Below are 63,592 nucleotides of genomic sequence, written 5' to 3'. Positions count from 1 at the left end.
AGGAGACCTATTCATCAAGACTGCTTATAGTTTGACCAAATAACTCGCCTTCAAACTCAAAGCCCCCTCTACCCCCAAAAAGTAGAAGACGTTGTGGTCGGCTCTTATATGCACGAGTGATTAAGGTCCGTTTGAATACAGAAAAGTTTTTGTCTCATTTTATCTTATCATTATAATTTTTTCAAATTCTCACACAAAATATAATAAACAATTCAACTTTTTCAAATTCCAAAACAATAATAATATTAAAAAAAGAATATTCTAACAATATTTTATTCAAGTTTTAACTTTCATCTAAAAAATCTCATCTCATCTTACTATCCAAGTGGAGCCTAAAGGTATATTTGGTTATTGAAATCAATTTAATTCATCTCAAACTAATTATTGATGAGACCACCCACTACTTTTTCAATTTTTCATAAAAAAATGAAATTAATCTCAACTCCTTCATATATTCAAATATTGTAACCCCCATTCCCGTAGGATAGGAGTGTCACGTACTTTTCATAAAATAATAAATCCGGCAAGAGATATCAAATTTCATAAATGAAATTAGAGAATTTATTTTGTAGAAAAGGTCTAATAAAATGTCTTCCAAAAATTTAAATGAAATAAACTGAACAAAACTCATGTCATAAAAGCATGTTTTATTTTAGAAAGTCTGAACAAAATTTAATGCTCCTTCTACTCCTGGTCTGCTTGCTCGTATTCATCATATTCACCTAGGTGGTTAAAAACATGAAACAAACAAAAATGAGTCGAAGACTCAGCAAGAAATCCATCACAACGTAAACATATTAAACATAAGGTTTTCATAAAAACTTTCATGCTGAGAGTTTAAATTCATGACTATTCATACTGATGCTTGTGCTATGCATGACTGTTTTAACTGAATTAACTGATTGATCTGACTGATTAATCTGACTGATCTGATTTATCTGACTGACCAACACACATAACCCTGTGTGCGAGGTTGTGCACTAGCTCCACATCCAGCGGCCGCAAGGGGAGCCGCTGATAGTATTCTGGCATACTATGGTGGACCACGACTGAGTTCGTGGCTTGCACATCCATCCTAAAACTGAATTGCATTGGTACCATGCATCTGAATGACTATTTTATTAACTGATCTGATCTTATCTTTCACTTGAATTTAAGATAGCTTACGTGTCTTATACACATGAGATGCATGACATAATACATACGTAATTATAATTTTTGAATTTAAACATGATGCGGAATGACAAAATAGTATGTTATGCTGGATGACATGTTTGCATATGACATGAGTGGTGCATAAATAATTAGCTGGAAATGAACTGGCTTGAATACTAATTATCTATAAACTGAACTATGATGATTCTAATTTGTAATCAAATTACTTACCTCGCTGCGTTTCTTCTTGAATAATACTTCGTAACTTGAGACCTATATGAAATAATAACTATCACTAAATTGGTTTGGAATCACATAAGTACTAATATCTTACTTAATTAAATCCACAAATCTAAAAATTGTGTTAAACACTTCAATAAATCCTAATATCTAAATTACATAAAATACTAATTTATAATTTAGAAGAGTACTCGAACTATTTTAAAATAATTCATAAAACTTAAATTTTTAGACTAAGTTTCAGTTCTTAACATAATTATTAAATCTTAGAAGAAACCTAATAAATTTTATTAAATATTCTTAACATCATAATTTTATTAAATTCTTAATATAATAATTTTATTAAATTCTACTAAATAGACAAAGGAATATTAACAAAATATTTACAAAACATCCTTATAAAAATAGTATTTGATTAATATATTTATTTAAGAAAAACTGACTTTTAAGATGTTAAGCCCAATAAGTTAGTAAACTGTTGTTGAAATAAAATAAAATCAAATACAAATTAAAGTACAAGTCAATTTAAAATAATTATAATAGTTTCTGTAAAATACTACAATCTGGCCCATAACATAATATTACTACATGAGTCCAACAACAGAAATAGTCCATCCCACGCATACAAGGGTCCATCAAAATAACTCACGGGTTTCTGCCAAAACCCGAAACACACGGGCTTAAGAGGGAAACAGAGAGTTTGAGAGAGAGAGCTAGAGTTCTGCGCAAGGGGATCTCACCGAGAGAGGGCTGAGTGCGACGGCGGCACTGGGTGGCTGGGAGTGACTGGTGACGCGACTGGGAGTTCCTATGGTGGTGCGGCATCGAGTGAGGGAGAGAGAGAGAGAGAGAGTTTAAAGAGAGAACTATGCTAACCGAAAACTACCGAAACCAAAACAGAGGCTGGCGGGGGTCGAGGTCTTACCGGAAGGGAGTGGGTGAGCTGGGGCTGAGCTGGTCGGTAGTTTCTAGCTTCACGGGTGGTGCTCCGACGTCCTGAGGTGGTCGGTGGCGGTTGGGCAAAACCTAAGGCTTAAACGGAAGTGTGTTGATACTCTGGATATTTCAGAAGCAGATGATTTTGGGGTGGCTCACGAGTTACTCCTCTCGTACGAGGTAAGCGATATTTATAATGGTAGACGGTAGAGAAAAATAAAAGGAAAACTCGAGGAGTAGAGACGTGCAGAGTGAATAAGAGTGTAGACGTGCGGAGTGGAGATCGCTACTAGTTAACAGAGTCGGTTTTCCACTAGAACGTTATCAACAAACACTGAGAAACATACGGATTTGAGATTTGAAGTGTTTAACTTAGAGTTTAAAACAAAAGATAAGGTTCGGTGGAGGTAGAGAAAAATATAAACTTTAAATTCAAACCAACTCTAGTGAACGTAAATCTGATACAATTTAATAATAATAATTAAAACAAAACTCTAGTAAATTCAAATAAAATTATAATAGTAATTGTTAAAAATAAAGTAAATATAAATTCTGATAAAACTATAATAAAATAAAAAATTTTCTAGAAAATTTACTGATGTACCCTAAAACCAAAACTAGTATGTTACAAATACACATATCAACTTATTTATATTCAAACATATCTCAATGGAATTCATAAAATACTATCATTTAAAAAATCAACTCAGATCATCTGAGATCACTTAAACATCTAAATGTAACCTAAAATTAGTTTTGTGGAAGATCACCCTGGAAGGGTTAAGATGTCCCTAACCCATTCTCTTCAAGACCACCCTATCAAAAGGCCATTATCATAGAGTAAGGAAAAGGCAAGGAGGGACAACAAAACACAAGTGTAAGAGGGAAAGAGGCCAAGGTGACCAAAAGAAGAGGAAAGGGTCAAACTTGCAAAAAAGTCAAGTTGGAAAAATGGATGAAGTGACATAAAGTAGACTTTCTCACCTACCACGGGGAAGGGGCCGATAAAGGGGATTAGAGCGGCTGAGAGAGGAGACTTTTAGGTTTCGTTTGGAAGCTAAACTCCTCTTAACTCATCTTAACTCATCATTATAATTTTTTCAAATTTCAACACAAAATATAATAAACAATTCAACTTTTTCAAATCCTAAAATAATAATAATATTAAAAAATAATATTCTAATAATATTTTATCATCTTAACTCAACTCAACTCAACTCAACTCAACTCAGTTTAACATCCAAACACAACCTTAGACAGTTAAATGCGAAAGTTTTTTCAACCTTTCGATGGAAGTTTTAGCTTTATATATTTTCAGGCAACAGGGTCACTGATCCCGTTTAGTACAGTACCACTATCGAGGACTTTAAAGTTTAAACGACACCAACAAAGGACCTAAACTTTACTGTGGGCTGGAAATGACTTTCCTGTTCCTAGAAAACAGGTCTTAACAACAAGTGTTAATACGATTTATGTATTTTGAGTACCGAGATTATATAAGCTTGTAAATATATAGATTTATACTCATATATAACATATATTAATTAACCTTTCATCAATCATGTTGAAATTCATGTATTTTCAAACATTCCGGTGGCGATTCAAGATACAATATTCGTGCAATTAAGTCGCAACCAAATACTAGCAGTAGCTTATTGGGAAATAGCATTGAGTACCAAGTAATTAAAAAGTAGGTCATCACGTTGTGTTGATCATTTTCAAAGCAAACAAAGAAGACATCAAATTGATGATATCATTAGTTACCACGAGACCCCAAATATTATTGTAATTTGTATTGTTGATCGACCTCCTCCAAGATGCGCCTCATTTTGCGGGGCAATTACGTTTATATGTTGCTCCTTGAGTGCAGTCTGGTTTTGGTATAGGTCTTGGCGGCGGGAAGCACGGTTTATACGATTTACCACTTGCTGATCGGTCACAATCTACGCTGGTTTTATCGTTGGAACGTTGAGTCTTATACCGGCCGTCACTGGAAGCGAGCATTCTAGTTATTTCCGAACCCATCGTAAACTCCAAGCCTACATAGTCATGATGCGCTGCAAGGCACTCGTCTACAAGGCCATTGCAAGCTGATGGGATCATGGCCGTGCTGTTGTCGTAGTTGATCGGTAGACTAGAAGCCATAGCACCACAAGTAGGCCATGCGGGCGGCGAAGGCACAGCCATGAGCAGTACCATGAAAGCTAGCGAGATAACGCTCTTTACCTCAACTTCCATGTATGCTATAATTTTATTTTTTTCTGATCTCGTTTTCTCATGTACGGAGCTCGATACCGTGTGAACCTTTATATAAATATTACGGCCTCTCTGCTGTAAGCTGCGGTAGGTAATCGTGCTATGTCGATCAAAGTCTACCACAAGTGGCCATCTCATGATGATGGATGAATGCTGTCAGTACCGCAGTCCCATCCACAGTTTTTAGTGCCCAACTCCCAACTCCCAACCCTCACTCTCGACCATTTATAAAAGAAAAATGTTACTTTATTCGTTTAATTTGTCCACTTATTTTCACATCACATATATTTTAATTTATTTATTTAATAATTATAGAAGTGAAAGTTAATATATTAATATTTTTTAAAATATTTTTAAATAATAAAAAATGTAAATAAAAAAGTGAAAGAAAATAAAAAAAATTAAAATAGCTTAGCGTTCAAAATGATCAGACTACTATGAGCGCGCTCTTTATAAAATAATTCTAGATTAAAATTAAAAATTAAAAAAAATATTATTAATTTTTTTAATATAATTTTTATTTTAAAATTTAAAAAAGTTGAATATTTTATTTTATTTTGTATAAAAAATTAAAAAATTGTAATAATTTGATGAGATAAGATGTATTAAGATGAGTTGTAAAAACAAACGAAACTTGAATCTTTTATGACCAGGTGATTTGATATAATGTGAATTGATTTATAAATAATAATATTTTATAGATTTTATTAAGATGTATTTAAATATAAATAAGTCAATATATGTATTTAAATGTATTATCTAGATTTAGATGAATTAACTTTTTATATGAAATTCAAAAAATAATGCGTCATTTCAATAATTAGTTTGGAATAAGTTAAACTCACTTTAACAATCAAATACAATAAATTACGTTTTGATGTTGAAGTGATATTAGCTTATCTGTAAATAATAATAATAATATAGTAGCTGATATCTACCTCCCAAACCAAACGTAAATGATTAACGACGCCATGGTTACGTAGCTCTGCGTAAGGAGTCTTTCTGGACTTTACCACTCTAAGCAAAGGGCAATGCTATTCAGCTCATCATTCTGTCCTCTCGAGCAAAAAAAAAATATACAAATTTTCTCCCGAGCAAAACACCCTTTGACTTTCGTTGTGAACTTGTGACATGACAGTCGCCAATAACCCATTTAAAGCACCTGTGCAACGGGGAGGGTAATCTTTGAGTTTTTTTGTTACAAAATAATAAAACAAGCTTCCATGATGTCAAATTTATCCAGCATCAAATTTCTCTTATGTATAAACTAAGTACTAATGATACATATGCAACATTAATTTTTATAATTTTTTATATAATCATATTTTATTTTTAAGAATATTTCTATAAAATGATATTATTTTTATAAGTTATTGTATAAAAATATCACTCGCTTAAAATAGAGTTATGGAAAGAATTGTGAAATAGTTAGATTTGTATCATTTTTTAAAAAATATATATATTTTTAGAGTAGAAATTTGTGCAAAAACATTTTGTATAAATTACCTATCATGTTACAAAATAAAATAAATATGGGCCTCTTATGGCCCAAAATCAAAACTTAAAAAATAAAAGAAAAAAGAAAAAAAAAAGAAAAAAAAAACCGAAAATCTAAAACATTTTATACAAAGACAATACATGAAGTATCCAATCTTAAGTAAATAAAGCACGTTAAGAAGCCGCACAAAACACGAAACTATGTAATAAAAAATTGAAGGTTAAATATATTATAAGTAAATCAAACTATTCTTCTTAAAAGTTTGTGCTAGAGTCCGAAGGCTTAGAGAGACTTCTTCATACCTAGGGGTCAGATTTTATATGAGGTTCCTAAAGGGGAAATCTCGCACCTTGCTTTAAGGGGCTCATGTCACTTTGACTATTGTTTGCTTAGAATCTTTTAATGTGACGTGAAGTTCGGAAAGTAGCACCATTAATGCGGCATGACTGCCCAGGTGGGGCTCTAGCCTGTGGGTGAGTGACGAGTCCCATTTGTCTCTGTCATTCGTCATTCCTGGGTGGAGGGTTGCTTCATGAGTTGGTTTATCTTATGGGCCGGGTACCCCAAAGGGATTCAATGATTCCTTTAGAGAATGATCGTTGGGCTGGGTTGGGTTCCTTTTGGCCCCTCATGGGCCTGGAGAGAAAATCCTCCTACAGTTATCCCGCCAATTCCTATCGAACTAGTCCAGTGAAAATTTTATTGTTACACTTTTCTTCTTCCTTTGTGCATGTTGAACTTCCCATCCTTTGAAATCGGCGGTTATTACTCTTATCGGCTTTGGTGACACGTTCCTTGATAGTTGGATCTGGCATTTAACTGTGTCCGTTCGGTTTCTCTATTATTAATGGCACTAGGTGGCTATTACTTTTCCTGCTTTAGTGGCACATTCTCTGACAGTTAGATTTGACACTTGATTGCGTCTGTTTCATTTCCTTGGTATTGATGGTGTCAGGTGACTCTTCCTCTTCTAGGTCGCATCGTTTAGTATGTGCTGCGGGATTCATGCTCACCTTGCTAGCCTCGTGGGGTGCGTGCGTTCCCACAATCTGGTATCCCAATCGTCGCAGGGGTCTCTTTATACCCCAATCCTTCGTCATTTCGTGCCTACTTATATTCCTTGAATCCCTTGCATTTCTGTGCTTTCTTTTCTTCCCTGCTTTTGCATGTATTTTTGCCTTCTCTTCATCTATCTTCATAGTTCCATGGCTCCCAAGAACCTTTTCCGTGCTGCTCCCAAGAGCTCCAACTACGTCAATCCCTTTGGTTACTCACGGCCTCCTTGGGATTTAGACCCTACTGAGGTTCGTACCAAGTCCCAATAGTTTGATGAGCTCTTTTGGTGATCGGTGGTGACTCTAGGTGAGTTAGAATCTCTGAAATCAACCTTCAAAGTACCTAGCATCATAGAGTTCGTGGTGTCGGCACCCCAAGAAGGAGCGGTGGACTCTGAAGACTACGCCACAAAAGTAACCTTGTACCCATGCAAGTTCTCTAGTGGCCTTTGGCTACCCTTTTGCCGTCCGATTCACAACGTGCTAGACTTCCTCCATTTGGGACCAACACAAGGCCATCCAAATGCGCAGAGGATTTTGGTGTCCTGCTGCATCATCTGGCGACGGGCTTTGGAGGTGGTGGGTTCAGAACACCCTGACCTCACCGCTCACGAGTTCCTTCGCACCCATAACCTTCTGAGGCAAAATGGCAACATGTGTAGCTTCCAGTCAATTCATGCATTGGCCCACCTGGAGTTGCAGTATAATCGGGTGAAGGGGTAGAACCGACGCTTCTTTTTCCTGTCACGCAAAGGATGGGGGTTTTCGGTTGGCTAGGTCAATCAACATGACTACCCTGTTCGCACCATTTGGGGAGTTTTTGGCAAGGACAAAATCTTTCAGCCGTCAGTAACCCTTGAAGAGACGAGTCCGATAGAGATTCTCAGGTCTGGGTGAAAGCGCACACGGACGAAGTTTACTCTAAGGCCTTGTTGGATGAGAGTAGCCTCTAACATTACCTGGCACCCCCGACCAATTTTACCGATCGTTGCATACCCATGCAAGTGGTCGCTTCCCAGGTTCACAGGTGTTCCCCTAGCTCGCCGACGCAGGGGAAAGGGAAGAAGCCCAAGAGGGATGCTTCCGCCCGCATTTGCTTGGACTCAACACCGATGTCTCCTCCTGGCAGTCTCTATTCCTGCGGTTGTCCGATGGCCAAAGCAACCCTCGAGAGGGGTAGGAAGCCTTCTCCGACTTCCAAATCTATGTCTTCCTTTTCTTCATTGTGTAAGGCAAGCAGGGTCGAGGCTCTTCAAAAAGTCAGGGCCAATCTTTTGATGGCGGATGTTCTTCGGCCCGAGGGGTCCCTTCCAGTTCTTTCGAAGGTTCATTCTCCTACCCCCTCCCTCGGGCAACACAGAGGGCGTCGAGACCCTTACCCTGGGGAAGAGTTGCTTTCTCTGTAGTTTTATAGAGTCCTTTTGGACCCTCATACCTGTGAGTCCTAAATAGTGGTCTTGTCTCCTGAAATAAATATTGAGATGGTTCCCTTGTCAGAAACTGAGGAGTGCTCGACTGAGGGCGAGGACTCTTTTGACAGGGTTTCCATTTCAGTGTCTCCCATTGCCTATTCTCCTGAAGTCGAGATTGTCTTAATGGGGGCCGCTTCTTAGGAGGTGGAGAAGACAAAGTTGTGTTTGGGATGAAAATGGCAAGAGCAGTGTCATGGGATGCTTGTATTCTGGTTGATGCGTTGCCCAGGCTTAGTGCCTGCTGAAGCTGGGGCTGAGGTCATGGTGGCCATAGCTTGATCTAAGGTATTACTTGTGGTATCTGATTTTTGCCAACGAGCACACAAATTCCTTTCTGTATTGTAAACTCAACTCAAGTTAGCATGAAGATTGTAAATCTTTCACAAAAGTTTGATTCTTACATTAACGCTTTACATCCTCCTAATGAAAACCAGCAATTCTATGAAGAAAAACCATAGATGCAACCGCCTGGTGCAACCGATGTGTCCAAATCACCCATTTCATTTTCCCTTTCCTCTTCCTCTCCCTCTCCATTTTGTTCCCCCTCTCTCTCTCTCGAAATTTCATTTCCCCTCCCTCTCCCTCCTTCCCTCTATCTCCATCTCCGTCGGACCTCTCCCTCTCCCTCGAAGACGCTAATCATTCCTTTACCAAACTCTGGAGATGAGTCTTTTGCACGAACAGAACCTTCCAAAGTAAACGGACGTCCCTTCCTCTACCTCGAACCAGAGTCTTCTTCCTTTCCTGACTACACGAAGCTCTTCTTCTTCCCACGTTCCTCCCTCAAAGCTCTCCCTCCTTTCCATGACAGCTTTGCCTCTGCCTCTGCCTCTCCCTCCCTTCTTCACGAAAGCACAAATACCATGGCCCCTTGTCTCTGCCTTTGCCTCTGCCGCAAGCTCAAATACCATGGCCCCTTGTTCTGAAATTACTTCAAACCCTCAAGTTCGCCAAGGAACTCGGCCGCTTCATGGGTTTGTTATTTTTTGTTTTTTTAATCTAAAATTTTGGGGGCTGCCCGTTGTTTGGTTGTTGAGAACGTTTTTTGGAGAAATAGAGAAATCGCAGATTTATAGTGTCTTCTAGAGAGAGATGTCTGAGGAAGTTTGGGAAAACTTGAGTGAAGTATCAGAGTGTGGGCTGGAGAGTTATGAAGAATTTAGTTTGGGTTCCAACTTGGGGATGAATGTTCCGCTACGTACGATGGGGTAGTACGGTTGCCTTGGTCGTTTGGCTTCAATTATTGATGTGCTCCTTTTACTCTGTTCTTTGGCTTCGCTTTTAGCAGCAACACGAGGGATTATATGCAAGAGGGGAATAAATTGTACAAAGATATGAACCGCATGATTGCGTATTATAAAGGCCTTACAACTTGGGCTTGATGGATCAACCTTAACGTTCAGGCTTCCAAAACCAAGGGCTTCTTCCTCAAGGTTTCTCCTACCCATTACAAGCATGCAAAATCCAACTCACATGCATCATCATGAGTACCTTAAAATTAATTACTTTGTACGTGTATGTTCCATATTCCATTGCGTCCTCTAACTGTCTTTCTATTTCTTAGATTAGAGTTAAATAAAACAAAACGAATTGATTAAGTTAGCTTACTGATTTTCCTCTCATTTTTATTTTTCGCAGGCGTGAGGATCAGGAGCTTCTTGGTACTCCTCATCGCAAGCTTCTCCTTCATCATGCTAAAAACTCGCAATTCACACAACAAAGGAAGAAAAAAGTATCAAAGTGTGGGCTGGAGAGTTATGGAGAATTTGACATTGGGTTCCAATGCGGGGACTACCTGCAGAGCATAGAGATAGAGATGAAAATCTGGAAAAATAGTAGAAATTTAATAAAAATGGACAAAAAGTTTGGGAATTGAATATATCATAGAAACTACAAAAATCAGTTTCAGTTCACTCACTTTCTTGCATTTGAAGTCTAAGAAACTTGCTGTTAGTTTGGTTATATGAAGAAATGGTATAAATGCAAAAGAGCTGCTACAATAGGGGTTAAGAATGTATGCAAAGTATTTGATAAATTGTTGAAGAGAAAATTACTAACTGGTTTGGCCATGGGAGACTCACCGATAACACTTTCTACTTCAACCTCACAATCTGCATAGCCTGGGCTCATATTTTTTTTTAAATCATCTGACGTCAGTCGATTACACCGCGGTTGTACGTAGCAGTTCTGTTTTATGAATAGTGAATAGTGATTGATGAGAATAATTTTTCTTATAATATATATATATATATATATATATATATATATATATATGACAGTATATTGCATATACCTTTGGTTACAGGTATAATAATCGCACATCCCAATTCAGAACAGTTTTTTGGGCATGCATATGGCACTGATGATCACCATTTCAACTCCTAAATTATGTACCATTTCCTCCTACAAATCACCCATTTAAGATATTAGCCCTTTTAAAAAAAATACTTTGTTTCTCATTTTGGTAGTTTTTTATTTTTTCATCGGGCAAGATTTGTAGCAGGATTTTATTTAACTATTTATTTTAATTATATATCATAATTGAGAGTTTGCCTTTTCTGAAAAAAATATCCATAATGACGCTTTTTCTTTAGCTATTAGTTAGTTTATTGTTCAGGTTGTACACGGACGGGCTAAATTTGATAACTTTGAACTTTATTAATAGACAATATTTCAGAGTTATTTTTCTATTTCCTGGGTTGATTCATTGCTCTATTCTCATTTTAAAATTCATATGATCATCAACCCATCATCAAAGTAATTATATTTATATCCTCCATCAATTTTCCCGAGAAGCAACTTTTGAAGAGACATAATTAACATCAACATTTGCAAAATTAATTGAAGATAAAGTTAACACAACTCCAAGCTATGCTCAAGGTCCAGGCATATGAACACATTGAAGCCAGCATTCATGGCGTATGATGATCACGAATTGATGCCAACCGACAGTACCAAAACTGATCAACTTGCCCAAACCTCAAGCCCTACTCACTACTCATTCCCAAACTTGGTTTTAACCAGATATTTACCCAAAAGTATTGTCTCGATTGCATAGCCAACCCAATGTTCCCATCTTGTTTCTTCTGATCAGCATATTCTATAAATTAAATACCTTTCTTTTTGTTCCTCGTGAAAGTTATTATTTCGAATCTCCCTTGATTTATCCGCCAAAACTGAGGAAACCTTACTGTTTTTGTTTTTCGTTTTTGGCAAGGAACACCTCCATACAACGCACTGACACACCCCTTTGGATTCTGTGTACTATTCTTCGACTTTTCCCCAATGGGTCTTTGGCCAAACTTGCTTTTGGTCGCAGCAGCTTCATTCTTTTTCTGGGCCGCCACAGCTTGCTCCAATGGAGAATGCAGGGTTCGCGTTTCCCTTAATTTTTATGCTATAATTACTACAAAATCATGTTTTTTTAGCGTTAATGGTGAAGCTCCTCCATATTGTGCAGCTGCTGGACCCCTGCACAAACGATGGAGATTGCGAAGCAGGACTGTATTGTTTCTCTTGCCCCAAGGATTTTCAGGCTCTAGATGCGTTAGATCAACCACTACAAACCAATTCAAGCTCCTCGTAATCTCATTCTTTGATCTCTCTCACACAAATTACCCCACATATCGGATTATTATTTAGACCTTTTGTCACTCTGCTAATGTTTGATATAAAAATTAGCTCGATCTCGATTCCTTATTCTTCCCAGTTTTGGTATTTAAACTCTGCCTTTCCAGGAGAGAAGCTGGAATCACCGAGTTTCTGGTGGTGAAAGGGAGAGAGAATTTTGGCTCATATAAAACGGTTTATTGGCTATGAATGTTCATCATTTAGCCGTAGCCCTTTTTTTCTTTTTCTTTTTTTGCTATTTAGATTTTACTTTCTTTTCAAGCTTACGCTTTTTTATTAATGGGTTTTACAAATTTTTTTTCCAAATATTCTCCTCTTGCAATCCAAACACCTTCGAAATTCTTAAAAAAAAGTCTCAAAACTTTTTCATTTACATTGAATATTTTCACACATAGACAACTCAGACAAGCGCTACAAGTGCAAATTTTTTTTTATAAAAATAAACTAAAAAACTTTAGTAAAGTTACATGTGATTTTATGTTACATGTCGTAAAGTTATAATTTATATTGTAAAGTAAATCTAATAATTTACATGAATGATCTAGAGATTTACTTTTGTTAAATTTCTTTATTGCTAAAACATTTCTATGGTTGAAATAAAAACCAAAACAAACTTAATTTTGCACAAATTTATATAAATCACAACAGAATTCATAAAGATTTTTAACCAATAACTTCCTTAATGATCCCGACCCAAAAACTATCAACTTCTGAATGGTTTCACACTCCACATCATGCAATATTAATCATTTACTCCTTTTTTTTTTTCAATTTTGATTTTTCTCCTGCGCAGAACAACTCTCTTCCTCTTAATAAATATGCGTTCTTGACAACCCATAATGCCTTTGCTATCGAGGGAGAGCCATCTCAGACAGGAGTTCCGAGGATTCCCTTCATTACAAATCAAGAAGATAATGTCACTCAACAGCTAAATGTATGATCTTTATGCAAACCCCAGCACTTTTTTAACGAATACATTTTTCGCAACGCTTGGCGCCCTTCATTATTAATGTTCTTCGTTTGTAGGATGGAGTTCGCGGCTTAATGCTAGATACATACGATTTTGAAGGAGATGTATGGTTGTGCCATTCTTTTGGAGGAAAATGCCATGAGTTTACTGCATTTGTACGCCCACTCGTATCCCTTATGAAGAACTTACGACGTCGTTGAATTATACCTTCGTTCTTTGATCTATTAATCGAGCCAAGGCTGTTTGTAAAATAATTTTTATTATTCTTTTGCTGCTCTAAATATATATATATATATATATATATATATTTTAAAAAAATTATGTATGAATATGCATAGGAACCCGCTATACTTGCACTGAAGGAAATTGAAGCTTTTTTATCAGCAAACCCAACAGAAATTGTGACATTGATCTTAGAAGACTATGTTCAAACCCCGAATGGACTGACAAAGGTTTTCACCGATGCCGGATTGATGAAATATTGGTTTCCGGTGACAAATATGCCAAAGAATGGTGGAGATTGGCCTCTAGTCAGTGACATGGTTGCTAAAAACCAAAGGCTCCTTGTATTCACTTCAGTTAGGTCAAAGGAACAAAGTGAAGGCATTGCTTACCAGTGGAACTACATGGTTGAAAATCAGTGTAAGAAGCGTCCGTTCATTAAGTATTTTTCCCGTATGTATATTAGATCTTGATCTTTTTCTTTTCCTGCAAACCTAAAATTTTGCAGATGGAGATGGTGGAATGCACGCAGGAAATTGTGCCAATAGGGCAGAATCATCACCGCTTGATGACAACACTAAGTCTCTGGTATTGGTGAATTATTTTCCAAGTATTCCCGTTGATCTAGCCGCATGCGGACAGAACTCGGCGGATCTCATTAACATGCTCCATACTTGTTTTGCTTCCGCCGGCAACCGTTGGGCTAACTTTGTTGCCGTTGATTTTTACAGGGTATCCCTGATTTCCTTTCATCCTTAATTGTTTCTTAAGTTGTCTGTATCACCGACCAAATCCTATAAATGCCGAACATAAAAAGCTGAATACATACACCAAAAGAGTTGATAAAGTTTGGATTTTTATGAAGAAATTAATGAGTTAACTCATCACATAAAATCGGTTCTATAAGAGATGATTGCTCATTTCTTATAAATATGTCTAAGACTTTATCTGCAGATAATGTGAGATTATTCTTCAACATCTTCCTTCATGTGTATGCCAGTATTTTTCTTGATCCTTATCGAGGGGTAAGTAGTATGGGTCTACATTCGTCTTATGACAGGTTCTGATATCATGAAAAAATTCATAAGCCTGACGCATCTCATAAAATTAGTTTTACAAGAGAGGATTGCTCATTCTTTATAAATATATCCAAAATCTTGTTCACAAGTAAAGATTATTCTCTACATTTTCACGTTGGTAATTTTAGTTTTTATGCAGAGAAGTGAGGGAGGAGGAACATTTGAAGCTGTGGACACTCTCAATGGGGAGCTGCTGTGTGGGTGTAACGATGTCCGCGCATGTGTGGTAAGAGGCTGATCAGAAAGAACTTTACTCGGAAATATTTTAAAATAATTATTCGTTGTGGTTTTTCTAAAGTTCCTTGATGAAACTTTAAGCCCAGACAGAGCTACTTATATCAAAGGCCGGGCTGTACCAAAAGCCAGCCTTGATTGGGCCATGTCGGCTTTGAGATGAGAAATATTATTCAATTCGTACAATTTTTAATTGTCTATCATATAATAATTTCTTAAAGTGACATGAAATATTTGAAAACTATATATATATATATATATATTCCATTTGAAAGTTAACGTACGGTTGGATTGTAAATTTGTGGTATTTATATGGGAAATTCTTACAAATTATGTTACCTTTATTTTTGCAGCCTGGATCAACTTCACCTGCTTGCTCTGCATGAGATGTAGACCACAATAATAAGAGCCTAGCCTCGAATTCTGCTACCCCATTCAATTAATCATTCAAGAAAAGCATCAATGAAATGCCAAATCTACTTTAATTATGAGCTTTTGAAAATAAGCTACTTCTGCCTGCAAACAAATAGTACATGTACTTGTACAAAATTATAATATATAATAATAATAATTTCTCTGCAACATGATCAGCTTCTGGGGTCACAATATAATGCTCGGAAATTTTCCGGATTTATTTTTTCTAAATTTATATATATATATATATATATATTAGCTTTCTATGTGAGTAATTCTTAGGGATGGTTTGGATTTAGCGATGGGATGAGATAATTTTAGGTAAAAGATGAAAGTAAAAAAAAAAAAATTGTTAGAATATTATTTTTTAATATTATTATCATTTTGAGATTTAAAAAAATTAAATTATTTATTATATTTTATGTAAAAATTTAAAAAAATTTATAATGATGAAATGAAACCAAACAAATCCTTCCTAATTTTAGGTTTTGGGTAAGAATAGGAGAGATTCTGGCCCATAGGAGTACATAGTTGGGCGGGCATGCATCATGCTCTCAGCATCGATCTAAATTAAAATGAGAATACTCCGTAAATTCTATACCAGTGCTAATTATTTATCGATCGTACTATTGTAATTTTTTGTGTACGTATGTCAATACTGATTAAGAAAAACGACCTATCTGCACGGTCTTACAGACAATTAATTATATATGATATGATCAAGCTACATAATAATTACAACGATATCATGTGAAAGCACATATAAAAACAATATCATCGAGTTTCAAAGTATGTGAAAGCAAAACAAGCGGCTAAATTTGTTTTTGTTATGTACTTTCATGGCTTAAAAAAACAATTAAGAAAAAAAAACAAAAAGAAGAAAATGGTTTGTGTACTTGCTAATTCGTTAGCTTGTTGTTTTGTACGAAGAATGGGATGCAAATTTAGGGTGTTTGTGTACTTCCTTCCTTGAATATTCTAGCCGAATGGTGGCATTAATGGCACCGGCCATATATGCAACTAGCAGCCTATGAAATATAATATAGAGTGGCAGCGCCGCTCGCAGCTAGCCGCATGCAACAATGACTAGCCATGACAGGCCTGAAACAATTGTGCCTGATTAGTAGGGTATGAATGATGAGTTGGGTCCATGCATGTTTGCTTCAATAATTGAGCTGATCGTGATCGAGTATCATTATCCAAATACGATATTACAGTTCATCTCTGATTGTAATAATTCTTTCTTCTTTCTTTTCTTTATACGTACAGTAATAACTTTGATCTTTTTCTATACATATTTACAATCTTTAGGGTGGAAAGGAATTTGGTCATGTTACTCGAACTTTGCTTTATGTTATGTGATCTTATATATCTTTGATGGCCGGATACGGCCTGGACCGATCGGTGTATCATGTACACGATGCTAATTATAACTAGCTTTCAAACAACAAAGTTAATACTGCAGCTTGATTGATTGCTGCTAACAATATATAATATGCATGCTACACAATCTATTCAACGTCTAGCTAGAGCAGTATTTCCACAATGCTGCACCAAAAGCAAGCAGCATTATGATCCAATCGAGGGGGCCTAAAAGAGTACTTCTAGTGGTAATTGTGAAGTACGTACCTACTGATCATAATTAGGATTCAAAGTTGCAATATATATGGATAACTGATGAGATCAGAAACTTTATAAGAAAAGTAAGCATTCATGTGATGCATAAAAGTAGTTCTTTCAAGCCCAATCATATATAAAATATCACCGTCTTCACCGACTTGATGAATTTAAAACATTGATCATGAGTCCCCCGATCTGAAATTGAGAAAGACGAAGCTTAGGTGCAGTCAAAAAGCTCAGGCTTCAACTTAGTCAAAAATAAGCTCCCTTGGATTGAGACTTGACTGTGATCAATGACTGACACAAGTACTACCCCAGTAGTAAGTAGTAGTGCTAAGTGACCTATATTCCCATATATATGATCCTGTTGGTGAAGCATGTGAGTGGGTGGACTAAGTGGGTATCTAACACATGCTGGCAATTTTCTGATATATATAAATATTGCCAATCAAAGTGTTAATTAAATTCTATTTAGATATGTTATATATAGTACGCATGATATCCATTAGATTACTTGTGTATGATAGAATATCAGATCTACATGATTAATATAATAGCTAGTACTTCCACTACCAACATGCCCTTGATGTTGCTTTTATGCGCGGGGAATAATGGGCTTCATGTTATTGGTGTTTGAAATATTATATAAAATGTGTGTATGTGTCTTTGTGGGAGAGAGGAGAGTGACAAAGAGATGTTATTTTTAATCATTTTTACATATAATATTTATAGATAGTACTACTTCAGCTATATTTCCTTATTAGTTGACCAGCACAGCATGGTAATGCATGGACTTTTGTCCTCGATTAAGTACGTTTGACTGGATGGATAATTAGGAAATGAATTAGGTTTTCATGGAGTAGGCCTGAAGGCCGCTATAACCATGTATGTGTATATATATATATATATATTATGAAAAATGTAAATGTATTTAAAAAAAATTTTATTTCTTCACATGTTAATTATTGATTTTTAACGCGTTAAAAATCATGAAATTTGAAATTTAAAATTTAAATTTCAAAAGAAAACTAACAAAATAAGTGTTATAAGTAAAACTGTAAGTACATGTAGTATTACTCATATAGTATATATGAATGATTATTTGGGATATTTTTTGGAAATTATTTTTCTTTCAGAACTTAGTTGTGGAATCGATATTTTCTTGATATAATATAGCTAGAAAGCCTAGATCAAAATTATGTTCCTCCGGCCTCGTGCATTAGGCTTAATCGATATATATTCTTTCTTCTAATGAACTTTTCGCGTATGCAAGAGACTTGAACTTTTGTATTAGGTTTGAATTTGGTCCCCATGCATGAGTTTCTTAATCAGCATAAAGTACTCGTGTTCTATTCTCTTGTACCAAATTACTCACTAAATTAAATGTCTGGTACTTGTCGATTGTTCACTATCGTCCCGAGGATGATTACGATATAACCACGAGGGGTAACGTGAAATTGGGCAGATCAGTTTCTAGTTCTTTGTATATAGCACGAGACCAGAGCCCCACCATGCAGAGACTTAAGTTTCACCCTCATTGTGGCCGAAAAAGCACAAGATCGTCACATGGGTTTTGGTACCCCGCCCTGGCCTTTACAACATAATGTTACCTAGTGTGGGCGGAATTGGAAGAGAAGGAAGGATTAAAAAATACAAAGTGGGAACGAAAGAAACAAAAGCAAAGACAAGAACTCGAGCATCAAACAAAATGCAATGGGGACCTTTAACACATGGGGGTGGGGGTTCATCTTGATCAGCTAATTGTGCAATTCTGGATCCAACCAAAAGCTGAGAATCTTTTGCGGAATGTTGGTTGGAAGCGCACACATGAATTGGGGCAAACCCTTGTATGTTCAGCTGACTTATCTTTAATCTTAAAATGTGTTAAAACTTTCTTTTCGTTTCTTTTTTTGACTTTTCTTCAATTTAAAAATAAAACAATATCAATCATCAGTACTTTCCACTAGCATTACACTTTAAGGTGTGATAATGATACATGAGTCCGAATTAAGACGCAAATGCTGTATAGTTTTCTATCTTTATTGATTGCAAAAAGGATGGAGCTGGGAAGAAAGGAACCAATTGTAAACAAATAAAAAAATCTTTAATTAATGATTTCAATAAGATCAGTACGGATTGGTTAGAAAGTCAGAACGCCTCTGTGCCATTGTATATATGATCGAAAATCCATAAGGTTTTTGGGTGTTTTGCAACTAATTGGCGAGTAAAGTCAGAATTGGAACTGATTGACATATATAGGCTTGAACTGAGATAGATATCATGTTTTGGCTACGCATATATAGTACCACCATGTGCATGCATGGTGGAAGTTTTTCCACTTATGGGTTAGAGTCGTGTTGACAAGCAATCTTAGCCGATCGATCGACTAATTCCTACGTAGATGCTTATAATGGCCACTACGTACGTACACTGATCTCGAACCAAGTTGAAAGAATTGATCGATCATAAGTAGTAGATGTTATCTCACTTTATTAATTAAGGACTGGAAATAGTTGGAAAATGGAATAGATTGATCTTGAAGAACCCAACCTGGAGATCGAGGTGGTTTGGGTCATAAGATCAAAGGTTGTGTTTGGTTGTTCATGAATCAAGCTCAACTCATCTCAAACTAATCATTGATGAGACTTATTACCTTTTCAACTTTCCATAAAAAATCTAAATTCATCAAAACCTACTTCATACATTTCAACCTAAAAAGTTAAACTCATCTCAACCTAAAAAAGTTAAATTCATTTCAATGAGACCCACAAATACTATTATTCATAACTCAACTCAATTTATCTCAACATCCGATTGTAGCCTTAAATCCATTGATGATGAACAAAAGTATTTCTTAGTTATCTTCACTCAAATAGCCTCACTACATGGGTATTAGCTAGCTACCCAATAAGCATAAGGCTTTAAGGCCTTGTTTGGATTGCAAGATGATCTCATCTCATCTCATCTGAACATCCAAACACCACAAATACAAACACATTTCAATTCAAATCTTCAACTTTTTTATCTAATCATTAGTACCTAATCATTACAAATTTTCCAAACTTCCAAAAAAAAAAAAAAAAACAATTCAACTTTTTCAAATTTCAAAACAAAAATAATATTAAAAAATTATATTCTAATAATATTTTAACTTTATAATATTTTTCTTTTCAATTTTTTCTCTTTCATTTTTTAAAATCACATAAAACATCTTAACTCAAATCATTTTACTACTGTTCACAAAGTTTTCATCACATCTCATCTCAACATCCAAACGAGACCTTAAGTCTGCTAGGTGTCAAGCATCCATAGATCATGTTTTAGATCAGACTCTTATTATTAAATCCTAAAACTATGAAGGTACTAAATCACTCTAAACTCTATATTTATTGAATTATTTCAGGAATAAGAGTAACTAACTTCTTGCTCTTCCCGTGGGTCTATTAAAGTATACCTGTTATTCTAGGACCAAAAGAATTTTGACGATTGTGTTTATTATAATTTTGCAAAATGAGCACTTTACCAAGCACTCTGGTCATGTAAAAAATTACTTCTAACAAAATCGATTTGGGAGCCTTGGAATTAAGTAATATATCTGAAGGCTAATACTGGTACGTAGTAGTAACAAGTAGTGTAGTGGTAATAGATTAATAAGAATTAAAGAAGAAGAAGAAGAAGGGTAGGAGGAGGAGGAGGAGGAGGAGGCGAGGGTTGGTAGGAATGAGAGAGAGGAGTGGAGGTAAGTGAGAATGAAATGTAAAAGAAAATGAAGGTACGTACGTACGTAGGTGGGGAAATATGAAGAGAAAATGTGAAAACAAAAATGTGAAAATTATCATGATGTGGTAAAAGAAAATGGAAGATGGAAGAGGCCAGAGAGAATATATAGTACTCCAGCGGCCTCGAGAAATTCAGCAAACGGAGCTTCTTGCGAATTATGAGAGTGTATTAGTGTGGATTAATTAAGGCTAACAAACTATATACGGGTTGGAAGACGTGGGGAAAGTTAAAAGAGAATGAATCAAATAGCTTCTCTATCTAAAAAAAGTTGAGGTTGGAGTACTTTTGTGCTCAAAGTTTTTTGGTTACTTAAAGAACTAGCTAACCCATCTTTTTGAAATTTGATATATAATATGGAGTAATAATAAAGTATTTCTGGAATACGAACACATGGTTTTTCGATCTATCATAAAATGTGATGTCAATTAAAATAGATACATTTAATTACATGGTATTTAATAATAAAAAGGAGTGTCACATCATTGATCCATACTTCAAGATACCTAATAATAATTTTCCATATAGTATGGAAGTATTTCCCCAACATTCAATGTGGTGGGTGCATGCTTTGTATAAACGAGCCTCATATGTGTCTAAACTAGGGGTGGGTAGCTGGACCCCACATCCCGCTTCCTAGATCTTGTTCGTCCTGTCCCGCAGGGCAAGACACTGGCAGGGGCAGGGGGTGGTATGGACCCAAAGGAGCCCCACCCTGTCCCCTGCGCGCCCTGCACCCAAATGTTTTTTATATATAAATATTTATTATTTTTACTATATATAAATATATTAATATGTATTAAGTAGAACTTTTACTTAATACGTTGTGTAAATTGTAATGTAGTAGCTAGGGTGATCATTTTATAGATTGTATTGACAATACAAGTCTCACACTTAAGCAATACGGGATTCTTGTATTACACTACAACTTAAACAAAATATGCACTAGCAAATTAACTATATAGTTTTTAAATTATAATCATATTTACAAATTTAAATTTATAATTTGAGTAAAAAAATATATTTTTGATCATTTATAAACCCAGAACTAATTTTTAAAATTAATGGACTGTAGTCCATTATTAAAATGGACAGGAGGTGGGGCAGATTAGGAGTCCGCCCCTGGATGCGAGGGCGGGGTAAAAACTAAAAACCCACCCCTAATCCATGCGGAGTAGAGAGGGGGCTACCCTACACCGTATTTGGTGCCGGTAGCACCCCCAGTCTAAACCAATCTAATTTAACAAAGCAAAAAAGACACACTAACATAACCTTATGCTCTGGCTGCGACTTTATATAGTGAGGTTCCGTTGGACTTGGAGCAATTAATATAACCTTATATTACAGTACTTCAATTTTAAGCTTTTTAATTTTTGCAGTTTTATTTGTATTTATTTTTATGTCTTGATATATTTTTAAAAGTCTTTTAATACATATCGTCTAATAATATATTTTTATGTTACGTTTTCAAATAATTGCCGCTTCTTTGTGTTTTGATTATCTGTTTTATAAAAACAACTTTCCGGTTTTGAAAGCTATTTTTATTATTATTTATAAATAATATAAAAATCTATAAATCCGAAGATTAATTTTTAAATTTCTCAAACTAACTATATGCCGGACATCGTATATCCACGTCCAGCTTGCTCCATAAACGAAATGGGCATCCAACTTTCCAAGCTTGTGCGGGTATGAGAATGACCCGCATGCAAAAGAACTTGTTATGTCCTAGTTTGATATATATGTAGGTGTGTATTATAAGAGAAGTGTTATAGTTATTATGAAGAGATTTCATAAAATAAATTCATAAATTGACATAATTTCATGTGACACGTTAGATTTATTTTACAATAATAATAATTTTTTAATTTGATATACTTCAATATCAATTTATAAATTTATTTTCATAAAATTTCTTTCTAATCAAAACATTTGTAAGTCGACCGTGTCACTCCTCCAAAGTGAAAGTAAAAGTCCATGAAAAATTGAGATGGCGAGATTAATGCATGCATGCACGGTTAGGAACAGATCAAAATGGAGTCCTGTGTGTTGAGTCTGTTCCGTACTGGATCCCTGTACCAAAAGCCATCAAGAAAACAAAAGTAAAAGAGGAAAAAAAAAACATCATACAAAGTGAAAGCAGAAGGAAGACATTGAAATGACACGGTTAATGCATGCAAAGGGGGGCCATGCTCACCACGTCGCTCGCTCAGTCCTCCGAATTGAAATTGAAAGAAAACGAAATGACACAGTTAATGCATGCAAGGTTAGGATTGCAGTTAATGTGCATGAGCAGTACTGCTGATGGATGCATGGCTTCTGGATCTTGCATTTGACCACTCTTGAGTTTACCCGGGTGACAATTTACAAGGTCATGACTATTTACGATTATTTACGAGGTCATGACTATTTACGATTTAGTAAGAACTGTGAAGTAAGAGGGAAGGAGGTGAGGTGGGTCTTTAGCAGAGACAGGGGCAGGAGAAATATCGCAGTGAGATAAGGGGAGAGACAGAGACAGAGACAGATCAATCAATTTCTGTGAATAGAAACAGGTGCACGTGGATGACCTACCGCACGTGCGCTCAATCATCATGTGGATACCCGTTTCCTCTCCCTCTGATCTCTATAGCAGGATAAAGACGTCAAGCACTATTTATTTATATTTAATTATATATTGGTGTTTTTACTTTCTTTACTATTTTTTACCTTGAGCGAAGACGTGGAGAACTAAAAAACAATGAAAAAGACATGTTTTATGGGAACGGTCGTCCTCTTGTGCAGAGCTATGCAGATATTATTTTATGTATTCTTTATGAAGTTGGCAACTGAGATTGTTGGTCTCAAGAATGCTGATTCCATCTCCATAAATTCAACACCCTTTGAATTTTGACAGACAACGTATTAAGCTAAAGCTGTATCAGCGGCCGGGTGGCTGAATTAAAATTTCCTACTTTCCTTTTCCTTCCCTTTTAAAAAATATTCTTTAACTCCATAGGTTCATTCCCTCGAAATTACTGTCCAGATATTTTAATTTTATTTTTTTAATAGTAAAAAAAGTAAATGTTAGTAAAGTTGTTATTTTTTAAGAATGTTTAAAAAATGTTTAAAATAAAAAATGTATTTACATTAATAGTAGCACATTTTCTTTTTCCTAAGCAGGCTGAGATTGCTCTTGCTCGTTTGTATAAGAACTCCAGAAGTAAAAGCATTTTATGTGCAAACTTTTTATTAAATAAAAAAAAAAATTATTTTGATAAGAATATTATTATAATTTTAAAAATATTTAAAGATAAAATTGACTAAGTTTGCATATGCGTCCCCATTCAAATGGAGACTATATGTAACATTGCTCTGACGTGTTTCTTGACATAATTACAGGTGTAAAAAAAATGGAAAATGGGTGAACCAGATGGGTCTGATTCTAAGCCGATCCAATCCGATCTAGAAACAGTTTCAGTTTCATAAAATCGGTTCAGTTTCAAACCGGACTGGTACATAAATATATTATTTTTTAATATTAAATATTAAATATTTTTATATGATATATAGTTTTATTATATTATATTATATATATGATATGCTAAATTACTAATTAATATAACATGAAATTGTAAAATCTTATTATTCATGTATAATAATCTAATAACATAAAATTTTAATCTTAAACATTAACATTAATATTAAGTTATTAATATAAACCTACTTTTGATATATATATATATATTAAGGATAAATACATTTTATAGCATAATAAATTATAATATATATTCTTCTTGATAAATACATTTATACACATTTGATCATATACACTTATATAAAAAATGTATAGTCTAACTTATATAGACTACAGTAGTATAGTTAAATTCAATATTATACTACTATGCGTTAATTATTATAAAATAATGTACATATATTATAATATAAATAAACTGATAGTTTTAGTATATGTAATATCATATTATCACTAGCATATATAATCAAATATATAAATAAGTTAGACACTAATATAATAACATGGAATTAGACACTAAAGTATGGAAATAAATTAAACACCACTACACTACTTACTAGCTAGTAGTTTAGTATAGAAATAAGTTTAGTACAATAAGTTTATCTCACTAATTATACTATACTAAGTTAATCTCACTAATAACTAATAAGTTAATCTCACTAATAAGTTGGATACTAGTATAATTAGACAATAATGAATTAGTAATTATTAATAAGAAATACTAAATTCTAACAATTAAAATTAGTGTTAAAAAATTATAAAAACCATAAATTAAAAAAAAAACTTATGGATAAAAGCAAACAAAGACCAGAAAACTCAGAAAAATTGGACAAAACTGGATCGAAATCGATAAAACTGGAAGTTTTAGTTTCGATGATGAATCGGTCCTCCAATTCTCAAAATCGGTATATACCGATTCGGTTCTAAAATATGTCTAAAACCGGACTTAATCGAACTGGTTACATGCCTGGGTGTAATGGAAAAATCAATTAGCTATTTAATTGGAAAAAATAAATTTGACATATAATATATATACTTTAGTTACAAAGAGAATATTATACAAAAATAAATTTATAAAATAATGTAACTTGATGTGTTATGTCAGATTATAAAGTTATTTTAATAGTAAAATAAATTTAACAATTTAGATAAATCCACGTCACTTTATATGTTTACTCTCACGTAATCTCATTTATGACTAAAGTATTTTTCAACACATAATAATTAAGTCTTAATTGTATGTTTGATTGAGATCAAAATAACACAAAATCAATTGACTAATGAAAGTGTTTCATATCATCTCATTATTATAATTTTTTCAAATTTTCATACAAAATATAATAAACAATTCAATTTTTTTAAATTTCAAAATAATAATAATATTATAATAATATTTTATTCAACTTTTAATTATAATCTAAAACTATCTTACCTTATTTCAGTATTCAAACGGCAGCTAATATATCCACCAAGCCCAACAAAATTACTCGAGGGTGAATTTGGCTCAAACAACATCACAACGAATTGAAGAATAAGAATACGCTCATAAAACAGAAAAATTGATCTTTCCACTACTGGGCTTATAAAGTTTCTTTTTCTTTTTCATTTTATACATAGAAGTTTGGCTGTCAATTTCTATTATAATAAATGGCTATATAATGTAAATATTAATTTTTATTATTTTTCTGTTAATTTTTTTTTTATTTTTCCGTTAAATCATATTTTAACAAAAGACCCATAAAATTATTGACCATTTGACGTATAGTTCTTTTATAGAATTTAATGAAAGATCCTGTTTTACCAAAAAGTCATTAAAACTCTTGATCGTTTAACGTGTAGCTCTCTTGTAGAATTTAATAAAGGATCATATTTTACCAAAAGGCACTTAATAATCCCGCGGTTAAATACTTTGTTGAAGTTTAGATTTTTTTTTAATCTTAATTTTTTGTCTTTTTTAACCTCATATTTTCTTTTTTCAGATAAATAAGCTACTGATCTTTTTACTTTTTTTTTTAATTTAAATTATTATGTTAGATACACTCTGAAACTAACACATTCAGAGCCGTTTCTGTGTGTATATATATATATATAGTCATTTCTTGTGTAAGAAAGTTACAAACTGAAGCAAAATAAATCGTCAAGGAAATTCAAATTATTGTCTCAAAATATTTTCGTCTTATAAAAGACCGAGGCCCAACTCGCTTGCTACAGTTAAAAAAATGGCTATTTGCACAGATAATAAGGGCTTGATCTAATTTGTTTTTGTAACGGAACACGTGCGATTGTGATAATGAATTGAAATGAGATGAGTTGAGATAAAAATTAAAAGTTAAATAAAATAATTATTTTTTAATATTATTATTATTTTAAAATTTAAAAAAATTGAATTATTTATTATATTTTATATAAAAATTTAAAAAAATTATAATAATAAGATGAAATGAAATACAAACGGCTTAATCTGCTTTTGCACATTCAACTTTTTTGTAAATTACGTGTCACTAATAAACACACATGTATAATGGATATGACTAGATATATATATATATATATGTAGAGAGAGAGAGAAGATCAATGATTAAGAGGTAGGAAATAATGGTGGGTGGAAGGAAGGGGTACCCAGAAAAAAGCACAAGAGAACAAAAAAGAGGCCCTCGTGCAACTACTATACGTTTCAATTCAATGTACATCACAACTTTTATTTTTTATCATTATTGTGTTGATGATCAGGCCAAAAAAGCAAAAGGGCATGAGGCCGCTAGCTGCATGTGTGCGTGTGGGTAGACATTCCTCCAGCTAGTCCTCCTCAATCTCTTCTGCACTGCACCACCCCCCGTGCATTTTTCTCTTCCAATCCCCCCTCTAAAACTATCTCTCTCTCCCCACTTTTATATATATATATACACACCTGGCCTGCAGGCGTATGCATATATCCTATCTACTATCCATCTCTGTACGTAGTTCCGTGCACCTCCTTTGATGTCCACCTAAGTCCTATCATTCATACATGACATCCCTATCTCTTGTTCTCTTTGCCTTTCTCATTTTTCTTCTCTCTCTTAATGTTCATATATGATCTGTCACTCGGTTTTCCTTTTTTTTTTTTGGAGTTTCTTCATCCTAATCACAGGCCGTCTCACTATGTCGGCAAAACCTAATTATATTATAATTACGTGCTTTTAGTACCTTAGTATTAAAGGGATGTTCCTGTTACTCCATTTTTCACTTCATAGAAAATGTATATAAATTATTTTTCTGCTTTTATTTTCTTTTTCCTTTCTCATATTATTCCAACACCTCACCAATTGCATCATTATACAAATCATGACTTGTTTCTTTTCCTTTGAAAATAGAAATTAAGTAATTAGAAATGAAAATACAGTAAGCATCAAGAGTATTAATTAAGCAAGGGAAGCTTCTCACCATACTTTAATTAGCTAAAAACTTTATACTACATATATAAAGCAATCATTTTTGTATATACTAACCAATTACATATATGAAGTTCATAAAAAATATATAAAAATGATTGTATATAAATTTTTTGTTTAATTACCAGCTTGATCATATGAAGAAAATCACAAAATAAAAAAAAAAAAATTGATGGTAATTAGTCCTAATTATATTCGAAAGTGGAACTGCTATATCTTTTGAGTCAAATCGCTTTCTAAGGATATCTCCTCGTGGATCGAAGCTTTCTTCAAGTCGCTATCCAATCCATCTTCTATTGCACTCCGAGACAAGCCATCAGCTTCGTGCAAAAGTCAAGAAACAAAATAAGAGTAGAAGAGGTAAACAGAAATTAAAGGACAAACGCTGCCTTATTATACAATAATATTAGCACAATTGATTAGACTGATGAACACGTACACCCTACTGTACGTACGGAGCAGCCCATAGATTTGTATGGTGTATGTTCGCAATAACCCCATATGTACATAGTGACAATCTGGAAGTCCAAATATAATTCAGTATTAAAATATGAAAAATATTTCATAAAATTACAAAAAAATAAATTTATAAATTAATTTGACATAATGTGGTACATATATTATAAAATTATTTTTATTATAAAAAAAATCTAATGAATCATTAAAACTCATACTGATTTATAAGTTTACTTTTATATAATCTTTTTATATTTATAACGCTTGAATAATTTAAAATAGACTAAACTTGCGTTATTGCATAATTATTCATTACACTATTTAAAAAAAAACTAATGATCTTTGATTTTCAAGATTTGATTTTGAAGTTGAGTTAATATTCTATTTTCAAGTCAGTATGTAGAGCATTTTATTAGATATATTCTATACACCAATTTGAGAATATAATAGTTTATGGTTGCTATAAGCTAAATGTACAATTGCCTTTCCCTTGCATGATTGGCATGCATATAACCTCTTCCATGTGTTTTTATAGTCTGGGGCGATTGCTATATATTAATATCTTGGCATCTAGAGCTAGGCTAGGATTTCTTAGGATCATACGAAAAAAGATTTGTTCCAAGTTTAATTTTATTCAAATGGAGGGTACTACTTTTAAATGGTGGAAAAATAGACATTTTAAATGTCATTAAATTAATAATTATAAATGTAGTAAAATATATTTAGTACGTTTCTCTTAGAACATTCGCATTGGTTTATGCATCTGCATATGCAAATTCATATTTGTATGATATGAGCCTCAATTTCACTATATTGGATTATGCATCTCCAAATATTTGCATAGTTATAAACAGTAACTATATAAATTTGAAAATTTACTGTTCACTCCACAAAACATATTTTACTAATTCTCTCTCTCTCTCCAGCCCCCAATGGGATTATTTTCATCCCAAACGTATACACTTCTCCCCCACACGGATTCCTCTTCCCCATCCGTCTCTCGACTCAAACAACCCCATCAGAATCAAACCCGTGCACCTCTCTCTCACAATGAAATCAAGGGCTCACAATGAAATTAGGTATGATTTTCTCCCTATGTTTCCCCCCTCCATTCCAGTTGAGAAAACCCTAACTGTTATGCCCCCATCCACGCTTTGATTCCCTAACTCTTGTAAAGATCCTATAGTCACAGGCTATATATAATCCCCAATGACTCTTAAATCCAACTATTTGGTTGTTGCAGACACTGCTCATTGAGTTAAGCGAAGAAACGAGAGAGGAGAGGTATGTTTCATTTTTTTGTTCAAAATTTTTGTTTTCGTTTCTATTTACGTTTTGATTTGGTGCTCTTTCATGTTTTCTAAACTTCTAGGTTATCTCCTCGTCCTTCTCTTTTGAATTCTTTAAGAGTTAGGGTTTTGAATAAAAAAGGCATGTGTTTGATTTTTTGTTGTATGATCTCATAATATTACTGTTTTGAATATTTTTTGGATTGTTCTTTTGTGATGTAGTTGATTTTTCTTAGATGATCTGTCATGGTTTCTGTAACACTTGCCAGGAAATTTGCGGCTAAGTGTCCTTGATCCATGAGCAATTCCCTTACTTAATTTGAATTTTGTAAGCAATATTTTATGGCCTTGGTTTGCATTGATCCTGTTTTGCATAATATCATGTACATGGCCCTGTTTTGACTCAAAACATGAATATGAGTCCCAAGATTTTAATTACATGTTGGCCTTGCTTTACCTCAAAACATGTATATATATATATATATATATATATATATGAGTTTAATAATTTTTGTAAACATGTTGGCCCTGTTTTGCTTAATATGTGTTGTTTTAGTAACATTTTGTCCTTTAATATTTTGTTGAATGATGAATGCTTAATTGATGAAGATCCCTTCTTCACCACACTGTTGGAAAGTGGTGAGAGTGGTATTAACAACCCAGGTATGGATGCTGCTTTCATTGATGTCTAAGCGACACAACCCAACGGGAAAAAAGGGCATCTAAACAAAACTTCCAGCAGGGTGTGTCATTTACTGTTGAGGAAGATACTCTCCTCATTGCAGCTTGGGTTAATGTTAGCATGGATTCCAAACGGGGGATTGACCAAACCTCTACACAATTGTGGTGTAGAATTTATGATTACTACTCCACCTATAAAAAACCTAACGGAAAAGAACGATTTGTACATTCTTTGACCAATCGGTGGTCAACCATTTAAAAATGTGTCAATAAATTTTGTGATTCAATGGCCCAAGTTGAAGGAATGCATTTAAGCAGTGCAACCGATCTAGAAAAGGTATAATCGTTTAAAAAAATTGTTATGTTTAAAAATTGTTATTGTTCTAATTACTAATGATTTATCTCACTGATTGTTCCACTATTTTGTAGATTGATAAGACAAAATTTTTGTACCAAGAGACCCAAAAAACCAACTTCACCATAAATCATTATTAGAATCTTTTGAGGCACCAACTGAAATGGCAAACACACATGGAGAGCATAAGAAAAAGAGACAATGCCTCACGTTCTGGTAGTACTCCAAACTCAATACAATTAGGGGAAGAGATAGAAAATATGCCTGTGGAGTGTGAGAGACATTTGGGCAAAAAAGCTGAAAAAGAAAGAGAGAAAAAAAGAAAGGGTAGGGAAAGAGAAGATAATGAATTTAGTGATGCCTTAAAGAAAATGACACATGATAGGAAGATTCATATGTTGGAGAGAAAAAAAAAATCAATAATGAGGTTAGGCAATTACAATTCTGAGTTACTGGTTGTTAAGAAGAGAAAGGTTGAAATCGAAATTAAGGCTCAAGAAGAAAGATCTATAATATTAGCTCAAAAGAAGAGGAAAACTGATATGGAAATTATGAAATTGGATATTGGTTCCATGAGTTCTGTGTAGCAAGAATATTTCCATAATCTTCAAATGGAAATAATTGAGGAACAAAGGAATAAGGTCATATCTCGTCATAGTTGTATGCTTTATTTTGTGCAGTTTTTGATAATTTTTTTTTACTGTGGTGACATGTTTTGAGTATTGTTGTACTGCTGGTTGCTCTGAAATGGAAATCATTTTTTGTACCTCTATATGGAACTGTATTTTGTTGGTGATTAGTGGTGGGTGGGTACCAATCGATTGAGTGAATTTTGTTGTTGGTGGGGTTTGATTTTTCTTGCTGCTTGCTGGTGGTGGAGCCGCAGGAAGACTCAATGTCAATGCTGGTTTTTGTTGCTGCTTGTTGGTGGTGGAGCCGCTGGAGGACTTGTTGGTGGTTGCTGGATATTATTGATGCTTTACTCCTTGGTGGCATCATCTTTAAGCCAAAGGTCCTTGGTTGCTGGTTTGGTGTATTCTAGATTGTTTACATTCTATACTGTTGCTGGAAATTTGTATTGTAATGATCTTGGAGAAATTTGTATTGTAATGAATTTGTATCAAAATCAACTTTTTAGAACTTGTATCAAGTTGATTTTGATAGATAGAATTTGTATTAAGTTGACATTACAAATTGTTTTTAGCACATAATTATGAAGTTGACATTAGTCACATGTAAGTTCTGAGTACATGTTAATGTGCTATTTATGTGCACATGAGATTCATTTTTGGTGTATATAAATTTGATGTATTTTGATGTTAATACATGTACTGGGTGCTAATGGAATTTCTTTGGGTGCTAATTGCATGTATTAAAACAGTACATGTATTAACCCAGTACATGCTAATTGCAAACTTTATAAAAAAATCTAGGAAAAAAATTAATAATAAAATAATAATATTTTATTATTATTTCACCTCAAATATGTATAAGCCAATGTGAGAGTTTTGCTTGAATTGCAAAGTGGATCTTCAAAAGATGTGATTTTGCATGCATCTACATATTTGCATAATATGACCTTAAATTAGACTGCATTGAATTATGCATAACCAAAAACTTGCATAGTTATGAACAATATTTCTACAAATTTGAAGATGTACTGTTTACTCCCCAACTTTTATTTTACTTTTTTTTTTCTCTCTCCTCCTCCTCTCTCTCTTGACACCATTGAAAATAAGCACTCTCTCGAAACATTTCTTTTTCCTTGCTCTTTCCCTCTCTTTCTCTCGACACCAACATAAAGAAATCCAAAAAAAAAAATAGAAAATAATAATAATAATAATACTTTAGTATTATTTGACTCAAATATGCATAATTCAATGCAAGAGTTTTGTTTTTAATATGCAAAATCAATCTCCAAAAGATGTGATTTTGCATATACATATAGAGAAACCAATGCTAGTGCTGTTAGGTGAAGCTTTTAGATTCAAACAAAATCTTAAAAGAGACATTTTTCTTGATCTCAAGATACTAATGAGAACGTGAGCTAGCCAATGAGCTATGTTAGGGAATGCGGCCCTGTTTGGATACAGAGATGATTTCATCTCATCTTATTATTACAACTTTTCTAAATTTTCACACAAAATATAATAAACAATTCAACTTTTTCAGATCTCAAAATAATAATAATAATATCAAAAAATAATATTCTAATAATATTTTATTTAACTCATCTAAAACCATCCTATTTCATCTCATTATCTAAATGTTAATATATATTACTTTATCGAGCGAAGACGGTCATTCGTATCATTGGAATGACAATATGTGACACGACCCGTTAACCCAACATGAACATGACACGATAAAAGTGAGTTTGAGTTTAGTCTTAACGGGTTCGGGTCAAAACGGGTTGACCCGTTAAGACATGATTATTTAATAGGTCACTAATAGGTCAATCCGTTATAATCCATTATGATCCGTTAAGAAAATTGAATTTACATTTATATCATATTTAGGATTATAACATTAATATTTTGCAATGTGTGTTTATCATATTTGAGATCTAATATTATTACAATATATGTTTATCATATTTGTGTAATTGTGTGTTTATCATATTTGGTACTGTTGAAGTTTTAATGTCGGTATTTTTATTGTTTGGATTATAATTTTAGACTTGCAGTTAGTTTTTTATTTTGTATAGATATTGTTTATATTTTAATATTTATATAAAATCAATCAGGTCAAATAGATTTAGAAGGTCTGTTCAATCCATTAACGTAAATGGGTTGAAACGGGTCATATCATGTTAATCTATTTCGTATTCAGTAACGGGTCAAAATGTGTCGTGTCGTGTCATATCAACTCGTTATCTTAATGGGTTATACTAAGATTTGAGATTTTGACACGAAATCTTTAACGAGTCATGTTTAAGTTAACCCATTAAATATAATGTATATATCTTAACACGACACGAACACAATTTAAGACTCGTGCATACCAACACCAATAAACTACCTTTCATTTTGGCAATGAAGTTCGAACCACACTTGATCTTTGAAACAAGTTTATCAGAATTATTTAATAACATTGAAACTATATGGTGTAGTGATGTCAAAAAACTAATAAAAAAAAAAAAAAACTAGATATTGGTGTGCAAAGAATTTTCTTTTGGGCAGTAAAATAGAAAAGACTGTTTCTTCTGATTACTTCACATATATAAAATCTAAAGAGAAGAAAAACCTTTCATGAGTCCTTAGTCTAGACTCTAGATACTGTTCCATCTTGTCAAGGAAAACATCACTGTCAAATTTGCCATTTAAGGACATTAGTATTGATCTATGCATATGCATATGTAAAGTCATATTTGCATAATATGACCCTAAAATCTTCACATTGGTTTATGCATATCTAAATATTTAACTACATATGAACAGTGCTTATCCAAATTTGGATAACCACTATTCACCTTACAAATTATATTTTAATCATTATTTCTCTCTCCTCCCACTCTCTCTCTCACAATCCTTTCATTTTCTCCCTCATTCAACAACACAATAAACATTCACTTACACATTCATTTTATTATTATAATATATCATATAAATATTTTTTATTATTGCATTTATATTATTAATGTCAAATGTATGTAGTGGATGCTAATTGTAAAATATATATAAAAAATTGATTTTAGTAAAAAATTAATAATAATAATTTATTATTATTTTGTCTCAAATATGAATAAACCAATGTAAAAATTTTACTTGAATGATAAAGTAGATATGTAAAAGAGGTAATTTTACATATGTATATATATAGACCAATATTAATGCTCTAATACAAAGTATTACACATGCTTATGTGGATTGGCACAAGGGCTATTTAATTGAGATTTTACATAGGCTCTTATGGTATTCCATGTCCTTTGAAAGTCTCCCATGCACATAAACTGCCAAAAAGTCAATTGCAGAGTCTTATGGTTTTGTAGGAACCACAGTACTCAGCATCAAACTGCTACAAGCTGGGCCAGTCTAAGTTTCAAACTTGCAGTTAAAATGTAACCAAGAAACCTCTCTCTCTCTCTCTCTCTCTCTCTCTCTTCACTTATTCACATGGTAGCCTTGTTGTTTTGTAATTCCAAGTTCCATGAGCCAGATCTTGTTGACAGACATGTGAAGCACTGGGGCTAGGACTGCCTTTTCTTTTAGGTCCAATTGGGTGTTGTGCATGTGCCTCCTCACATACATACATATAGATATATGCTCTTCAACTCATTATTTAGAGCCTTTCTCCAGGTTTTCATACCATAGTAAAATATATTAAATCCAAATCATTTTCTTGAAAACACCATAAAGAATTTTGGAGGTTACAGCATCTCACAAATTTAGCTACCAGCATCCTTCCAAAAAGAAACACCCTGTATCTTCTCTTTCCACAAATATATTTGGGAGTTTGCCGGTTGATTGAAAATAATTTCAACTCCATGTTCAGTCTATTTGCATGTTTAGTTAAAAACTTCCAAAAGAAAGATAAATACATGGGAATTTTCTATTTAATTCTGTGAATGTGCTTTATTACTTTGACTCTGAGGTCTTAGAATAGGGTCCCTCCTTGTAAGGTGCATGATTTGGAGAATGTGGCCTCTCTCTCTCTATCCCTCCCCTCCCCCCGTTAGTGAGACCCATTATAAATATGTATACTTCTGGCTAACTGAAACTATAGAAGCCCATAACATTGGCAGTTCTTTGTGTAGTGCCGGTGGAGCTTCTTGAGAGCATCAATGGCTGTTTTAATGTTGGTTATTGGGATGGCCTTGGTGCTCTGTTTCTGTTCTGCTTTGCTGAGGTGGAATGAGGTGAGGTACAGGAAGAAAGGTTTGCCTCCAGGTACAATGGGTTGGCCGGTATTTGGGGAGACAACGGAATTTCTAAAACAAGGACCAAACTTCATGAAAAACCAGAGAGCAAGGTGATTCTTTATCTTCACTTGGGTTTTCTTCTTAGGTGGATGTTTACAGGGTATCTCTGTTTTTATATTGCATCAGTGGACAGGAAAGCTTTTGGTTTACTTAATTTTCAGTACTTTTTACCCTTGGTTCTATTGCCGGTTACTGGTGCTTACCCAAGTGGTTTAATGATTTAAGCCTATCATCTGGACCACTTAATCCCTCCATATTTATTGGTATAATTGAGCTTTCGGGTTATTCTAGCTTCAAGTGGCTTGTGAATCTCTATAAGAGACTAGAGATCCCATGCTTCCATTTGTCTGAATGGTGGGTTGAAGAGCTTGCAAGACATAAATCAACCTATATCTTGTTTTCTGGGGTTTTCTGGTCTTTTGATAGTTGACTTCATCACTGATCATTCTTGTAAATCATCTGTGTGGTCTTTTGAATGTCAGGTATGGGAGTTTTTTCAAGTCCCACATACTGGGCTGCCCTACCATTGTATCCATGGATCCAGAAATCAACAGGTACATCCTCATGAATGAGGCAAAAGGCCTTGTTCCAGGCTACCCACAGTCCATGCTGGATATCTTGGGGAAATGCAACATTGCAGCAGTTCATGGCTCCACCCACAAGTACATGAGAGGTGCACTGCTTGCCCTCATCAGCCCCACCATGATCAGAGACCAGCTTTTGCCAAAAATTGATGAATTCATGAGAAGCCACCTTAGCAGCTGGGATAACCAAATCATCAATATCCAAGAAAAGACCAAAGAGGTTCGAATCACAGCCACACTCCTAATTCATTGAGACATGAAGTTGTTACTTGTTCTTTTTCCATTTTAATGAACATTATCTCAACTATTTAATGCAGATGGCTCTTCTCTCATCCCTTAAGCAGATTGCCGGTATTGAATCCAGTTCAATATCCCAACCATTCATGACTGAGTTCTTTAAGCTAGTTTTAGGAACACTTTCATTGCCTATTGACCTTCCTGGAACAAATTATCGCCGCGGCTTCCAGGTAATTAATTGCTTAAGAGTTCCTTCTCATTCTTTACATAGTCATTCATAGAAAATTCTAGTACAATAATAATTTACGTGCTTCACAATTTTTTCAGGCGAGGAAGAATATTGTAAGCATGTTGAGGCAGCTAATAGACGCAAGAAAAGCTTCACAGGAAACCCACCAAGATATGCTTGGTTGCCTCATGAGAAGTGATGAAAACAGATACCAACTTACCGATGAAGAAATAATCGATCAAATAATTACACTTCTATATTCCGGTTATGAAACTGTTTCAACTACTTCCATGATGGCAGTCAAATATCTCCATGATCATCCTAGAGTTCTTCAAGAACTCAGAGTAAGTGATAACATCTAATTTCAAAGGTTAATATTCTAGTACAGATGCCGTGCTTGTGGTGCTGAAATAATCTTTAAAATCTGCAGAAAGAACATTTGGACATTCGAGCAAGGAAAAGGCCGGAGGATCCAATTGGATGGAATGATATCAAGTCGATGAAGTTTACGCGTGCGGTAAGAAAATTCGTGGCTTCCAGTACATTATCCGGTTTCTGAGTAAAATATGAAGAATAAAATTTCATTTGGTCTTCTCTTTGTCATGCAGGTCATCTATGAGACCTCAAGATTAGCAACAATTGTTAATGGAGTTCTGAGAAAAACCACAAAAGATATGGAACTGAACGGTGAGTGGAAATTAAGTTAAAGCAACTTAAATGAACTGAAAAAAATCAAAGTCAAAGCAAGTTTAATAAGATCTCCTTTTGTGATAGCTTCTGCGGTCTTTTTATGGGCTCAAGAAACAGTTTTTTGCAGCTACCGTCTCTTTATTGGTACTTTAGCAATTAATAAGTCTGAAACATAGCATTACATGGCAATCTAGCCAGATCGATCCCTTCAACCACAAATTTTAACCATGTAAAGAGCATGGGGTGAGTTCGATTAGTCAACATGTGATTTAGAAAGTGATGGATTATCCATCTCAGATTCACCTATAAGTGTCTGTCATATCTACTGTTAAGCATCATGATGCAACTAACATTCACAAATAATAGCTATGAGAAAGTGTCACCTTAGTAAACCATTGATAGGTGAAGTGTCAATTTTTCAAACCACAAATAGGTATTTTGTCACTTTTTCACAAAGGCATGTGTCCTGTAAGAGAGAGCTAATACCATATTTTCTCTCTGTTTATTCAGGGTTTGTGATTCCAGAAGGATGGAGAATATATGTTTATACAAGAGAAATTAACTATGACCCTTTTTTATATCCTGATCCATTCACCTTTAATCCATGGAGATGGATGGTAAGCTACTGTTTAATGTTTACACTTTTCATTGTCTACCTTATGAATGTAGAAGTTTAATGCAGCTATTGTACGAGGGATTGGAAATTATGTTCTGAATGACTAAACTACCTATGATTGCAAAAAGCAGGATAAGAGCTTGGATTCTCAAAGCTACTTTTTTATATTTGGAGGGGGCAGCAGGCAGTGTCCTGGAAAAGAACTAGGAATAGCAGAAATTTCAACTTTCCTACACTACTTGGTAACTAGATACAGGTAAATAGTTGCCTACAAACTTAGTCATTCCCTTATTTTGGTCAGATGAAAACGGCAGTAAGAAAGTGAAAAACTTAACCTAATGTAGATTTCCCCTTCTTTTTGCAGATGGGAAGAGATAGGAGGAGATAGACTAATGAAATTTCCAAGAGTGGAAGCACCCAATGGACTACACATTAGGGTCTCATCTTACTAACTTCACATAATGTATGTACAGAAGGAAGACAGTATATAGAAAGATATGATTGTACAATAATGTTCTAACAGGTTAGAAATTAAATGAAACTGAGACTTGAGAGTCCCCATTTCTTGGCTGATTTAAAACTTAATATTGCCATCTGTAAACTATAATTAATAAATGAGATTTACTATGCATCAACTACTATTCATTTTCACACCCCACACTTATAACTTTTTCACAGGATATGAGGATGTTTTTCATAGAGTATGGGTGCGTTTTTCATAGGATGTACAGGATATGAGGATGTTTTTCATAGAGTATGGGTGCGTTTTTCATAGGATGTAGAGTATGCGATCGTAAATAGTGATTGATAAGAAGATTTTTTCTTAATAAATATGTTTACCCTCCACTGAAGCAACCAAAGTCTTCTATTTTTATCACTGTAGTCATCTTTACTCGTCAACTTGTTATATGCATCGCTTCGTTCTGGCCCAACTACGATTGTTATTCCCCTTTTGTGCCTTGGAATCAAAAGACTGGTTTTAAGCAGCTAACTGAAATTACATAGGGAAGGCAATAATGCACGTCAATCGATGAATCTTTTTTGCTTTCTTAGATATATAGGTGAGAATTTCATTAACCAAAAAGCAAAACACACAAGGTATAGGGGTGAAACTAGGAGGAATGAGCCCATCGAGATTGGGGTACGTACCTGCTACTTCTGCATTGTGCTGGTGTAGCTATTGTCAATTGAGAGAGAAAAAGGTTCTGTAATATTCAAGCTCCTATAAACAAGCTAGCATGTTTCCAAATTCGTGCTGAGTAATTTAAAGCGTCGACTATGACCATTCAGAGTAGCCAAAAAAGCAGCACGATGGTTCTTTCAAAGAGGAAGTTAGAAGAAATTTATGAGGTTTATTCGTAAAACTAGTTCTATAAAAAAAAATTGTTCATTTTTTGTAAACATATTCTAACCCTTATCCACAGACAATATAAAATTATTTCTCAACAAAGCCTAACGTCGGTAATTGGCAGGATTAAGGATTCCCAAAAAGATAAAAAGTTGTTAAGAAATGTATTTACATTGTGGGAAATTGAGAAATTAGATAATAATTTCTTCTTAAAAGATAAAGTATTTTTACTAAAAAAGATAAACCATTATGTCCTATTCTTCTACTTTTAGACTGAAAATATATAAGATTGTGAATTATACGCCCCAATTAAGAATTTCGGATTCCATTCAGGCCATAAACTCAACTCGTCTCTCTTGCGTTAATGATACGAATCATACACGATGTGATCGAGTTTACAGTTCATGAATGAGGTTCATTTGGATTCTAAATTGATTGTATTTGGTGAGATTCATTTGCTTTGCCCTTGATTACGTGACAAATGTCATGGAAAATGTCATATTCTAATGCTCTCAAAGAGTTGCACATGTTGATGTCTCACACATGAAAGATCGTGGCTGCAAATGTTTTGGCCCTTTTGTCAATTCCAAGACTAACCCAGTGATTAGGAATGAAGTGATGGAGCTGAAGAATCCATACATGAATGGAAGACATATTGTGATTGGAAACATCAACTTCAGTTCTACACAAACTCTGGACCTGTCCCTCTCCGGCGCCTTTGGGTCTTTGCACCGTCACCGGCAGCCTTTGAAAAAGTCCCAAAACCTTCCAAATCCAGACACGTCTCCCCCTAACCCTCCATCCGTGCCGATATCACCGGCCTCGCACGTGCCACCACGTACTCCTAAACTTATATTCCCTCACAAACGCTCCCATCTCAACCTTCAAACCCACACCATCACGTACGCTCTCTGTTTCTCTGCCATGGCTACGGTTGAAGCTTCTTCGCATGCCCCAACGCCGTTGCTGAAAGATGAGCTTGACATTGTGATCCCACCATCAGGAACTTGGACTTCCTTGAGATGTGGAGGCCATTCTTTGAGTCTTACCACCTCATCATCGTCCAAGATGGTGATCCTTCGAAGACCATCAAAGTCCCTGATGGCTTCGATTACGAGCTCTATAACCGCAATGACATCAACAGGATTCTGGGTCCCAAAGCCTCCTGCATTTCCTTCAAGGACTCTGCTTGCCGCTGCTTTGGCTACATGGTGTCTAAGAAGAAGTATATTTTCACAATTGACGACGACTGCTTTGTAAGTTCTTTGATTTATGGTACTAATTAACTGGGTTTGGTTTTCTGTTATGAAGGTGCAGATGATCTTGCACGGTTTTGGGTTGTGATTTTACGGTGTTGCTTGTTTCGCTTTTGTAGAAAATTTGTCTGGTTTGATTTCTGGGTGGTGTTAACTTTTTGAATCTGCTTGTTGCACTTTTATTCATTCGCATTTTGATGTGATACTATTCTGTTAGTGTAGCGTTAGCATGGATCTGATCCGCATTAATATCAATTTAGCTCGAAATTTATGCTTTTGATCTGCAATTTTTGTTTTGAGCTTCACTAACGGACGGAAAGCAGTTATATTAACTGAATAAATATGGATCCATAACAATAGTCCTTCTTGTAATCTAGGATATCAATATGCAAATCTGTAGCTATCACTTTGTACCTAAAGAGAATTTAAATACAATACAAACACACATACGTTTGGTGCGGTGCAATTCATCAAAACATTGATACCGAGATATGCAAGTCTTTTATTTTGAAAGAATTTTGAATTCAAAATAGTTTAGTTCTGTGTTGACTGAGCACCACTGCCGGATATTTCAGGCTATGCGGTTTGAACTGATTTGCTTGTCTTCTCAGTGTGAGAGTGATACATGTGAGGCTATAAACTCATTAGACAGATCTTGTATCTTTATCACTGCCATGTGAGATTGGGAAGTACTTCTGTTCATGGATCTCTCTTGATTTTGGCTCTGAACTGTCAGACAGTTGTCAAGAATCTCATAAACGGAGTGGATTGATACTTTTGGAATATCGGTGAGATGTAGCTGTCATGAGTGTTTTTATGATAATTTTTTTTTTTCTTTGATCTACCACTTTCTTTTCTTTTCGTTTTTTCTTTCTTGAATGATTATACCTGTTTGTGTTATTGCGTACTCCTGGAAAGTTGTTATTGTATGATTGTGTTTCTCAAGTTTCTTTGTCATTTTTTTAAATCTATTAGTTTAGATTTAATCATTTGACTATTATTTTGAAATTGATCTCATGGACTTTTGTTACATTCCAACATCAAGAGACGACTCCGTGACTGTATTTTGAAACTAGACTAATATTTCTATTGTGGTCCTTGACCTGGCTCCTGGCTCCTGGCTCCTGATAATGCTAGGATTGCTGTTTGATAAATTATTATGTCCAATGTGCTCTAGTTCAAATTATTTACAGTACCCTGCATGTTTTAATACCTATGGCATGCATTTTCCCAACTCATTGTTTGTTTAATTTTTTATTGGGTTTCTTCCGTGCCCCATATATTAACGGCTATTAGGAAATGCTGAAATATCTTTTTGAGTTAGTCTATATACAGTTTTTAAATAGAGACTGTATATGCAAGCTCATATAGTTATGTTTAAAAAAAAAATTAAATTACAATAATATCATTTTTATAATAATATTTTTCCCTTTTACCTAATTCATCAATGAGACTGCACACGTAACCCCTCACTCAGAATTGTAAATAGAATTTCTCTATCTTTTTCCGCAATCACCAAATTGATGTTGTGGAAATTTACTGACATGTAGGTCGCTAAAGATCCATCTGGAAAACTAATCAACGCACTTGAGCAGCACATCAAGAACATTCTCTCCCCATCCACCCCTCATTTTTTCAATACCCTATATGATCCATTCCGCGACGGTGCAGATTTTGTTCGTGGATATCCTTTTAGTCTCCGTGAGGGAGTCAAAACTGCTGTTTCTCATGGCCTCTGGCTCAACATCCCAGATTATGATGCTCCTACACAGCTTGTGAAGCCTCTTGAGAGGAACACTAGGTTGGCATGCAGTTCATTCATTGACCTGAAAATTTTCAGTTTTTGATCACCTTTGTGGCAAAATCCCAAGTATTATAACTGATTTTGTTTTGTAGGTATGTGGATGCAGTTCTGACAATCCCAAAGGGTACCTTGTTCCCCATGTGTGGTATGAATTTAGCATTTGACCGTGAACTCATCGGCCCTGCAATGTACTTTGGTCTCATGGGAGATGGTCAGCCTATTGGACGTTACGATGATATGTGGGCAGGCTGGTGCACCAAGGTCTGCTCTCATAATTCTCTTTTTGTTCTCTCCATATTACTCGCAGTTTTACCTTGTATTTGTCATTTTCTTTTCTCCCCACAGCAGGGGGCCGGTAATGGTGAAGTGTTGGTAAAGGCCAGTACTATCTAGCTATTCTTCCTTCACAAAATTAATCGATGATATCTGAATGATGATTGTGTAGGTGATATGCGACCATTTGGGATTGGGAGTCAAAACTGGTCTGCCTTATATATGGCACAGCAAAGCCAGCAATCCATTCGTGAATCTGAGGAAGGAGTACAAAGGCATATTCTGGCAGGAGGAGATCATCCCATTCTTCCAATCAGCGGTTCTCCCAAAAGACTGCACCTCTGTTCAGAAGTGCTACCTTGAATTGTCCAAGCAGGTTAAGGAAAAGCTTAGTCAGGTAGATCCTTACTTTGACAAGCTGGCAGACGCCATGGTCACATGGATTGAAGCTTGGGATGAACTAAACCCGGATGGAGCTAATTCAGCTAAACTACCCAATGGGAATGCTTAATATAAAATTTTGATTGATAGCGAATGCCACTATTTTATCATCAAGTGTTTATTTGAACTATCAGTAGTTTTAGTCATTGTGATCATGTTTTTAATTTATATTTGTATATGCTCTCTCTAACCCACTTGGATTTGAAGATTTGGTGTATGGTGGGTGTAATTTTATATTAACTTCATGCTAGAGCAATAAAATACTCCAGTACTTGATTTACCATTAATGCCTTCCTGCCCTGAATTCCTTTGCTATATTGACTTCTCTCTCAACAGTCAGTCCCATGAGAGGCAAAAGTCAGGCGGAACACGGGGCTAATTTTTCTAACGTGCAATATTAATGTAAAATAAAAAGAAATAAGTTATAAATTTAATTCCACAGTAAAAATTATAAGATCATAGCTATATATAAAGAGAAATGTTTCAAGCAGGTTGGATGTTTTTTCCCCTTTAATTTACACCGGCTAATAAATTTCAAACACATATGGGACTTATGTGTATTATGATGCGTGCGAGTTGGGTGAATTTTCTCTCTCCCTTCGTCCCATCTCGGCATCTCCTCTTCCATTTTTCCATCTCCTCTTCACTTTGTCTATTCTCTCCTCTCCTCGATCTCCTCTCCACAACCCAACTCTCATCTCCATCCATAGATTCTGTGGAGAGTGATTTGGAAACAAGGAGTGAAAAAGTAACTAGCCACCAGCAAAGAGGTCATTCACTGAAAAAAGGATGGGCGCACATCCTTTCACTGAAAAATGAAGAAATCAGAAACAAATACAAAGGGTCATTCAGATTAACCCAGTAGGTTGTAAACTTTCTATTATTAATTTAAAAAAATTGTGAATGATAGATTTTTCAGAAAATTGTAAATTTTTTGTTGTAAATCATCAGTTATTAATTTGTGTCTCTGTTGTAATTTTTGGAGGTGCAATATTGCATTGTGAAAGATAGATTTTTTAGAGAGAGAGAGGGGGGGGGGGGGGGGGGGGGGGGGGTGGGGGGAGCAAGCCAACGGGGGTGGGAAGGAGGGGGAGAGAGAGGGAAACAGAGAGGGCTGGAACGTATCTCTTTCAGAAAAATAAAATAAAATGATTCCCTGCATGCCAGCCTATTGTTTAGTTTGGTACAACTCATTTGTCTCAATTCCTCATTCGCAGGTGTAAAACAGAATTTCTCATCCGTCCGGCTGGTGGCCCTCTCATAAATAAAACCATCTAATTTAAAGATCAGAGCTTTCATTCAAAATAAAAATATAAAAAACACAACTGATTATATCAGGATTCGCATAAGTTGTTCCGGAATTACGATATGCTGCAGCATTGATCACGGCCGAACAGAATATTACTGCTGATGGAGTGGTGCATTTAAGTACTGTAGCAGACAAGTACTTGTGGAGGCCGCTCGGAAGTAGATGATCAGGAACGTCAGCAGGCAGTTCCTGCAAAATGCTCATGTCCTCCTAGATGACAACCATCTAGGAGGACATGAAAAGGTTGATACTATGTGAAAACAGGATTGATGAACGGATGAATGAAGCAAAGGGCCTTCTTTTATGTGAACCCAGCAATACAAGAAAGAACAAAATAAAACACGAGAGTAAAAAACTAGCTGTGGCCCATGCAGGTCTCGAACCTGCGACCTTCGCGTTATTAGCACGACGCTCTAACCAACTGAGCTAATAGGCCACGCGAGACTTTTCTCTTTAATTTAATATTTTGGCCACTGACGTCAAAGTAGCTAGCTGGATTTGGGGTTGCTCTCATGCGTGACCATTGCTGCTTCAAGAGTTGTTGCCTTTGTCTCTGCCTTCCAGCGTAGGTAATTCCCTGGCATTTTTCCCTTGATTTTCTGTTCAGTTCTTGTTTGAATCCCTGTGACTGTAACATACCTTATAATTTATATCCTCAAAATTACTAACACGAGGGAGTATGAATTGTGAATCGGCATATTTTTATACATCTTGATATCATATGAAATCACCAATTATCTCGTTCAATGAAGAGATTAAATTTTATTATTTCAATATTTAATTAACAATCTTTTAACTTTTTTTCTTATCTGGCACTTGTGATTGAAATCGTTTTCACCTTCTGTTTTATTGTGCTTGTCGGTTGGAGGAATGTTTTGAGTTGATGTTGGTAGTGGTAAGGGGTGTAAAAAAAAAACGGGTAAACCGGACCGTACAGAACCAAATTGATACTAAGTTTTGTTCGATCTAGTACCGGTTTTATTTTTCTTAAAGACGGTCAAAATCGGTCTAGTTCCTTTTTTTTTTTTCTAAAATCGGATCAGACCAAACCGAATTAGTTTATGTATATTATAATTTTTTATATTGTATATAATTTTTATATAATATATAATTATATATAAAATAGTTTTGTATTATATTATAAATTACTAACTAATATAATATTAAATTTTAAAATCTTATATCACTATAGTCTATTGTATTAATAGTTATACTAATAGTATATCACTATATTATATATTATAATATACTATTATATAGTATATAATATATATTAATATATATATATATATAGTATATTAAAACCGGAAAACCTGACTGAACTGGGCCGGAACCAGTAAAACAGAAAGTACCGGTTTAGGAAGGTAACCGGTGCTGAATCGATTCTTGAAAATATAAAACTGTTGCGTATAGGTTTGATCCAAAATTTTGTCTAAAACTAAACCAAACCAGACCGATTACACCACTAGTAGTGATTTACGTATTTGTATCTTGTCTTTAATTAGTTATTTTAGAACGACAGTGTCGTCCACACTCTAATGATAATTGCATTGCTAAACTTCAATAAATTATGGGTTCTTGGTCGCTACTCAGATATGTTATTCTCTTTATAAATCAAAAGCTAGCAAATATGTTTTGCTTATTTGCTTTGCCAGCTCACGGTCTTCCTTTTCTCCTTTTGGACGCCTTGATTTGGAACTGTGCCTCGAGAGTCCTATGGAGTGTAAAGTCAGATTTTAAATATAGGACTTTTGTTTTAATATCATGTTAAATCACTATTTATCTCAAAAGTTAAACTTAATGAAAAATAATAGAAATTTAATTATTTAAATCATATCCCAAAAAATGTGTCCAAGCCTCCATAGACATTATTTCTAGTACTTTCATCTGAAATACACGACTGAGATTATAACATGTGGTGAGTTATCTTGAAAAGAGTAAGCTGAGAGCTTCATTTTTTATGTAGTTTTCAATGTCTTCATTGTTCCTCTTGGGTCTTTGTTTGGATTGTTTCGATCCATATGTATGTGTTTTTGGGTTGGGAGGATAGTAGGGGTACTACTACCCGGCCCACACCTCTCTGGGAGGACAACCCTCGGCCTCACCCTAGTGGGCGAGTGCCCCGTCTTGATGCCGAGGGGTGAATTGGCCCACCGCCAACTACGAGAGAGAGATACCTGGCCGGGCTAGGGAGACTGCAAGAGCTAGGAGAGGAAGACTATGACGGCGATCGGATGAGACTTTAAAACAGTGGAAAGAGAGAGGGACGCGAGGCCGGGAGGGAGGGGGAGGGTTTTATGCCCGCCACCCAACGCTAGCAAATAAGGGTGTTTCCATGTGGTTTGGGCCAACCTTTATATCTCCAATACATTTTATTTTTTCTGTTTCTCTTTTTTTTATTTCTTCTTTTTATTTTTTGTTGTTACTCTTTAATTGACTAGTGATGATTGTTCTTAAGCTTGGAAATTACTCGGTGGTTCTGTTGCTTTGCTGCTTGCTTCTCCTTTCTTCTTCTTCTTGGATCCTTGATTTTCTTAGTTTACCAAACGATATGTAAATTGACCGTGGCTGAATCATTTTATAAATTACCGCACTCTAAAAAAATTTGGCTAGAAGTTCTGCATTCCAGTTAGTGTGGAACTTTCCAAATCATCTTCTTGAGCATGGTTTGGGAAATACTATTTATCATCCTCACACCACATACCGATATGTGATTTATCATTTTTGTCTTTATATTTAAACACATATTTACACATTAATATCTGTGTATTTAAATAAAAGAGAAAAAATAATAAATCATATGTTGATGTATGGTGTAGCGAATGATAAGTAAAATTTTTCTCAAAAAATAATATATGCCACTTACAAAGTGGAAATATATTGCAAGAAACTAGTACCAGCTGGGTCTATGTAAACCCAAGAACTGCATTATTGTTTTGACTTGAGAAGCAGGTGTCATCTTTCATTGCAAGTTTCCTAATCAAAGTCTGAAACTTTATCAAGAAACTAATGACAATATGCTATCGTTGTAACACATTTTCCACTTGTATGCGTTTGTATATGATTAGGTTTGTGCAAAACGCACTTGTGATGTGTGTATGCTGCATAATGGACATTCAGCCTTTGAACATTCTGCTTTTTGGATATGTGCAAGAGATGCGGCAATCTGAAGAGGGAATCATGCTCGAAATGTAAAGGAGTAGGACCTAGGCAGAGGGAGAACATTGATGGATTTAGATTGCGTTTGGATAGTGAGGTGATCTTAAATATTTTATGAATAGTAGTGAAAAAGTAATGATAAAATATTAAATAGTAGTTGATAGTAATAAATGGTAGTGAAAAGTAATGATAAAATAATAAATAGTAGTGGAGTGCCCAAACGGAACCTATTCGAAAATGTACAAAGTGGCATTTTCATAATTTTCTTAATTTAATAGTATTTTTGTAATTTCAAAATGTATTGCCTTGTTCTTTCATTTCATTTTGGGTCTGCTTTCTTATCTCTTCTATTTTGTTCTTTAGTTTTTTTTTATTTTTCTTTCTCAACTCAAATTTGTGATTTTTTTTTTCACCACATCTTCTTACACTTACAGTTCTATCTTTATTATATTTGTAATATAACATTCTATTACGAGATGAATGGAGTATTACATCATTAATTTATATTCTTTCGGAGGTAAAGCTAATATTCAGGCCCGGTTTGGATATAATAAGTACTTCATAATCTCATTTCATCATTATAATTTTTTTAAATCTTCACACAAAATATAATAAATAATTCAAAATTTTCAAATTTTAAAATAATAATAATATTAAAAAAGAATATTTTAACAATATTTTATTCAATTTTCATTTCAAATCATATCATCTTAACTCATTATACAAATGGCACCATCAGACACATTCACAAACAATAAAAAAAACTTATTTAAAAAAAATCTAAGAAAATTAGAAATACTTTATTTTAGAAGAATAAATCTATTCATCATCTTTTTTTTTATTATTTTTTTATCATTCTATAATATGACATTATATGATAAGTTCATAAGTGAAATATAATTAATAGTTTTTAATTATCTAATACTGCATTATAAAATGAAGAGAAAATAATAAAAATTTAAGTTGTTGAGTAGTATTATTTATTTTAAAATTGTTGATAACGTAATAAAATCAGATGGTTGTACGATACGCAACTGAGGGTAAACAAGTAAATGAGCAATTTCCCAGTCTAATTATTGCACAGTGCTTCCTTACAACTGCTTAGCTTTTGTCACAGCACGCGTCCGACACAGACGTCAACCAGCAAATTAGATCGACTGGCGCCTGTGCTTCCACCGAGTTCTCGCGACACCTGTATGCCTAGGGCAGGTCACCGTGCAGGTAGACGCCGTTGTTACTGTGCGGACAAGGGATAAGGTTCAACTATCAATGCAGCTTCGCGTCACCTGGTACTGTGCATGATGACCCATGGGAGTCCGACACGTTGCGGAAATTAGGGCTGTTATACACCTAGCAGTAGTCCTCGGAAAGTAGCGTCCTCTTGGGACTGACTGCAAATCGATGCCCAGTCTTTGGCATTGGAAAGACTTGTTTAACTGTCTAGGTTGTCCCTTGTGCGAACGACTTCGCTTTTAGCTTTCTAACCTTTCCTTTCATTTCCATCTTTTTTATTTTATTTTATTTTTTTTGTGTTATTTCCGTCTTTTTACATACATCTACGGTATGGATGGGTACTGCTGCTATGCTATTTAAGTTTTTTTTTTTTTGTTTAAAAAAATATTTTTAAACATTTTTAAAATATATAAAAAAAACCAATATATAAATAGTCTCTTCTTTATCTATTAAATAAAAATAATTAAAAATAAAATAGATGGATATAAGTGTTACTATACCATTTAAGTTTGTTTACTTGATGTGCTTTTAGTGTAAATTGTATCTTTTTTTATTTATTTTTTAGAAATATATCAATACATTAATAGTTACTTTTTTAACTATTAAATAAAAATAATTAAAAATAAAATACATAAACAGTCAAATTGAGAGAATAAACTTAGGCGATATAGTATGATTTTGCTTCTATATATATCGGTAGAAAATAGTAAAATACAGTCTAGGCTATAATAGATAATATTTGGTCATGACAAACAGAGTAGTTTTACTGTGTTGTGGGTGCACTAAATAAGGGTCGCATTTGCGTTGGAATGGTACTCAATAATTGAAACGTACGTACGATAAATTCATGCACCTAACTTTTTTATAACGTGGTTTTGAAAATGAGCTAGCATATAAGCACGGCATATAGGTTGCCTTGTTTGGTGCAGGAATATTAGTCAAGCCACGCTTATAATATATATATATATATATATATATATATATATTATATAGAGAGAGCGAGCTAAATATTTCACCCCTACCTTCCAAAATAATTAACGTCCCGACTGAGAGGGTTTGATGAAAACCACCACACTTGTGAAGTGGTGAGTATATTCTATTTATAACCATTTACAGTATACAAAGCATAAAGACTGATTACAACATATATGGTAAGTAGGAGAAATTGATACAATGAAATATTCCTAGAATTAAGCCTAGAATTAAGGGTCAAATATGTCACATATGGTAAGCATATACTAAGCCTTAGAGTAAGGCTAAGTATCCTCAACACCCCCCCACAAGCTGAGCGTCAGATTTGGACGGACGTGAAGCTTGGATCGGAAAAATTCAAAAAGAGAGCGAGAGACACTTTTGGTGAAAATGTCAGTAACCTATAAGTGAGATGGTACATACTGCGTGCGAAGTTTGCCAGAAACAACAAGTTCCCGAAGGAAATGGTAGTCTAACTCAACATGCTTGGCCCGCTTGTTGGAAACGGTGCGTCTCTACCCATTACCCACACTGGTACTCTTTCTCCTATTCCAAATATTCATTTATTAGATATATTAGCTGTCCCTCATCTTACTAAAAATCTTCTTTCAATTAGTAAATTAACGTATGATTTTCCTCTCTCTGTTACATTTACTAATAATTTTTTTACTGTCCAGAATCGCCAAACAGGAAGGGTGGTGGCGACCGGTAAAAGAGATGCAGGTCTATATGTGCTGGAGCGCGAAAATTCTGCCTTTATTTCTATCCTTTAAAATAAATCCCTCCATGCTTCTTATGATTTATGGCATGCTCGCCTTGGACATGTGAACCATTCTACCATTTCTTTTTTAAATAAAAAAGGGCATCTCTATCTTACGTCTTTATTGCCATCTCCCACTTTGTGTAGTACATGTCAACTTGCGAAAAATCATCGTTTGCCTTATTCTCGAAATGAACATCGATCGTCTCATGTGTTAGATCTTATTCATTGCGATATCGGGGGTCCCTCTCCCGTCAAATCCACTTTGGGTTTTGCCTACTATGTTCTTTTCATTGATTATTATTCCCGATTTACTTGGCTCTATCCTTTAAAATTTAAATTTGATTTTTTGGATATTTTCCCTCAATTTCAAAAATTTGTGGAAAATCAACATTCCGCTCGTATCAAGGTCTTCCAAAGCGATGGTGGTGCCAAATTTACTAGCAACTGTTTCAAAGCTCACCTACGTAACTCTGGCATCCACCATCAACTCTCGTGTCCATATACACCTGCCCAAAATGGTCGCGCTGAAAGAAAACATCGCCATGTGACAGAGACGGGTTTGGCTCTTCTATTCCACTCTCACCTTTCCCCTCACTTCTGGGTTGACGCCTTCAGCACTGCAGCTTACATCATAAATCGGTTGCCCACACCGCTTCTTGGAGGTAAGTCACCTTTTGAACTTCTTTATGGCTCTTCTCCAAATTATGAGAATTTTCATCCCTTTGGTTGTCGTGTTTATTCTTGTTTGCGTGATTATATGCCTAATAAAATTTCCCCTCGCAGTATTCCTTGCATTTTCTTAGGTTACAATCTTTCTTATAAAGGGTTTCGTTGCCTTGATCCCACCACCACTAGGCTATATATCACACGACATACTCAATTTGATGAAACTCACTTCCCTTCCCTTGATAGCTCCCAAGCCCAACCCCTATCCTCTTTCCATATTTCCTTGAAAGGAAGAAGATTAGAAGAGGAATCGGAAGCCATGGAAAAAAAAAAAAAAAAAAAGGAACGATGGCTGTTAAACCAAAGAGGCTCGTGATACCATGAGAGGGTTTGATGAAAACCACCACACTTGTGAAGTGGTGAGTATATTCTATTTATAACCATTTACAGTATACAAAGCATAAAGACTGATTACAACATATATGGTAAGTAGGAGAAATTGATACAATAAAATATTCCTAGAATTAAGCCTAGAATTAAGGGTCAAATATGTCACATATGGTAAGCATATACTAAGCCTTAGAGTAAGGCTAAGTATCCTCAACACCGATCATTATGGTCTTGGAATTAGAAGTCCCTTTAGCTAGCGGTACTGTTTCATAGAGTATATATATATATATATATATATATATATATATATATATGAATAATGATACGCATCAGCCACACTCTCTATACACTTAACGTGATTTTTTTTTCTTTTTTATCACGGTATACTACGGCTACAGCTGCTGATGTAAATAATTTCTATATATATATATATATATAAATATATATGGTACTCAATGCAGGCGGTGAAAGCTACGGAAATTCAAAGCTTATTATAAATGGTTTATTTGCATTTTCAAATTTCAAGTTCATGCGCATATATATATAGATAGTTATTGATGAAGGGTTAATAAGTCAAATCGATGTTGTCATAACACTGATCTGCAGATATTGTTCATTGAACTACAAATATATATACTTTATGGAGGAAGGTTTAAGTCCAATCAATGTTGTCATAACAGTGATCCGATACGGCCTATATATCTAAACCCCAAGACTTCTTGATCTAAAGAGATGCATATCATGTACGTACGTACTAGCAGTACTTGGATATATATATATATATATATATATATATATATATATATATATATAATCAATATCTGTTTAATTAGTTTTTACATAGTTATAATAATTAGTGTCCACACTTCACAATCCCCAAATCGACAGTACTGTTTGATTTCAAATGTCTATATAGTATTGGTTGATGTTGTGTCTCACAACTTGAGCAACTCCATCCGATGAGTCGATCTGTTCCTGAGAATATGAGGGAAATGAGAGCTCGGATGGTAAGAAACACCTCTGATGCCTAACTCAACTTGGGTTCCGTGTTTGTAATTTAAGAGAACTTCAAATGAAAGTGTGTAGAAAGATTTTTGCCCCGAGGGGCCAGATATATATACCTGGTAAGGGCGAACCCTTGATAAGTAGATCGTGGTGGTGCTGCTCCGTATCCAGGTCGTTCCCTTTACCTGCCATGCGACAGGTTGTCCATGCCTGATTGTGGTGACCACTGACTGCCTGGGTCCTTGTCGTGGCATGTATGTCTTCATCCTTCATTAAATGTAACGTGGCCTCGGTCAAACGCGCCCACTTTTTAGGTCTGTCCAATCGTCGGTGCCCAAAGGCCAAGGTTTTCCCTAATCCTGTGCGTACGAATTGTCGGCTAGTAGAAGTGTCAAGCCTTCTGACTTAGTCCATGCCCTGCGTGTGCTACCTTGCTGCTTCTTTATGGGCTTCTTGGGCTAGGCTCGGCCCATCCTATTCTCTCATACTGATTTCGTCCTACTAAACTGTCCTTAAACTCATCAATGCCTCGTGGGATGGGCTCATGCGGTCTGGCCCAACACTGGGAACGGCCCTCCTCACATTACTGATTGCGGTTTTGCTTATATATATGCATGCATGTTCTTAAAGATTATCTTAGGGTTTATGAGGATCAATATTCATCAACCTACTGATCATCGAAGGCGTTTAGATGTTATCTTAAATAACATCGGAAAATCTTAATTACTTTCAACCATATTTAAGGAGAAGTGTTAAGCATTGCACCCCCTCGATCGAGTTAGTATCCAACCCAAATAATGGTCGCAGGTCATGAGAGGCAATGGAATATTTATGATTTTTTTTTTTATGGAAAATATATGAAGAAAAACCGACAGAACATGTTGATCATTACAATACACATAATCTAAATCACAGTCATGATCATCATCATTAGGGGATGAAAACACATAAATTAACCAGAAAACATGAAAACCATGCATATTCTACCTAATTCATCCATTAATAATTAGTACTTGATCTGCCCTATCTGCAAAGACCAAACATTCCTTAGAATTAGTGTCATGGATGGAATGATCGATGAGCGAGCTGATCGTAATTAGCAAATTAATCATCCGAGAGAGGGAAACAAATTAAAGAATAAACGAACTCAGCATTGACATCGATGTAGAGCCAGTGAGAAGGCGACACGAGGAGATCTATTTTAAGAAAGGTGACGACGTTCTGATACTTCTGAACACTGTAGAAAGAATATACAACCATTTATTACGTTAGAATATTCATGATGAAACATCACAATCCCCACGCGCCAATTCAGCCTCCGCTTAACCCTAGTTTTTGACTTCACAGGGGGCAAATATATCGTCGGGCCCTCGTGATCTGTACGCAGATGTCGTACTATCACATTATTGTACGTTCTCCACGCGCTGTAATTAGGAGTGGGGGTAAAGGTATGATCTTCTAGGAAGAGAGAAGTAAAATTTTAAGGGAGATCAAAAGAAAAGGTCATGATCATGATATGAAACCAGAAACAACACCAAACCCTAAACTTCATTTCAATTTATGGGGACTGTAGGTTACTACGTTGAGAAGCTGTGGTTAAAAAGCTACAAGTGAGATAACCCGAGCTACAAGAAAACCAAATTCACAAAACTCTCGCTCTCTCTCCCTCACTCTCTCTCTCTCTTTCTCTCTCTCTCTCTAGGGTTTTCAGTATCTAACTTTCTTTTGTTTTTCATAAATTTGGCTATACTTTGGTGCAGACCCAGAAAAGAAGGATCAAGTACTGTTACCCAAGAGAAGAACGCCAAAACAAGCAATAAGAAATTAAGAAAAGAAAGAGTTACCAAGAAAAAAACTCTATATTTATATAAATAGAAAAAGGGAAAGAAGCAATTTTGGGATAATTAGGATATGGGGAGAGGAAGAGTGGAGCTGAAGAGGATAGAGAACAAGATAAACAGGCAGGTCACTTTTGCAAAGAGGAGGAATGGGCTTCTCAAGAAAGCCTATGAGCTTTCAGTTCTCTGTGATGCTGAGGTTGCCCTTATTATCTTCTCCAGCCGTGGCAAGCTCTATGAGTTCTGTAGCACCTCTAGGTAAAATATCATGTTCTCGCTCTCTTTTTGTCTCTACATAAATAGATGTGTAGGATCTGCTTGATTTTTCTGCTTGTTCGGTTGATTTTCTTCTTGGATTTTGGATTTCATCTGTTCTTGCTTCTGCAGAGAAAATTCTATCACTCACAATATATCTCTACCCCTGTCCTCTCTCTCTCTCTCTCTAATTTATATTTCCCTAATACTGGAATGCTAATTTCACTATTCTGTCTTTTCTGGTGTTTAGTAGAATATGTTTTTATTTTCTTATGTTATTGTGGATTTTTAAGCCAAGTTTAGTTGTCGATCTGATTTTATACGTCTGATTCTTACGCGCGCATATGTTTATTTTCTTTAATAGAAAATATGCATTATGAGATCTAAAGCATATTTGCAGAATTGCAGCGCTAGCTTTCTATCTGTTCATAAGGAGATGATCATTATATATGTTCAGTATATATATATAATTTCTTTCCTTGACTCGCGCGTTTGATTGCGTATATTATGCGACTTAATTAAGGTATGACTTGCATGACGTTTATTAGATTACCTGGAAAGATCTTGTTCCGATCCAGGTGTGTAACAGTTTTCAGTGCGAAAAATCTTTAAATTTGTTTACCATCTTTTTGGGTTGAGATGCAGATCATAATATTGCAAAAAAAAAAAAAAAAAAAAAAAAAAAAAAGAGGGCCTGGTTAGGAGAAGTGTATGTTTCCTGGTTATAATTGGTTGTTAATTACTTGAATATTTACCTTTTCTTTTTTCTTTCCTGAGAAGTGATCACTAGGGAAATATAATGCTACTGCTTCTTCACGCTGCAAGACTATTTTTGCTTTAGGGCGGTTTAAACAAGTCAGACAGTTAAAGCATTCATGCATGTTTGAAATGTTATTAGTTGCAGTTTATAAATGTTAAATGTTTGAACCCTAAATTTTGATTTTTGTTTCAAAGTTTGAAAGGGTCTTAAAGTTCCATTTCTAGGTCTCGGAATATGGGTTTAAGAGTACTGCGTCTAATGGTATATTTTTGTTCTTCTTGAGGATTAAGTCTTCGATTCAGCCGATCATTGATGTAAGTTTTATGTGTATGTATGGAGATTAAAAGAGTTGAGAATTCTTTTATGACTTGGTTAAAAAGAGGAAAAAGACATACAAAACCTTAGGGTTCATGGGAATGAGAATGTTGCGGCGCAATTTCTAAAATGCTTCCCTCTCTTTCTAATCGGCCTTTGGCCATGCATGACCTTCTCTCTCCCACATATTTCATCAATGAACTGAATTCTAATCCTTCCTCAAACTCTCGAGCTCAACCAACAGACCAGAGTTCGTTAACTTGATCGTACTCAACGATGGTTGCTGTTTGCATGTTAAATTAGATTATCATCTTAATATTACCCTGCAAATGTCTCCCTCTTTGAAACCCTTTATTTAAAAACTCCGATTACTCTATCAATCCTCTCAAAACCCTTCAGCCGTTTACACCACCAAAATGCATGGACTTATATATACTTGATAATATATACTACCTACATGACTCTTATTCTATTAATTTCCATCTCACTGATCATTTATTGATGTGAACTAATTGGTATCCATCAACCACTAGATCAATTTTTATTTTTAAAAATACCAAACTCAAGTGTGGATGAATATTGCTCCACTATCATACTAGGATAAGAATGAGATTAAAACGTAGCTTATGCACGCTAAATAGACAAACATGTCCTAAGTACGTCGTAGTTCTCTCTTTAGTACTGGTGAATGCTTTTGATATTGCCCTTCGGTGCTAGCTAGCTGATGATCTTGATCTAATTCCTACCCCTAAGCCAACTTTCATATAGGAGGTAGCATATTTCTATTGGTAGTGGCATATTTCAGTTACTTTCCAAAGTAAGGAAGGATCGACTAAGTTTTGCCAATTTTGTATATCTATAAATATACGGGTAGTAATAGGCTTACTACCTTATTACTACCCATCTACTATTCAAGTGTATTTCAAGTTTTTTTATTTTTTTATTATTTTCTTTTAAGTTTTTTTTAAACATCCTTAATCATCAAGAAAAAATTAAAAAATATATAACTTTACTAATACTCACTTCCTTAATTATTAAGTAAAATAAAAAATTAAAAAAAATCAAATACAAAAAAAATAATAAATTAATAGTAATAAAGTAGCAAACCTATCATTATTCTAAATATACATGCATGTAATTGGGCTCTTCATTGAGAAACTCAAGAAGAGAGAATAAAGTTTCCAGTTATGATCAGTTTTGTGATTCGTGCCACAAGATCGAGGAGTAAAATAATTAAAGAGGGAGTAATTAATTTATATCAAGAAAGATAGAAAAAGAGAATTCTCTTCTACGTGAGATTTGGATCATTGGGCGCATCAAGACTTAAGGTTGAGTATCACCAATCCTTTGTTCTTCGTGCTTTTAAAGTCAAACCATAATTTAGGCCCCGTTTGGATGTTGGGATGGTCTCAACACATCTCATATCATCTCAATCTATTCATAATCTCAACTCTCATCAACTCATGATATGACATTAAATGATAAGTTCACAAGTGAAATGTAATAAATAATTTTCAATTACCTAATGCCACATCATAGGATAATGAAAGGATAATGGAAGTTGGGATGATGAGTAGCATTACTCTTTCAAACTTTCAAAAAACACAAAAAATAATTCAACTTTTTCAAATCTCAAAACAAAAATAATATTAAAAATTATATTCTAACAATATTTTATAATTTCTTTATTCAAGTTTTTCTCTCCTTTTCTAAAACCCCATAAAAATCTTTACTCAAATCATTTCACTACTATTCACATCACTACTATTTACAAACTTTTGATCTTATGCCATCTCATCTCAACATCCAAATGAGGCCTAAATCGTAGCCTTAGAAAGTCCTTAATTTTAAAGATCTGAGTATTTGTGAAGGTTGGGTGATTATTTAACTCATTCTTCTATTTTCTACTTCTAAGCAATTCGAAACCTTAATTTGTTATGTCAATCCTAAGGAAATAGGTCTTCTTCCTAAAAAAAAGAAAATAGGTCTTCTTCTTTCCAAGCTGTTTATGTGCATGCAATACTGACTTGCAAATCATCCAAGTCATTTGGATACTGAAACCATCAAAATCGCCCATCTATATTATGTGAGCCAATCCCAAGACCTAGTATGTTTCTTGATTTCATTAAAATAACCATCGAGTAGTGCCCAAGCTCAATTAGGAAATGAAATATAAACTTAATGTGCATATGAAGCACAACTTTTACTTTGGCTAATTCAAATTCGGCAAACCTTAAATTCCACATTTATAACTCTTACACTAAAAAAAAAATTGATCAGTAACCAAGAAATCTTATTCATAATAATAGGCAAAGCCCAAGTATACATGAAGTATACACGAGAAGTATCTAACTAGAGTTTACAACTGAAAGTAGAAAATCATGGACATAGTCCATTACAAACAATGGCCTCCACCCAAGAAAACAATGTTTTAAAGAAAAAAACTTTCAGCTCCTCCATTGTTCTCTCGTGGTTTTTGAAGCTTCTTCGCTCCCGCCAAATATATCAACACATGCATATGGGAATCATTTTCCATATTACTTCAACTTGTGAATTTCCTCGGAGACCTCTCAAGCATGCTAGAAAATCCACCAATCTATGGGGCATGACCCATGATAATCCAAGTCCTATAAAAAAAAATCAGCCCACATGGTCCTTACACTAGGGCTTGTTTGGCACCTAAGATGAGACACGGATAAGACAAAAAAATTTAGTCCGTTAATTTAGATAAATTGGCAAACACCCAATTAACAAAAACACCTCTCATATCAGAATTCTCAAGAAATAGACTACTATTCACGAAAAAGACCATTCACTGAACGTTGGTCCCCTTCGTAATTGCAATCCCCTTCCCTCGAAATACTTATCTTCCTCCCCTTTCAAAAACAACCACCCCAGGTCTAGAAACAACCCTCTGCAAATCATCCCTGTTGTTCCCGTCCTCTCCTTCACTTTGGATTTCCCTTCGTCCATCTCAATTCCCCTATTCGAGATTTCGAATTCCCGTCACATGGTGACCCACAACTGGTAAGAGATTTTTCGATCAGGTTCTCAATAAAAGCATTTCGTCCATTAGCCTGGGTAAAGTGTAGATGTCTGCAACTTGAAGCCGTGCGAATCTCTGCCCAAAGTTGGCTATTTCCAGCCAAATCTCTACCCCTGACCTAGCCATAACCCTCCATGCAGTGCATCATCACCTCAGAAGCCAACTGGCCTCTGCCATTCAAGCTCTAGCTTCGCGTGGGTTTGCAATAGTCGACCCCTATCTCCACTGTTGACGGGGTTGTCTGTTGTAGCCAAAAATAACGTATAAAGCTAAACTCCCCAAATCGAGCCACCCTTTGAAACACCGGAAGCCCCGCATCTTCATCCCTAAAACTGCCAATAAACGCCGTTGGTGCCATACCTCCTCCACCACCACGCCGTTTTATTTTCCTTTACGAACCAAATTTATTTTTACATTATTATATAAACCAAACAAAATTTTTTGAATTGATATTGTAACTTATAAATTATTTTTCTGAATTTTTTAAATTATTTTATACATTAAAATTTAAATAAAACAGATTTTCTAATTAATAGTGTAATTTCCGTTTTATTTTCCTTTATCAAATTTATTTTTACATTATCACATTTACAAACTAATTTTTCGAAATGATAATGTAATTTATAAATTATTTTTCTCAATTTTCGAAATTAATTTATGGATTAAAATATAAATCCATAATTACATAAACTTTTCAATCATTGGTGGGACCCACCACATTTCACTTATCCAAAAAGTTAAAACTATCTCATCTCACCTTTATTACATCTAAACATATCTCATGAGACCCATATACTTTTTTAAAACCAACTAAAAAATCTCAACTCAAAATTTCTCATCTCATCTCACCTCTCAAACAATCCTGAAATATAAGTGAGAAAACACCCATTTAAACAAATTCACGTACTATTTTACCTGCAAAACTAATGTCATATAACGAAATCATGAAGTAAGAGTACTACCAATGCATGCCAAGTTGCCCTTTAATTTATGAAGAAGATTAACGCTAATTATGGTATTCGGAGGAGTTCTCAAAACATGTCCTGGACGGATGTGTAGATTGCTCCAAGAAATGTCTAGAAAATGCCATATAGAGTCATAGATAGTGAAGTTTTTAGAATCAGTAGAGAAATAGAAGCTAGCCCAACTGGGTCACAAACAGAGTACGTTTGTGTAACACCCTAATCGAAGTCCGACTGAGTCACAAAAGAGTGCATATCAATTATAAAACCCCATCTTACATTCAGAATATCATGAATAATTAACACATATAGAGTTGATAGGTTACAAACGTAGTTACAAGTAGTAAGCTGTCCCACATTGGATACATACCAGATGAAACTTAACTTTATAAGGAGTCTTAGAAAAATTCAGTTTAATTATTTTGTCTTTTCGAAATTATAACATAGATGTGACTAACAATTTTCCCATCATACACTTACCTATATATATATATATAGTGTTATTTGACTTAGCAGTACCCATGCATGCATGCATGCCATCATATATACCCGCCCATGTTTCATAAAATATGATAAAATACCTGGTACGTTTTAATCTTTTAACTGGCTACAGGCTACTAAAATAGACCTCATGATCTGCAGCGTCCACATTCAGATTCTTCATGCGTTGGTGGAACCTGCATGCATATGCATGCCTCCATACATACACACACACACACACGCACTTCAAGCTCTTGAAGAAAATAGAATCTAGTACTCATGTACGCCAGGCAGTGTCTTGAAAATTAACCAAAATATATGTGGCCTCGATCGGCAGTACGTAGCTGCCTCAATCGTAATTGATCTCGACTTTTTGTGTAACAGTGACGTATACAATGAATTATAAGCTAGCACTGATTTCTGTAGCCTTTACTACTTAAATTAATTAATGTGCTAATTGTGCAGTCAAATAAAGAGATTAATTATGAACTTTGGGAGAAATTATTGAATTGCTTAATTAAACCCGATGTTAAAACAACTATAGTACTTAATATTCATATTAATGCATGTACTTCTTGATCTAATTCCCTGATTGACAATTTTTTTTCTCCATTCCTCTAGCATGCTCAAAACACTTGAAAGGTACCAAAAGTGCAGCTATGGTGCAGTGGAAGTCAACAGACCTGCCAAAGAGCTTGAGGTACGTACGTACCTTAATTAAATGTTTAATTTGCTTAATGATGTCTTAAGCATTTTATAGTACTGTACTGATTGTTAGAATTAATCTTGACTCTAAAAAAGGGTATGATTCAAACTGACTCAACTTATTCAACTTGAATTTATTAGAAACTGAACCAAGTTTAGTATTTTTTTTTTTTTCATTTGGCCACACACACACACACATATATAATTGGTTCAATCGATCGATATCAGTTGATTCAAACTGATTCATGCCAACTCTAGTTTTTTCAAAACTATATTTCATTTTTGGACTGTGTTTTCGATTTTTTATAAGTAGATTGTATCTCAGATATGGGTTTTTTTTTCCTTTTTCTTGTACGAAAATATCGGATTATGCACAGATTGATGGGAAAAGTGAGTATTTTATATTAAATTTCAGATTGTGCATGCACAAAATAGTATCATTATCATGGACGGCCTTATATATAGTATCATTTTCAGTACTTCCACTTGTTAATTTGTACATTCATGGAGTACTATATAATATAAATCCCTGACCTCGAGATTCTCATATCGTGGTTGTCGTATGCTGTAGCAGAGTAGCTATAGGGAGTACCTGAGGCTGAAAGCTAGGTTTGACTCCTTACAACGAACTCAGAGGTGCGTAATGACATTTATATGTATATACAGAATTACCCTGATGATGATCGGTAGTGTTTTTATTTAGTAGTACTGCTGCTCCAAAAAATATCATTTTGGATGATTTCATTCGGTAACTGAGTTGAAAAACTTCCAACAAGCACGCATGCATGGGATTTATATATTTAATTAGTAATATTTGGGCCCCTATATATGTTAAGAAATGATTTGTATGCAAGTCTCGTACAATATTCACTTCAAAAGAAGTGAGTAAACGTAGAATTCACACGGAAAAACCACACATTTCATAAAAGGAATTCGAAAACTTGTACGCCTTAAAATTATTCGTGTATTTATAACCATTACTCATGTAGGACGTTATGTCAGCACTTTTGTCGTGCAAGAGTAATAATTCATGGAATATGATTTCTCCTTATAAATTTGGTCCTCCAGAAACCTTCTTGGGGAAGACTTGGGTCCATTGAACTCAAATGATCTTGAGAAGCTTGAGCGCCAACTGGAGTCAACCTTGAAGCAAGTTAGGTCCACTAAGGTACGTAATTCGATAATTCAGCTATATATATATATATATATATATGCACCCACTAACCGATGTACTTTTCCATTCTCGGCCTGCATTATTGACCTAAAAAAAATCTCACCCTTTGCATTAAAATTATATGGATGCATGAGAGGCAAAGTAAGCATTTCTTATCTGCTTTGCAGACGCAACATATGCTCGACCAGCTTTCTGATCTCCAAAATAAGGTGTGAATCTATCAGCTATATGTATATTTATGTATTTATGTATGTATGCATGCATGCAACATTAATATATTAGTAGTGATATTTATAACTTTGCACCTAATATTCACAAGCTGATCATGCTTTTAAGTGCAGGAACAATTATTACTGGATTCAAACAGAGCTTTGACAATGAAGGTAAAAATTTTCTAGTTCGTTTTCATGGATAGTTGGGTTTGTTCACCAGTTAATTTCAAGCTAGCCGTATGTATATCATGTGGAAGGAGCGCATTATTTACTATGTTAATTGCTTCCTCAGCTTGCCTTAGTGGAGATCGTTATTCTAGCAAATTGAAAGTTTACTCTTGAATTACCCTAGACGACATTCAAGGCTCTGTCACCATTCAAGTTTGATTTTGGGCGACTTGGTTGGGTTTCTTATCAATATAATGGCAAATAAATGCCCTGCTTCCCTGTATAGCAATTTTGTTTATATGGCATGACCATTTTATATATATTTTTTACGAACCAAAAAATTGGAAAGATGAAATTCTTGAGAAAACCTTCACAGGAACATACATCTTCATCAGTTTTCACTTCTCATGTCAGAATGTTCTATATATAGCTAGCTCTACAGCCTTACAGTCCAAACCTTTCGTTCTGAATGATGACACCTATCAATTATCATATAAGAGTGCTGTTGTCTGCTTAATTTCCTGATGTTACATGAAATTTATCTGTGGCCAATATGATTGTGGACCACTCACATATGCTTCAAAATTTAATTCTTCAGCTGGATGAGATTTGTTCAAGAAATCACCTTCGACAATCATGGGATCAAGGCGGTGAGCAAAATATCTCATATGGCCCTCAGAATGCTCAAATTCATGGGTTCTTCCAGCCTTTAGATTGCAATCCCACATTGCAGATAGGGTGAACTTCAAAACATAATTTAATTCATTTCATTCAACAGTCAAGTTGTCCATGATCAGTACTACAATCTAACTAATTTCTGTCTTGAAATCCCTTTTTGGACACAGGTATAATGCATCAGGTTCAGACCAGATAACTGCAACTACTCATGCCCAACAAGTCAATGGTTTCATCCCTGGATGGATGCTTTAAGTCTATGTACCAAGCGCTTACCTGCTCTAGCTTGTAATTTGCCTACTAGTATAATATGCTTCCTTGTGGTGGCAATATCGATCTTAATGCTTTGATCATCAGAATTTGTTGCTTATATCGACATAAAAACAGCAGTGACTGACTGACTTTCTAAGCATTATATATGGAACCCTAGGCCACGAGCAAAAGCCATGCATGTATGGAGTTTATAACGTGTTGAAAACCCACTAGGGAGACCTGATTATTTGTTTTGGTTTTAAGACAAGTTACCATAAGGCCAGCTGCAGTGGTTTCAGTACCTATACCTAATTTTGTTCTCTGAATATATAGTTATTGTCAATGTTCTGTGTTGAAATTGAAGTATCATATATTATAGTATGTTTTGCTCAATATTTAATTTCTAAGTTTGTAATTCCAAGCTGCATGCAGTTGCATTCCTCACTACTACTGATGCATATAATATAGATGCTAACATTTCCAACTTCAAAGCATATATATAAATATATATATATATATATATATATATATATTCTTCCATAATTGATCTTTTTTTTTTTTTTTCAGCAG

General features: G+C 34.7%; 2 protein-coding genes, 1 non-coding gene and 2 pseudogenes across 6 annotated transcripts; 4 read left to right on the top strand and 1 right to left on the bottom strand.

The window, feature by feature from the left end:
* The first annotated feature begins 11,696 nt into the window (after positions 1 to 11,696).
* On the top strand, positions 11,697 to 15,261 carry LOC121252353 (annotated as a pseudogene).
* A 19,603-nt stretch (positions 15,262 to 34,864) lies between these two features.
* Positions 34,865 to 38,122, top strand: LOC121252226 (cytochrome P450 85A). Its single transcript, XM_041151760.1, has 9 exons — positions 34,865 to 35,255; positions 35,688 to 36,009; positions 36,107 to 36,256; positions 36,354 to 36,599; positions 36,686 to 36,772; positions 36,864 to 36,942; positions 37,456 to 37,562; positions 37,693 to 37,817; positions 37,926 to 38,122. The coding sequence occupies exons 1-9, from the start codon at positions 35,068 to 35,070 to the stop codon at positions 38,011 to 38,013; spliced, it is 1,392 nt and encodes a 463-aa protein (XP_041007694.1). The 5' UTR covers positions 34,865 to 35,067; the 3' UTR covers positions 38,014 to 38,122.
* Positions 38,123 to 39,499: 1,377 nt separating this feature from the next.
* Positions 39,500 to 42,970, top strand: LOC121252224 (annotated as a pseudogene).
* A 1,384-nt stretch (positions 42,971 to 44,354) lies between these two features.
* On the bottom strand, positions 44,355 to 44,428 carry TRNAI-AAU. Its single transcript has one exon. It is a non-coding gene; the product is annotated as a tRNA-Ile (tRNA).
* Positions 44,429 to 53,685: 9,257 nt separating this feature from the next.
* LOC121252301 (agamous-like MADS-box protein MADS2) lies at positions 53,686 to 63,362 on the top strand. Of its 4 annotated transcripts, none has more exons than XM_041151893.1 (8): positions 53,686 to 54,276; positions 60,458 to 60,536; positions 61,116 to 61,177; positions 61,610 to 61,709; positions 61,883 to 61,924; positions 62,057 to 62,098; positions 62,694 to 62,833; positions 62,941 to 63,362. In XM_041151893.1, the coding sequence occupies exons 1-8, from the start codon at positions 54,092 to 54,094 to the stop codon at positions 63,023 to 63,025; spliced, it is 735 nt and encodes a 244-aa protein (XP_041007827.1). In that variant the 5' UTR covers positions 53,686 to 54,091; the 3' UTR covers positions 63,026 to 63,362. The 4 variants fall into 4 exon arrangements, with proteins under 4 accessions (XP_041007827.1, XP_041007828.1, XP_041007829.1 ...); XM_041151894.1 differs by having other exon boundaries at positions 61,113 to 61,177; positions 62,694 to 62,745; XM_041151895.1 differs by having other exon boundaries at positions 53,689 to 54,276; positions 62,694 to 62,745.
* Positions 63,363 to 63,592: the final 230 nt, after the last annotated feature.

This window comes from Juglans microcarpa x Juglans regia, chromosome 2S, assembly GCF_004785595.1.
Source record: "Juglans microcarpa x Juglans regia isolate MS1-56 chromosome 2S, Jm3101_v1.0, whole genome shotgun sequence".
NCBI classification, from domain to species: Eukaryota; Viridiplantae; Streptophyta; class Magnoliopsida; order Fagales; family Juglandaceae; genus Juglans; species Juglans microcarpa x Juglans regia.
The sequence above is the reverse complement of the archived record's forward strand: the minus strand, read 5'-3'. Positions and strand labels throughout refer to the sequence as shown.

Bases quoted from the DNA above. Each gene is read 5' to 3' on its own strand.
- LOC121252226 (XM_041151760.1), top strand. From the start codon at position 35,068: ATGGCTGTTTTAATGTTGGTTATTGGGATGGCCTTGGTGCTCTGTTTC. The intron at 36,257-36,353 runs GTAATTAATTGC...CAATTTTTTCAG, and splicing joins ATTATCGCCGCGGCTTCCAG to GCGAGGAAGAATATTGTAAG. The intron at 37,563-37,692 runs GTAAGCTACTGT...TGCAAAAAGCAG, and splicing joins TTAATCCATGGAGATGGATG to GATAAGAGCTTGGATTCTCA.
- LOC121252301 (XM_041151892.1), top strand. From the start codon at position 54,092: ATGGGGAGAGGAAGAGTGGAGCTGAAGAGGATAGAGAACAAGATAAAC. The intron at 61,178-61,609 runs GTGCGTAATGAC...TTGGTCCTCCAG, and splicing joins TCCTTACAACGAACTCAGAG to AAACCTTCTTGGGGAAGACT. The intron at 62,099-62,693 runs GTAAAAATTTTC...TTAATTCTTCAG, and splicing joins ACAGAGCTTTGACAATGAAG to CTGGATGAGATTTGTTCAAG.